The 56,383-nt window shown below is 36.3% G+C and overlaps 1 protein-coding gene across 1 annotated transcript; it reads right to left on the bottom strand.

Moving 5' to 3' along the window:
- Positions 1 to 26,755: 26,755 nt before the first annotated feature.
- On the bottom strand, positions 26,756 to 27,958 carry LOC111374878. The gene is made up of 4 exons (XM_022997637.1): positions 27,562 to 27,958; positions 27,380 to 27,477; positions 27,227 to 27,334; positions 26,756 to 27,127 (listed from the first exon to the last, which is right to left on the bottom strand). The coding sequence occupies exons 1-4, from the start codon at positions 27,956 to 27,958 to the stop codon at positions 26,756 to 26,758; spliced, it is 975 nt and encodes a 324-aa protein (XP_022853405.1).
- Positions 27,959 to 56,383: the final 28,425 nt, after the last annotated feature.

The following is a 56,383-nucleotide window of genomic DNA, read 5'->3' as shown; positions in this document are numbered from 1 at the left end:
TTTTTTTATTTATGTGTAATATTATTTTAATAAAAAATGTGTGATTAAAAAGAAGAGAGAAAAATATATTTAAAAAAAAATAGTTATCAAACGGGGTCTAAGTGTACTTTTTGAAGTTTCAAAGATTTTAAGAATCGTGCTATTTATAAAAAAAAGTTGACAAATTTAGCTTGTAAATTGTGTGTTGACAATATTTAAGTCAATTATTTCAAAAATAATTTTTGAAATCAATGAAAATCAATGATCTAAATTTTGTCAATACTTAGTTTGTAAACTAACTTTGTAAATAAAATCTGTACAAGTTGATTAATTCATATTTTAATTATTTATACAGATTTTGGAAAAATACCTAGGTGGCCAGCTGGCCTGCGCTGGATGGCTGACACAGTAGTTAGTATTTCGTGGTGATCAAGGTAAGGTGCCGCATAAATTGGCATTTGGATTAGATTATAGTTTCCTATTTCTTAAGAGAATAAAAAATAGAATCTTTCAAATTCAAACTATGTTATTTTGTCCCCTATTTGACCATCATTGTCTTAGGAAAACAAAGTTTTATTTAATAAATTTTAAGATAATGTGTGATTAAGAAGTTAAAAAAAAAAAAAAAAAGGATTTACGTACACAATGTTTTATTATGTGAATTTATGATTAAAAATAAGTATGTAAAAAAAATAATTTGAAAATAATGATTGTCAAATAGAAGCTTAATGAGTAATACAAAAAAATATTTGCTTATCATGTTTTTATGCCCTTATTTGGTGAGAATTAAAATCAAATTTTTGATAGATTTTTATAAAAGCTGATAAAATGTTGGTTAAAAAATTGTTAATCATATGAAATATTTTCTTAAAATTAATTTTTGATTTTGATTTAGATTAAAATCTGATCCCTATCAAACAAGGGCTATCCCATTTGAACCACATTTTCACTTTTCCAACTATATTGATTACTTAAAAGTTAAGCTCAGATTCTTCATCACACACAGAAAAACATAATTAAAAAAGTAAAATCAACACAAAACATCAATCAAATATTGATCGAATAAGCGTCGACGGTCATGTGATAAAGAGAACAAATTCACTTATTAGAACATCAAATATAAAACTTTTCTCACTCACTCAATTTCTTTCTTAAAAAATAAAAAAGTTCAACATATGGGCATGCCCCTACATCTCATCCCATCGGCTTCTTTGTGTTCTCTGTAATGTGTTACTATGACGGTCAAAATAATTGTTCGACGAAGTAAAAACATTTATTTGTCACTTCATATTTCTAACTAAATAAGATAAGCAATAAATACATAAGTTCGACAAATATTTTCCCCACAATAACATGAAAATCGTTTTCCAAGACAATGTGTGTTAATTAATTATCGGGTTAAAGATAAAAATGTAATCTAAAAAGTTGGAAATATTAGTGCAAAACTTTCACTATAATTAATAAGTAGTGTGGTTTGAATATAATTGAACACACTAAAGTGGATTCCCATCATTGTAACAAAAGAAATAATTACTTGGAAGCAATTTAAATTTTTTTCATTATTACTTTGGTTTCTAATCAATATTATAATCTTGAATAGAAATATACTTCCCAAGCTATTTGTGCACGTAGATTGTCCGTGCAATGCATGGGGCTTTGTTATTTCGAAAGTAATATTAGCGTTCTTGAAAAATAGATTTATCTCATTTTTATGTGACTTCTTAAATCTTTGATGCATAATATAGTATTTTTTTCACGTAGGTGCTTCTCCAAAGTTAAGAATTACCAATACTCTACTTTATTATCAAACATTATAAAAGTTGGAAGAATATGTGAAACAACCTAATTTTTAATAAATGGCAAATGAAACCTAACAACTTTGTCAAATTGAATTCTTCATTGTGCACAAGCTTTTTAATAAAACACTTGGAGACAAGAAATGAAGAGTCCGTATTCAAAGAATCAAGTTGACAAAATCTAAAAAGGAACATTCTAAGAAATAAGTATGACATTCTGTCAGCATTTACCCTCTCACCACCACGTAGGAAGGAAACTTTTCTTGTAAAGAATATCTGCTTTGCAATCACAAAGGTTCAGGTACAGATGGCAATAGGCATGGATCCGGATCGGGATCGGGATCGAGATCGGGCCAACCTCCCCATTCGGATAATTTTCCTTCCTCCTCGTTATCCATCCAGTTACTCATTTAAGATGACGCGGGGTGGGGCGAGATAGGGCACGGTCCTTGCCTCATTTAGCGCCCATTTATTTATTTATTTTTTGTTTTTGATAAATAATTTTACTGCCCTCATTAATTAAAGTTGGACAATAATATATTTATGACAATTTTAATTAATTAATTTATTTTTAAAAATTAAATATATTTAGTAAACTAAGGCTTTTGTTGTTTGTCATATTCCTTAGATAATGTTAGTCGTCATCTTCTATTAGAACTAATGAAATTTCATGAAATTTTTTATTTAAATTATTGAATCCTTAATAAAAAAAAAAAGTTAAACAGGGTGGGACGGGGCCTTTGTTACCCATCACCCGGCGCCCGCCCCGACAGGAATGCTCAATTAAACAGATAATCCTGCCCCGTTCGAGAAGGGGCTTGCATGTATCAAATTGGACAATTTTTTTTGCCATTCCTAGGTCTAGGAACCCCTTAACATTATCGAATCTCCAGTTCTCTACAACTTTTGCAACTGTTATCTTTAAATCAAGTGCCTCAGCCTGAAAAAATAGATAGAAAATTTTCAATAAAATAAAAGAATAAGAAACCTTTAGTTTGAGGTATGAATTGGTGATTGAGACAGAGAAGACCAATGAAAGATTTACATATTCAGATATTCCAACTAAGATTAGAACTAGACATCATAATATGAGAGGATCGCAAGGAAACCAATAACAAGTATGACAAAATAATTTGGCAATGCATTGTGTTTCACAAGCAAAACTTCACCCCTGCTTTACTTCTCCAAGCCCATAATCAGTTTAGGGAATGTACTTTTTTCGCATCCAATCGAACCAAGAATGACTATTTTCTTTCCCCCTCGTAATTGTCTAATTAGCATTTCTAAATAAAACCTGGATAGAAAAAAATACATAACCATAAGATTACTCTAAAAATGCCGATGCTAACTTTTCTTTTACATTGGTTTGTCAATTCTTCATTGGTTTGCAAGGGATCTCAAACTAAATACTTGGGTGAAATGTATGAAATAAACTGGGGAAAAAAAAAGTCATAACAAAAAGGAATGGTAATGAGAAGATTTGTCCTATATGTGCAAACAAAAATCTGGTGAATCAATTACTTGCAGGGGTGGACCCAGACACTTTGAGTTAGGGGATCACAATCAAACTTTCAAACAGTGGTTAAACCGTAATGGTAGTGACAGTCCGTAGTCGACAGATTGGGAGAGAGAGACAAAAGCACAAAGTTGAATTTGAAGCTATCAGTTGTGTTGACCTCAAAAAGTGTAATTCCAGGTGGCCAACAGATCCCGAGATCTCCTCACATCTTAACAAGTCATTTTCCTGCACACTAGGACAAACCGTTGACACACGTGGCCTTCTCCGATAGGGGTGGAGCTAGCCGCGCGTACTCCGACGATCAAATCGGTTGGGGAAGATGTATGTGAGTGTGGGAAAGCTTATAACGTAAGCCTCCAATATCAATTAAAGAAGGTCGGATTCGAGAGTAAATAAAATGTAGAGAGGAAAATTATAGTATCAAAGTCTAAACTTGCATTATCTCTTAGTGGCACTTAAGTTTGAGCTTTTATAGTAAGGGATAGTGTGTGAAGACCGTCAGATGAGGAGATACGTGACCTCATTCATGTGAGTACAACCTCCTATCATGGGAATCAATCAATCATAAGACTTATATAGTAACATCAGCTTGCCTTTTAGAATTTATAGCTTGCGGCCACAAACTCAACCAACCAGGCTAGCGGAGGTGACGGTGTCAGGGAGCAGTCAAATCAGTCGTGTCACTAGAGCTGATTTAAGAGATCTTCTATCAATCATCCTCTTTATTAATTTCATTGCTTTCGCCTGGATTCCTGTGGGTCGGTTCACCCCCACTGGTTCGGTTGTGTTGGTTCATATAAGGGTGGGTTCGATTAAAGAGTTCATCATTTGGTTCATTATTCCACGGGTTCGATCGTGAAGGGTGCGAAGTGCCTATGGTCTCTCGCCTACCACGTGGCGTTTTTGGACCTTTTTGACGAACGTGGTATAACAAGTTGCTTTATATATTTATAGTCTAGATTTTAAACTTTGACATTAAAAAAAAAAAAAAGAGATTTTTTTTTTTCAAAAACTAGGGGGTCAATGGACCCTATATGACCCATCGGGTCTGTTAAACAATCCAAAAGAAAATAAAGAAAAAGGAGGAGGCTAGGGTTTCATTGATACTACATTAATTAATTGAATGCTAAAAGATGGTTTAACCTAAATACAAAGATAATATATATAGGCTAAACAAAGGAAACTAAAAAGGACTATTCTACCCTTAATAAATAATTCTATATTTCTTAACATCTCCCCTCAAACTCACGATGCGGCAACTACAAGCATCGAGAGTTTGCCAACTAGAAAATGAAATCGAGAAATAGAATGCGACTTGATAAAAAAATCTGCAAGCTGCAAAGAAAAAGAAACAAAAGGCAAAGTAATTGTGTCATGCTTGAGATGATGACGAGTAAGATGACAATCGATCTCAATGTGCTTAGTTCGTTCATGAAAAATCGAGTTGTGAGAAATCTGAATAGAACTTTGGTTGTCGCAATACATAGGAGTGGGATGAGAAAGAAAAACTCCCATATCTGCAAGTAACCAACGTAACCAAACAATCTCTTTAGTAGTAGATGTCATAGCACGATATTCTACTTCGGTGGAAGATTGAGAAACAATAGATTGTTTCTTACTTTACCAAGAAATAAGAGAATTGCCCAAAAAGATACAGAAACCAGTAACAGACTTGCGATCTGTGGGATCACTGCCATGATCAGCATCAGAGTATGCACGCAGCTCCAAGGAGGAGGTGGATGGAAGTAACAGACTCTGAAAGACTGTACCCCGAAGATATCGCAAAATGCGAAGAACAGCTGCCCAATGAACTGTAGTGGGAAAAGCAACAAACTGACTAACAATATGAACAGTATATGCAATATCTGGACGAGTAATAGTGAAATATACTAAGCTCCCAACAATAGTACGGTATAAAGTAGGATCTGACAAAGGTAAACCATCAGAAGAAGAATACTTCGCGTTAACCTCAATTGGAGTATCAACAATCTTATTATCAGTAAGTCTTGCCCGCTCAAGAATATCTACAACATATTTCGACTGAGAAAGAAGATAACCTCTGGGTGAGAAGGCTACCTCAATTCCCAAGAAATATCGTAGAGAAACCAAATCTTTCATTTCAAACTGTCTAGCTAACTGAAATACCATAAATATCATCACTAGTAATAATCATGTCATCAACATATAAAGATAGAATGATACGACCTGCATCAGTGCTCTTAACAAAAAGAGCAGAATCATGACTACTAGAAGCAAATCCAAGGGAAGAGATCAAAACAGAAAATTTCTCAAACCAAGCACGAGGTGCTTGTTTGAGACCATACAACGCTTTCTTGAGCTTGCAAACATATCCAGAATCATGTGAAACACCAGGAGGGGGTGCCATATAAAACTCTTCTTGAAGATCTCCATTCAGGAAGGCATTTTTAACATCAAGTTGAGAGATACGCCACTGACGAACCGAAACTACTACAATAAGAGTACGAATAGTAGTCATTTTTACAACAGGAGCAAATGTCTCCTCATAATCCATACCATACTGTTGAGAGTATCCCTTTGCAACCAACCTAACTTTGTATCGCTCAGTTGACCCATCAGAATTAGTCTTGATCTTATACACCCAACGACAACCAACAACACTCTTACCAAAAGGTAAAGGAAGCAAATTCCAAGTACCAGTCTTATGCAAAGCAGAAAGTTCCTCATCCATAGCTTGCTGCCAAAGAGGATCAAGAATTGCCTCTTTATAGGAAGAGGGCTCAGAGAGACAATGAATAGAAGCTAAAAAGGTAGAAAATGATGAAGAATAACAAGATTAATCAAAATCTGGTAACTTTGTAGACTTACAAATGCATATGGATTGACGTAGACGCGGATCTACAATCTCAGACGAAGCTTGAGGGACCGTAGGAGAAGAGGATGCTTCAGGTGTGCTGGAAAGTAAAATGTCAGTACCTGCGGAATGATTAGTACGAGTTGGTTGAAAAGACAACGGGGTAGGAACATGAGAATGGACATTTGAAGTAGTAGGCTCCTGAGAAGACAAACTATCAGGATTGTCAGAAAAAGGATCTATACGAATAAGATCAGATCTAGTCAGATTATGAGTAGTGGATGGAATAGAAAAGAAAGGTATATGCTCGAGAAAAACAACATGACGAGACACATAAAGTTTCTGAGTTATTGGATCAAAACAACGATACCCCTTTTTACCTTCACCATAACCAAGAAAAACACAAATTGCAGATCGAGATGACAACTTGTTGCGTTATACATGAGGACGAAGAACGAAACAAGTACAACCAAAAACCCTAAAGAGAAAATAATCAGGGGTATACCCATACAACTTTTCAAAAGGAGAAAACCTTGAAATATGAGAAGATGGAATTGTATTAATCAAACCTACAGCAGTAAGAACAGCTTCACCCCAAAACACACTAGGGACAGATGCAGACAACAAGAGACAACGAGCAGTTTCAACAATGTGCCTATGTTTTCTTTCAGCAACACCATTTTGCTCAGGAGTATCTGTACACGAAGTTTGGTGAATAGTTCCATCTAAAGCAAGCAGCTCACAAAATTTATTAGAAGTGTATTCCCCACCCAAATCATACCTAAAACATTTTATAACAGCAGAATGTTGAGTTTTAACAAGAGCACGAAAGGCTAAGTATATCTCAAAAAATTCAGAACGATGTTTCATTAAATAAACCCAACAATAACGAGTGTGATCATCAATAAAAGAAACATAATATTGAGACTCTCCTTTTGTGGCAACAGGAGAAGGCTCCCATATATCAGAATGAATTAAATCAAATGGAGAAGAAGAAACAGAAATACTTCGATTAAAAGGTAAAGCTGAAAATTTTGCCAGTTTACATTCACTACAATCAGAAATATCACAAGAGTGTAAATTTCCTAAAACCCCTGTAGAAACTAAAAATCTCAAACGAGACGACGAAACATGACCTAGACGAGAATGCCATAAATAAAAACTAGAAGAAGAAGGACTCAAACGAAACGAGGACAAATCAACACTAGTAGCGGTAGCAGCAATTGGCACTTTTAGCTCATCCAAAATATATAGTCCACCCTTCCTACGGCCTGTCCCAATCAGCTTCTGAGACTGCAGATCCTACATATAATAAGAAGAAGAGGAAAATGTGACTAAATTACCAGAATCACATAACTGACCAACAGAAGCTAGATTTAATGTGAGATTCAGAATATGATAAACATTAGGGAGGGACAAGTGAGGTGTGACAACAGAACCAACACCTGCTAATGGTATAGGAGTGCCATCAGTAGTCATGACAGCAATAGAGGACGAAGGGGACACAGAAGCAAAAGACGAAGGGGAAAATGTTGCTGCTGTAATTGATTCGACTGTCTCAACTTAGGACACTGAGCCTTCCAATGACCTTTATGCTTATAGAAACTGCACTCGTCAAAGGCAACCATTGTGTAAGGCTTATTTTGATTATTAGAGGATGGCTTAGAAGCAGAAAGAATTCCATTTTCAGCATAAGACTTAAGACGTATTTCTTCAGCCAATAACTCACTGACAACTGAGTCAACAGAAGGAAGTGGAGAACGATGCAAAATTGAACCTCTGAGTCCTTCAAAATCACTGCGAAGTGCCGTTAAAAATTGTACCAATCGTTGCTGCTCTCTATGAGTAATATAGGCAGCACATGCCTTTAATTCTGTCGATTCTGTAAGGGCCAATTGATCCCAAAGATCTGTTATAGCAGAATAAAATTCCTGAATACTCATTATTCTGATGAAGAGCTCGTATATCATTCTCCAATTGATACTGCTTTGCAAAATTTGACTGAGTGAATAATCTTTGCAGATGATTCCAAACCTCCTTTGCTGTCTCATATTTCACCAACTCTCTACCTATGGAATGCTCCACAGAGTTGTTAATCCAAATAATAATTTTTGAATTGTTTGTTTCCCAGGCATCTATCAAAGCAGCATAACCCTCATTGGTATTCTCGGGTTTTACAGAAGTTCCACTAATGAATCCACACATCTTTTTACCCTTAAGAAAATTTCTTATCACGTAATTCCAATACGAATAATTCTTTCCATCCAACCTCACATTCACAGACTGAAGGGAATCGTCTCTTTCAGAAGCCATAGTAAAAAAATGACAGATTTCAGAAATACCAGATTGCAGAAATAACAGATTACAGAAATATCAGATTTAACAGATTGCAGAAATACTAGTTGGATCCGCAGAAAGCTGTGTTTGAGATTAAGTTTTGTCCCATGAAATCTGGCTCTGATACCATGTTAAACATTCCAAAAGAAAATAAAGAAAAAGGAGGATGCTAGGGTTTCATTGATATTATATTAATTAATTGAATGCTAAAAGATGGTTTAACCTAAATACAAAGACAATAGATATAGGCTAAACAAAGGAAACTAAAAAGGAATATTCTACCCTTAATAAATAATTCTATATTTCTTAACAGGTCCACCCCTGATTATTTGTAAAAGAAATTACAAGATTAGTTCTATAGCGTGTGGAGAATCACTTCTGCTTTTCCTTCGAAATTTTTTTGCTTAAATCATGTATTGAAGCTTCTCAACAGCTTCAGCATAATACAGATCTTTACATTTTAGCATCTTAAAACCAGAATTTGTTAGGCGTTGAAGGAAATTATCCTAGTACCAATATGAATTGGAAATGTTTTTGATAAATTTAAATGAAAATACTCGTGACAAACATAATCTTGTCCCTACGAGTTTTTCACCAATCTGTTGAACATGTGAATTACCTGGCCCAAGGTGAACTAGGCAAAGGCCAGGGGCCTCAAATTTTTGGGGGCCTCATTAGTTAGGCCCAATCCCCAATAAGTTAAAAACCCACCCAAAACTTGAGAAAGAAAAAATAACTATAGGTTTAGCTAGTAGAGAGAGAGAGAGAGAGAGAGAGAGAGAGAGAGAGAGAGAGAGGAAGAAACGAGATAATTTATTGAGCTAATTTCTCCAATTCCTTCCGTCAACGCCACTGGAGGATCCCAAGAAGGAAACGACGGTCAAAGTCTGAAGCATCGGAAATTTGAAATGGGTTGGTGGCCCTGTTGCTCTTTTAGCTAGATCTAAATTGGAATACTACTCTTTCGAAGAAGAAATTGCAAGGGTTATTTCTCCAAATTTATAATGAACTTACCCGGCCTACAGTATGAAAGACATTATTGAAGAATGCAATTTGTTTGCTGCAACTAATGGAATAAAGTTTTCTTTTTTCTGATTTTGTTAGGTAAGTTGTCAAAATCCTTGTTTGCTCATTGCTACTGAATTGAGGAAAAAAAAGAAAGAAAGATTGGTTTTGAAAATAGCCAGCAACTATTGAATCTTATAAAATGAGCGGAAGGCAATTTATGTAGGTGGGTGGGGGTCTAATTGATTGCATAATTTAAGAATGTTTTCTGTGTAGAGTTTGGATCAATTTTAATTAATGATTATTAGTTCGCTTGTACCAGTTGGATGCTAACTATCATTTGTACCCTTATTTTCAAATGTTGAAAATGATTTTTAAAGATTTTTCCTCTCTTTTTTGAAGAGATTCCTTTTTTTTCTCCTTTTTAATTATATGGATTTATGGTATTTCATATTGGTCTATATTCTAGACTATTAGAGAACACTCCTTTCTACTATTGTTTCTTTGTCACTTCTTGAAAATCACGAAGAGGATTTCCGGACTGGACTGAGCGAGATAAGATCTTCTTTCAATTTCTGCTTTAAAATATTCTCCATTCTCACTAGTCGAAGTTGTATATGATGAGCTCGTATAAAAGTTTGAAATAACATTGCTAAAATTTCTGGAGACTCACGAGTGATAAATTGAAGTTGCTAAAACTTATTAAAACAATAGAAAATAGATATTTCTTCCAACCTTGGTATAGTGATCAAAGTTCTCAAAACCGACCCTAGTATATAAAGCAATAACGTTGCAGTAGAAAATATAAGTATTGCTACACTTATAAAAAGATTATGTTTAAGGGCCTCAAAATAATTAGTCGTCTAGGGCCTCAAAATTATCAGGACCGGCTCTGGATCTACATGTACATTTTTAGCTGTAGATGCACAATTAGAATTTGCTCCAGCACTTAAGCCTCCTTATTAAATATTTTGTTTGTTCAATTTTCTTCTAATGCTTTTCCCATGCTGCAAATCGAGATTCCATCCTCTCCATCTTTTTTCCAGATTGTTGGGCATTCACTTGGTAAAACCTAAACACAATAAGTGAGCACAAAGGGCTCCCATAAATATAAATCAAGTCTATAGAAACATTAATTGCTCGAAGTAAACAATTGAGAAAACCCAAAGTAGTGCAAGATTGCAAGTACATTAAGTTTTTTTCTAGAGCCTAGCATCCAAATTCAATACTTGTCCATGAATATTATTTGAAAAAAGTTTAAGGTACAGGGGCCTGGTTTACAAGCCTCGGCCAGATGTGAGAGAAGGTGGGGGTGGACCCATCTTTTTTTTTTTTTTAATTGCTGTGGATCTGACCCCCTATAGTGAAGGGTCTGTACACCCTCTGTGAACCGAGCTCCTGTACGTGGAGCTTGGTTCATATTATTTTCATTAAAAGAAGTCTTGGAAGCAAGAAATACATTCAAGCCACTCAATAATAATGAACAAAAGATCTCAAAGTTCCTAATAAAAAAAATGATTCAGCAAATGAATTGAAGGAAGAAATTACATCTTGTATATATATATATTGTAGGGGAATTAAATAATCCAGATGCTTTGATTTGAAGTTGTTAAGAACGTATACATCATTATAGTATATGAAAAAAAAATGAATCCAAAATTATTCTGATGGCCAACTTGATCAAAGGATCGATGGATGCCCTTCAAAGAGTGCAGTTGCCATAAGAAGTGAAACACTTTTTTGTTCACGATTGAGACAATTACAATAAATTAGAATCGACATGGTATCATAAATTTGAAAGCTAAATAAAGGAACAACAAAAGGAATACCTCTTCTCAAGTAGGCATAGAGAGTAGTCAAGTGGTGCTACCTATGCATCCAACGGTTGTCAAGAATCCACCAAAGTTCCAAACGACGTGAAGGTAAGCTCCAACTGTGGATGGTAGTGATGCACAACATAGCAACATATAAACATACAATCAGGCAATCCAATACATCACTTCCCTTTGAATTGTAAACAAGAATTTCCAGTAATCACTAGTACTAATCAAAATTTTCAAATTACCAAACATCGGATATAACAAAAGAAACACGTTAAGTGTGAAGAAGAAGAAATAAGATCAAATATCAACAAATAAACCAAATAAAAGGAATCAATTCAATTAAAAAACAAGGATTCTAATCTCACGTATGTAAATTGTAATCAAGAGGTAGAGGATGAAGAGGTGGCACAGTAGAGGGCCACTTCATTGGGACTGAAATTGTCATTTGTAAATCCATAAAGTTTAAATTAGGAAATTTTAATAGAAAATAACAAACCATTACCTCTAAAAATAATGTCAAACCCTATAGCCCAGCAATAGGAACCCATAAATTTGCACATGAAAAATGCCAACAGAGGAAAAAACTTACCCATACATAGCCCAGCAATTGAAACCCATAAATTAGCAACTAATCAAATCTAGTAGAGAAAAAAAAATACCTCTACCACTAATATTGAGCTCCACAATCAGAGAAACCGAATTGCAAGGAACCCCAAACAACGTACAGTAACCCAACTGTTTGAATTTGCAATGACTGGTACTCCAAAATTGTTTGGAAACAACACACAAAGTAAGATTAATAAATAAAAGTTGCCCCCCAGGGCACATCCCAACTGGCAAAGATGAGGGCACTTCAAAACTGACAGATCAGAGGTCGTGAGTTTGATTCCTGGAAGGCTCTTGGAAGATAGATATTCTCCTTGAAAACAGGATTTATCCTGGAAGGTAAGGTGCAAAGATGGGAAACGACTTGCTTGACACTTTGACAGATCAGTTGGGAAGGGAGCACTGGTCACTTTGGGGCACAACTTGCGATTTAACCTGTTTGCAGCTTGAGGGGCCAAAATGTAGATTCCAGGATTTAGTCACTGTAAGGTGGATACCTAGATATAAAAAAAAATAAAAATAAAAGTCTTGTGCAGACGAAATCAAATGGCTTACCGAAGATCGTCCGTTTTCCTTCAAACATGAAGAATAGAAGGGTACTGACGTTTGTGTTGTTCTAAGATTCGTCACAATGAAAACATATATGTCTCAATTCCTTCTGATTTTTTCAAGATCTAGACAGAAGAAGAGAAGTTATCGGATTTGCCAGGAATTTGTTTGCCTCTTTTCTACTATATCAATGGCCTCGTGTGCCGCATCCATTTGCCAGGAGATAAAAGAGAGATGTTTGATACATAGAAGAAATATTTGTATACATATGGGAAGACTTGGGTTTGAGAATAAGTGAAATGGATATTTAATGATAAAATAGGAAACACACAAATGCTTCCTAAATGAACAGTGCAGGCAAGATTTACTCTTTTAAGATATAATATATATACTAGTTGTTTGAAACAACACAGAATTACGGCATCAAAAATTTGCACACTCCAGCTTCATTTTGCTATGTAACATACCATATTAAGTATATTTACATATTAAAAGAAGTATGTTATTAGACTTGATGCCCCAAAAGGTGACTTCATAGTAGTGACGTGAAGAACCTTAGTGGATGTTCTGATTGGTCTTTTGACCCTGAGGGCTATCTTTAGCACCATGAACCAAATGAACATAAATTGTAAACAAAAACAAGTGAATAGAGTATAAAATTAAACAATTACAAAGATTATTATAATAAGAAATTATATAATAACCAAAATTAAACAAGTCACTAAGGATGAAAGTTTTTTCGGTAAATATTGGATCCTATCCAATAACTATAAGAATTGTTGGTAATCAAATTGGAATACAAAATCCTGTGTTCCATGAAGAACCACTTACTATCACAAAACGGAGTTATATTCTATAAATTATTCGGTTTCACGAGTGAAATAAACTACATGCACAAGGAAAATAGAAAATGAATCCAACAAAGACGAAAAGAAAAACATTGAATACACACACACACACACACACAAAGAACCTGAGAAAAAAGACCCCGGTTTCAAGTTCAGCAATATAAGCGATCAAAGCAGCCTTGTCTCTATGCTTGATGGACTTTTCATCATAAACTGTAACATAAAGGAGTGAGTGTTAATATTATTTCAAATGGACAGTTCTTGCAAATGGCTTCAAATAATAGAATGAAGCAAAAACTGCATCCCACCCTCCACTACCAAATAAAATATAATTATATAAATGTGTGAGTGTGCTCGTATGCATACAGTTTAAGAAACACCTATGGTAATCCCCACATATACATTGGTTGAGCATGAGCAGCAGCAATAGTAGAGTTGAAATGAGACCTTACAAATATTTCCTACGTGATGAAAGATCTTTTTCAGAAGCAACTAATATGCAAAGACAATATGATGAAAGACCTTACAAAGGTGATCATTTCATGGCTATTGAGAACGAATTTTTTTAGAAGCAACTAATATGCAAAGACAACTTATGGCAAAAGAGCAATTTACATATATGTAACAAATCTTGCAGCATATAAGAAATTCTAGTAGTTAATATATGAAGAAAAATTTATAAAATACTAAAAAACAATAATAATGACCTTAGCTTAATAGAGAACTACCTTCCTAGATAATGAACAATAAAAAATAAAATCAAAGCAAAGTATATTGTTTTTACAATTTAGCCATGGAAAGCAAAAGAAAAAATCAAAATTCATGCAATTAGAAGAAAAAAATAAACTTCAAAACTAAAGAGAAATAATAAATAAAAAGAGCAACTGACAACAACGTCCCGCTAATTAGAAGAAATAAGATGTTTGCAGTAGGTGCAAAATGTATCTTAGAAATTATTATCATTTTATTCACAAGGGAATTAAAATTAAAAGAATAAAGAGAAAAGTCAAATAATATCATCTAACAAGTAGACAGAGACTTTAGATATCTATCGACGTACTCTTGAACCTTAATTTTTGTTATTGCACCTTCTTAATATCAGAAACATCGTTTCTTGGAATCACAAAACATATTGCCCTTACAGTTTCCAAGGTTTGAATTTTATGATATCTAAGAACAGAGCAATCAAATGCATTCAAAATACAATTGAAACCAAAATAGAGATGAATGCAACACCTATTGACAAAATGCTTTGATAAGTAAAGGGAACCTAGTTTAATTTTGTTGGCTTAATAATCTATTTGTATATAGCCTAATGGACGTATTAAGTATAATATGTTCACATTTCATAATCAATGAAGATTCAGGGAAATTAAAAGCCCATTGTAGATAATGGATCTTCATTCAGCTTTTCTTCTGATTTCATTGTTGTTCTAACTAAATATGGATGTATGAATGAATCTTCAGATAATTTAATCATTTTCTCAACTATAAATTTAGTAAGAAAATCTTTGTTAAGTATGTACTATAAGCACCTAGGATGACTTACTGGATCAGCATGAAAAGGCCCGTATCACAGGTTTTGAACAATGGTAATGCACACCCATTCAACAAAAGTTTCCCATAGAAATAAGCATAAAAATCAATAATCTCCACTTTAGTATTTGTCTGGAAAGCCCTTGCTGTATCTCCTGCGTGGTTTCAACACTGATAGAAAAGCAAGTTACAAATTTTAAATGCACAAGATTTAACGGTCTAACTTTTAACTTGATTAATTAGGACTATTCCTCTATTAGTTCTTAGCATATACATATTGCTCAAAATCTGCATTTGACTTGGGAGTAGGTGCAAGAAACACTTACTCAATTAATGGAGATTTAAGGAAATTATAATACTCAATTTAAAGATTTTAGGATTTAGGTGGCAGCTGAAATTAATAATTATGTACAAAAAAACAAGAATTGTAGTAGAACTTTTTATTGGTCAACTAATATACGCTTTAATCTAGTAGGATTATTGCATTCAAAATTTGTTGTCTCGACAAGAGAGAAAATAAAGACAATAAAGATCATAATTTAAGTAGGCAACGCTTTCATGGTAATATAATCAACTATGCATTTGAACCACACTCCAACTATGCAAAGCGACTATTCCATTGGTCTGTAAGGAAATTACATATAAAACTAAGAGACAAAAACTAAGTGTATAAAGAAACATTATAAAATATGTTAACATTTTCAAAGATTTAGTTTTACCAAATATGGTGGAGACAACAATGACTTCATGGAATTGTTCCAACTTCCTAAGATTAGCCACCTGAATATCAAACTCAGTACCATAACGTCGTTTGCATCCCTTAACAAACCTGGAAAAGGAAATTGCTAAAATGTAAAATTAATATATCTTAGATAAAATATATGAAATTATAAAATTACAAAAGGAGTAATATTTAACTTTAACAATGCTAAATATTATTGAGTAATAGGTATTTTATTCATTAACAAAAAATGCAGTATGAAAAATTCATGTTTTTACTCTAGATAAGAAATCCATTTTGGCTTAGAAGAAAGGAGTGATATGGTAAAGTAAGAACATGTACAAGGAAATGGGAAACTAAGCAAAGAAGGTACTTGATTTAAGTAAATACTATTTCATGAACCATCTGTGCTGGTTATTGCACAACTCTATAGATCTTAGGATGGCTTCTACGTGCACCGGCAAATAAATTGTCTGTTGAAAATTTGGATTGAAGCTAAAGAGCACAATTCGAGTGCTCGTATGGCTCTAAAGGCAATAATTGATGAGTGGAAGGAAAGAAATAATGTTGCAAGTATTAAAGTTACTGCACGAGCTCTATCGTTGTTTAGTACAGAAAAATATGGTGTTCCAAGCAATAGATGACCTACAAAGTGTTTGCAACAAAAATTCTTACAATAAGGTATATGTCCACAATGTTGGAATGATCTCCAATCAGATCCAATGTGAAAACAAGCTCATGGGGATATTTTGTTTAATGGATTTAAATGATTATCGTTGAAGTACTTTTTGTTTAATGTGAAAATTTATTGAATCGGTCATTTGGTTTTGAAAAGATTAGTTTATTGTTATAACGGCATTAATCATTTATATTTGATAATCCGATACAATTTTCCTTCACGTTTCATACTTGAAACTTTTAACTAAGTTTTAGTAACCCTTGAAAACTTGAACCTCAGGTCGTCAAAAAGATATGCATATTAAGGTAGGAAGTAAAATTAAATTCCTGTTTTTACTCATTCATAGAAGAAGATAGCACTCAATACTTTAATTCAAGCATCAAAGTTGAGGTAAAACATGTAATCATAAAATTGATTAAAAAAAATGAAGCACAAGTATAGGCCATACCTGCTTTCTTGAGTTTGTCTGAATGTAATCACAATAGCATTAAGATCTTTTGCAACACCAAAAAAAGCTTGTAGAATATCTTAACATTTAATTATATACTAATATGTTTTCTACAAAGTTGGCTATCGAGAAATGGATGGCTCAAGGCCGTAATGACACACAGATGTCTGACTATGTAATACTTGCTTTAGTGGAAGCTTTAAACAAATATGCAGACATGTAATAGCATTAACCATACAAAGTGGTAGATGCCTGACTAATGTCTGGAAATTCAGGCTCAATTATGAAATGAAGGAATGGAAGAAATATATATTATACTATGCATATTTACATAATCCTGAATTCAGAAAAAAATCAAAATATGATTTATAATTAGCAAAATAAACTTTTCAAAATGTAAAGGTCGTCAAGTTTTTAGACTGTAAAAAAATAAATGCATCTAAATGAAAGCACTATAATGCATGAAAGTGAATGCACCTTGAGCCTATTGGCAAATTTGGATAAAAAAAATTTTAAGACAAGCAAAGACCGGGGACGTCTTGTAGCTGAGCTTTATCGTAGAGTTAAAATAATGGCATTTGGAAGAAATTTTCGCAAAATGAATGCAATTAGGATATGAAACTGCTATCTATGTTGCACGAGTCCTGAAAAGAAAAGAAATTGAACATTTCATATGCTGAAATTGCATTCTCCATATGAAATGACATCTTTTAGTTTAATGTAGAATAGAAAAATTATAATGTTTTTCTATGCATTACCTTTCTTATGTAGACATGATCAAAGTTGTGTAATAAATGTGTACTTTTAGCTCTTAAGACTTACAACATAGGCAAATGACATAGTTGGTATATAATACGAGGATAAACAGTAGCCAATAGTTGATGAAATTTTATCACTGTACTTTATTTTAATATTTTCCCATGGTATGTAAATAAAGTTTCATAACATAGCATTCAAGTTAATGTTATAGATGGGCGGCTAAAATATGTGAAGAATATTTACAAAAAAGTTATATTTCTACAAATGTATGAATGAAAGAATTTCTTTGTAGATAACATTCTTAGTACATATACTGTGTAAATGTTCAGTGCTTGATGGTTTTAGTAAAAATTTTAAAGATTTGCTTATTTTAGCTCTTAACAATGCTACATAAAGTTGACTATGACAAAAAACTGGTTTAGGAAGATACAAACCAACTAAATCAAGTGTTGATGTCAAAATTAGCAAGGCTAATTTTAAGCCAACTTTAAGGGAAAAAAGGATGATTTATTGTTGAAAAAAGACCACAAAATATGTTTAGAGAGCGTAATTACATCTTAAGTTGTTGTATGAAATCTCATGCCTTTTACAAGAGTCCTATTCAACTATTTATATATAGTTTCAGACGACATTACATCAAATCAGTCAAATCAGCAACAGTACCGAGCTCGGAACTCGAGTCACCGGATTCTCTTGTGATTGGTCGATGAGGCCGATGGCCATGTGTCAATGTTTTCCCCAGGTAATGATGACCTGCAAGGGGCTGGAGGTTGAGGATTTAGGATTTGTTGTTTCGGGCGGTGATGATGTCACCTGTGACAAGTGTATTTGATTTATAGGGTGATGTGATAGGGGGTAATCATGATATTTTTCTGAGATAACGGTGGGATTGTCCGACCTGAGAGTAAGGATCGAACTCACATTGAACTGAGGTGGGGTTAGCGAACTGTTTTTATTAGATCGGAGTTCGGATGTCAACAGTTACCCCTCAGGTCAGCTCTTCCGCAAGGGGGGCTGACCTTCTGACTTCACGGGTTCTTTTTCCAAGAAAAGTAATTATTATTATGCCAAGTGTCATGCTTGAGTAGGGATGAGCTGTACGGCATTTTTAGATAGTTTCTTTGATAAGTTTCCTGATGTTGTGTCATTTTGCCCAGGAGACGTTTCAACCATAGATCTTCCCTCATTTATTTTGAACTAACGGCCCAGATTAAAACTCTTTATCTTCCTTCTTTTTAAATATTCAATGGCTTTTCAATTTGTCTTTTTACTTTACACTGTTTTCTCTCAAAGCACCAAGGAATTTCGAGCACGCCCTGTCTGTCGTTTGAGTAAGGTCGTCCTTCGAGTTCCAAGGTATTCTTCCACTTCTTCACTTAGTCTGTTTGTTTTATTCTTTTCCATGAGTTTGGACCAGTCGAGGGTTCAATCCTGGGGAAATCAACATGAAGAATCCGTCACTTCTACTTTTAGTTCGTTCTCGGGGTGTAGAGAAATTTTTACTCCTGTTCATATTTCTGTTGCTAACCCCGTTACTTTGGCCCGTCCTGGGGAGATGGGGCGAGATAGGGTAGATGAAAAGGTGGGTTCTCCTATGGGTAGTGAAGGGAACGATCAGTTGGAGTGGGAGGCTGCTTCTTACAGGTCAGTAGTTACAGGTGATATGTTAGCTAGTTGGAGGGCAAAATATGATATTCCGAGTTCGGTAATTATGATAATCCCTGAACCATCTGACTGTACCGATGCTCCCCCTATGGGATGTGTTGCATTGAATTCTGCCATCCTTCATGCCGGGCTGAGATTACATATTCCTAGGGTTATCCGTAAGTTCTTATCTTCTTAGGGCATAGCTCTGACCCAATTATGCCCAAATGGGTGGTGGACTCTGATCGCCATGCTTATTTTGTGGGATAGATTAGGTAACCCTGAGCTTATGGTTGAGCAGTTCAACTCTTTATTTACTTTTAAGGAGGATGGGAAGAACTCGGGTTGGTGGTACACAAGTGTTAGGCCAAGGATAGGAGGTTCTCTGGTTTTAGGCACCTCCTCCTTGATTAAGAAATGGAAGGAAGAGTGGTTCTATGTGTCGGGGGAGTGGCAATTTTATTCTGTCGAGGTGAATAGGGACGACGTGGTCCCAACGCTTTATCACTCGTTATGTAAGTAACTGCCTCTTGGTGGTTTGACCTAGATTGTATTCCGAGCGGCTCTAATTGATATCATGTTACTGTGCAGATTACAAGAGGCCTACACTGAAGAAAGACACTCAGAGGCTAGCGGAAGCAATTCGTGCATTGCCGAAGAAACAGAGATCTTACAAATTTTTGCTCTCGAATTCCAACCTTTTCCAGGCCGGCTTGATTCAAACCAGGATGCTAGGGCCTTTCAACGTCGCAGCGTCTACATCAGTTCTGACTAGTTCAGGTCGGTTTTGATTGGTTTATTGAGGTGATATTTGTTAGAGTTAAGTAATGACATACTTTTTTGTTTACAGCTCATAATTCAGAAATGTTGGGATGCAAGACGGCGAAAGCTACGGTCGCAACGAAGGCCAAGAAGAGGGACGTTCCAAAACTGGATGAAAGTCGTTCTGAGAAAGTGGAGGCGAGGTCCCCTTGAAGAGGAATCGTATTGGTGCGCTGGCTGCACCAAGGGTCTCTGAAGCTAATCCTGCGTTGAGCTCTTCTCCTTTGGTGGCCATCACTTTGTCGTCTCCAGCTCATACCTCGCCACCTCCTGTGGCACCTGCTTCCACTTCGACTGGCTCGGCAAGGTACATGAGAGGTGCTCAGACTTACAGAGGCCATCACTGGACAATCTGCTAGGCCACCGTCCAGAGATCTTCGTGGATGACTTGCGAGCTCCATCTCTATCGAGGGAGGTTACTGCTGCACTTTCCCCACCTCTACGTGATTCTGCAAACCTGCTTACCAGGAGTTGGGGTGAAAGGGAGCAGAGCTTCCTTAATGAGACGTCCATAGTCGAGGCCCTAATGACTGCTCAACTCCACGGCCATCGCTCTATCCTGTACATGACGGCCGTAGCTGATAAGGTATTTTCCTTCCTTTTATTTGATGATTTAATGAATTTTAATGTAGGTGAAATCTGAGCTCGACAAACTGAGAGAGGCCAAGGATCAAGCCTTGAATTTGTATAACAGCATGGAGACTGAGAGAGCTCAGTTTGCAATAAAAGAAAAAAATACGAGGAGAAGCTTAACACGATGGAGTTTGAGCTGAACTTGAGGCTGGAGATGGAGGAGAAGTGGATGGGGGAGATTAGAGCTCTGAGGGAGGAGGCCGGTCGTAGGACTGAAGTTGAAAAGAAGAGGATTGAGGAAGAGAGAGTTCGGACTGAGGAGGCTGTGGAGAAGGTATGGGATGCAAATGAGAGAGCAAGAAAGGCAATACGTAGAGCTGAGGAGGCTGAATCTAGGGCTGCGAGGGCAGTGGAGACTTGGAGGTCATCCTCTGAGTTTGACACTCTTGCTTAGGATGCTTACGTCGTGACTCTGGAGGAAGTAGTAAAACACATTTGCAGAGAGAGGCCAGGGTTCGACGTGGGTTTCCTTGAGGAGGCTGTGGAAGAGTAGAAGGAAGAGCTTCAGCGTTTGTCAGAAGCGATATGGGTTCGAATTTCTCCTACTGATGGAGATGATGTCGCTCCTCGCGAAGACCTCTCTTCCCCTAGCTCTTCTTAGGACATTTTTTGAATTTGTGATGAATTTGTTAAAACTTTATGGATATCTTATTTGTGTTCGAAGATGAGCCGTACTCTATTTTGAATGCCTATAAAAATGCATGTTTTTTTTGTGGGGTCTAAATTTTATTGCTTATTTCTTCCTTTCGTGAATTTTTAATGATGGAATGTCTTCCAGTCAGCGTATGTGATAGAACTTGTAAGTCATGCAAACTCAGATCGGCCTGCACATGCTGCTGGGCTTTGTAGAATTTCCAAATAGAAATTTTCGCTAAGGGTCATAGCATTTACGACCTTAAATCGACCTGTGTATGTAGTAGGGCTTTGTAATATTCCTTAGGAGGAATGTCCACTAAGGGTAACACGTACAGCCTTAGATCGGCCTGCATAAGTAGCAGGGCTTTGTAAGATTCTTTAGGAGGAATGTTCACTAAGGGTAACACGTACAGCCTTAGATCGACCTACATAAGTAGCAGGGCTTTGTAAGATTCCTAAGGAGGAATGTTCACTAAGGGTTGCAGCACTTACGACCTTAGATTGGCCTGCATATGGAGTAGGGCTTTGTAAGATTCCTTAGGAGGAATGTCCACTAAGGGTAACACGTACAGCCTTAAATCGGCCTGCATATATAGTAAGACTTTGTAAGATTCCTTAGGAGGAATGTCCACTAAGGGTAACATGTACAACCTTAGATCGGACTGTGTAGGTAGCAGGGCTTTATAAGATTCCTTAGGAGGAATGTCCACTAAGGGTAACAAGTACAGCCTTAGATCGGCATGCGTATGTAGCAGGGCTTTGTGAGATTCCTTAGGAGGAATGTCCACTAAAGGTAACACGTACAGCTTTAGATCAGCCTGCGTATGTAGCAGAGCTTTGTAAGATTCCTTAGTACTTTGAACAAAATGTTCAAAAATATGAAGTATCTTTTCATTGGTGTGATTGACATTACAAGTGGGCTTTATATGTCACGAACTTTTCCCGTTTATTGATAATACTGCTTGAGGTGTTAGACATTCCAAGGATGGGGTAAGGGTCTACCCTTCAAGTCTTCCAGCTCATATCCCTCTTTTAGCAGGACCTTTGTTATCAGATAGGGGCCCTCCCAATTCAGACCCAGGCATCCACTGCCTACCTCTCTTGTAGGGAGGAATACTTTCATTAATACGAGGGATCCTACTTTAAATTCTCTTTTTCGGACTTTTTGATTGTAGTACTTGGCGTTCCCCTACTTGTAAACGATATTTTTAAGTTCAGCATTATTCATTTTCTCCTCGATTAGGTCGAGTTCCGTACAAAGAGACATGTGGTTCCTTTTTTCATCGTAATCAGTTATGCGTATTGAGAAAATGCTGACTTCTAGTGGGATCACAGCTTCTACAGCGAAAGCCAGTGAGAACGATGTTTCTCCCGTGCTAGTCCTTGCAGTGGTGCGATAAGATCATAGCACACTGGGGAGTTCGTCGGCCCATCCTCTTTTAAACAAGTCGAGTTTTGCTTTCAATATATGCTTGATAATTTCGTTAATGACTTCGACTTAGTCGTTTGCCTGCGGATGGTTTAGCGTTGAGAAATATTTCTTGATGCCAAACTCTTCACAAAACTCTGAAAGTCGTGCGTTGTCGAACTATTTTCCATTGTCCATAACAATAGAGTAAGCTATGCCGAACCTGCAGATGATTGATTTTCACAAAAGTCGATTGTTTTCTGTTCGATTATCTTGGCAAGTGGCTCTACCTCGGCCCATTTGGTGAAGTAATCAGCTGCGACGATGGCAAATTTTACACCTCCTTTTCCAACGGGCATATGTCTAATTAGGTCGACCCCCCATTTCCCAAAGGGCTAAGGTGCTGTTATTGGGTTCAACTCGTGCAGTGGAGCGTTTATGATGGGGGCGAGGCGCTGGCATTTGTCTCATCTTTTGACAAATTCAAGGGAATCGCGTCTTATTGCAGACCAGAAGTATCATTGTCGCATGATCTTGTGGGCTAATGAGAGCCCACCTGAATGGTTTCCACATATTCCTTCGTGAACGTCTTGCAGGGTATGCTGAGCTTCATCTTCATTTAAACACCTTAACAAAGGTGTATCCCCATTTGTATAGTACATCATCAATGAGTGTATACTTGGCCGACCTGATTCGAAGCTTTCTAGCCTCTGCAAAATTTTTGGGACATTTCCTAATTTTTAGGTAGGTGACGATCTCATCCCGCGAGGTTGGTTTGTGCTCTATCATCATATGGACCACTTCGTCCAGCTCGGTAGACGGTAGGGATATTCTTTCCACGGGGATGCTATCAAATTATTCAATTCCCTCACTGGTGGCTAGCCAGGCCAGTGCGTCGGCGTGACCGTTCTGGGATGGGAAAATTTGCTTGACTTCAGTGGTGTTGAACCTTCCAAGTTCTTTTCTTACAACTTGTAGATAGTTGTCCATTCTTTCTTCTTTCGCCATATATACATCGTTGACCTGATTTACAGCTAGTTGAGAGTCGTTGTGTATGATCAGGTAGGAGATCCCCAACCCTGAGGCCGTCCTTGTGCCGGCAATGAGAGCTTCGTACTCTACCTCATTATTTGAGGCTTTAAAGTTAAATGGCAAGGCTTCGTAGATTATGTGATGTTCAGGGCTGATTAATATGACGCCTACCTCAGATCGTTCTCCGTTGGATCAACCGTCGACATAAAGTCTCTATGGGGTTTCTTCTTGTAGTTCCTCGATTGGGACTTTGCAGAACTCAGAGACAAAGTCGTCGAGTGCTTGGCCCTTGATGGAGAAACATGGCGTGTATTTGATGTCGAATTGTCCGAGCTCGACTGCCCATTTTACCATCCGACCTGAAGTGTCGGGTCATTGTAGTGTTTGCCTTAATGGAGAGTTGGTGAGGACCTCAATGGGGTGTTCCAAGAAATATGGCCTTAATTTTCGCGCGGCCATCAGCAGTGTGAATGCCAGTTTCTCTACAAGTGAATATCTGAGCTCGGCTTCGTGAAGCGCCTTGCTTACGTAATAGACTGGGTGTTGAACACCATTTTCTTCTCGGGTTAGAACTGCACTAATGGCGTGTTTTGAAATAGATAAATAAAGCTTCAGGACCTCGCCGGCCTTCGGTTTTGAAAGCAATGGAGGCTGAGCTAGTTGTCTCTTTAGCTCGTTAAAGGCATCCTGGCATTCTTTGGTTCATTCGAACTTCTTTCCTCCTCGTAACGCGTCAAAGAAGGGTTTGCAACGGTCCGTAGACTTGGAGACGAACCGGCTGAGGGCGGCAATCCTTCCGGTTAAACTTTGTACCTCTCTAGGTTTAGTTAGAGGCCTCATTTGGACGACATCTTGTATTTTTTCAGGATTTTCCTCTATTCCTAGGTTGTTCACAATGTAACCTAGGAATCTTCCAGAGCTGAACCCGAAAGCACATTTCCTTGGGTTCAACTTCATTCCATACTTCCTCAGTATATCAAACATCTCGATCAGGTGCTGACAATGATCCTTGGCCTTGATGCTTTTGACCAGCATATCGTCAACATACACTTCCATTATTTTTCTAATCTGTTGGGAAAACATGAAATTCACTAGTCGTTGGTAGGTTGCACCAGCATTTTTGAGACCAAATGGCATTACTCTGTAGCAATAAAGACCTCGATCAGTTATAAATGAGGTATGTTCTTTATTTGGGCCGTACATTAGTATCAGGTTATATCCGAAATATGCATACATGAAGCTAAGTAGTTCATGTACGGCAGTGGCGTCCCCATTTGATCTGTTCTTGGCAAAGGAAAACTGTCTTTTGGGCATGCTTTGTTGAGGTCGGTAAAGTCTATGTATACCCTCCAATCTCTGTTGTGTTTTTTCATAAGGACCGAATTTGCGACCCACTTCGATTATTTGGCCTCACGGAGGAAACCGTTATGCAACAATTTTTGCACCTCTTTGTTGAGTACTTCATATATATATATATATATATATATATATAATATTTATTTATTTATTTTATTTTATTTTTTTGTAAAGACATCCACATATCCTTAGTGACTTTTTAGGGTCCACCAAGGAAGGTTGATGGGGGTTAAGGGTTCCCCAACCATATTTATTTCATAAAAATCAAGAATACACGGAAGGAGGGGGGCATGAACCTGACCTCCAAAAAGCAGTGATGCAACAAATGAATGTAATAAATGAAAGCAATAAATGAGGAAGTACTACTTCCCTATACAATAAAGAATAGCCTAAATTACGAACCTCTAAAACTGGGCAATCCATGTCTGTCGATCCGCACTATCACCCTGAACTGAAAGATCCACCTGTAATTTGTGGCATGCGATCTTGTGGTCCATTCCTCTCATATCCCCGTGATTCCAGGCGAAGACATCAAGGTTTTGTCTAAGGAAGGCCACAATTTCGTTTCGGGTGGATGGTTGTAGCTCGCTCCCGACTTTGAGCTCCTTTGTTGGGTCCTTGGCACAGACTTGAACTTCTTCTAGTTCTTTGACGGGGTCTTTTCCTTCGATCCTGATCCGCGGGTCTAGTGGAATGAGCTCGAATTTCCATACGTTTGCCTTATGCACTCTTGAGGAGTTGCGTTAATGGCTGGTACAGGTTTCCCTCATGGCGGTCGTTTGAGGGTCCTGCCGTCGTATAGAACTTGGTGGTGTATTCGTTTCATAAGGGTGGGTGTGAAATGGATTTCTGGAACTTGAGCTACGACTCATGGCTCTCGAATTTTGTGGAGAGAATAAGACTATTTTTCACAATTAGGGCCCTCTTTCAAGCGCCAAACTGTTGACGTCAAAATTAGTAAGGTTAATCTTAAGCCAACTTTAAAAAAAAAAGGCGATTTATTATTGAAAAAAGACCACAAAATATGTTTAGAGAGCGTAATTATACCTTAAGTTGTTATATGAAATCACTTGCCCTTTACAAGAGTCATATTTAACTATTTATACATAGTTTCAACCGACATTACATTAAATCAGTCGAATCAGCAACAGTACCGAGATCGGAACTCGGGTCACCGGATTTTCTTGTGATTGGTCGATGAGGCCGGTGGCCATGTGTCAATGTTTTCCCCAGGTAATGATGACCCGCAAGGGGCTGGAAGTTGATGACTTAGGATTGGTTGTTCCGGGCGATGATGATGTCACCTGTGGCAAGTGTATTTGATTGATAGGGTAATGTGACAAAGGGTAATCATGATATTTTTTTGAGATAACGGCGGGATTGTCCGACCTGGGAGTAAGGACCGAACTCACATTTAACCGAGGTGGGGTTGACGAACTGTTTTTATTAGATTGGAGTTCGGATGTCAACATCAAGCGTTTAACCTTGTGCTTTGCAAAGCATGGCCTAATCAAGAATTGAATTCTTTTAAATGAAATTGAAGTTTCATTACTTTTCAGAGGTACAAAAGGAATTCTCGGTAAGAAAACATATTTTCGACAACATTCGCCAAATGTAATTTTAGCAAGAATTACATTCTTATCAAATTTTCTACAAGTAAGGCGTGTTCCATTGCATAGCCTCTAGAAGGATTGATATTCCGCAATAATATCACAAGACAGTTTATCTTAAGCTTCAATTTATGTGGTGGAATACCATTTGAAGTCAAAGTATTCAAAAAATCTTCTTATAAGCTCTGTTCTGATTTGTCAATCGCTTCATCAAAACTATAGTATATGTGAATTTCACTAGGAATCTGATCAAGTAAAATTCTGTTAATAGGATCGACACATTCATTTCTAAGCGTAAGAATGACTCGATTTCCCGTCATATGTAAATTATCAACATATGCTTCTATATTCAGAAAAACATGATTTATCAAAATTTTGAGAGATGTAATTTCATCCTCAAATGGTATGATTATATTGTTTGGAAGCTGAATGCAGTTACAACTGTGTTCTTGCTCTGTTCCATTTCCAACTTTGAGTAAATAATCACAAAATATGGGATCCAATTTCGCTCTTATGTTCTCAACCAACGGTAGATGTGAATATAAAGGCTATAGCTCAGAGAAGACTAAGCTAGCTTTCATTATGTCTTCTTTTTTCCCTCTTGGTATCGCTGGTAAAACTTGTCAAAAATCTTCTCCTAGAATGACCACTTTTTCACCAAAAGGCAAGTTACAATCAGTAATATCTCTGAGCATTTTAGCAACAGCTTCAACGGCACAACGATTCACCATAGGTGCTTCATTCCAGATTATTAACTATGAAATTTTCAACAAAATCCCTAGAATTGATTGCTCACTTACAGAACAGCTAACTTTACCAACTGTTTTCAAAGGAATTTTAAATCTTGAATGAGTTGTTCGACCTCTAGGTAAAAGAGATACAGATACTCCAGAAGACACTGTCGCTAAAGCAATTAAATTTTGAGACCTCGCACCAGTTAGGAGAGCTTTATATAAAAAAGTTTTGCCCGTTCATCCTGGACCATCAATGGAAAAGACCCCATTCGATTTGGAATTTACTTTTTCCATAATTGTATCGTACGCAAATTGTTGCTCATTATTTAAGCTTGCTGCACGAGCATAACCTCCTTTTATATCCAAATTTATTGTCTCTTCTGCAACCATTCTTCTCAATCTTTCATTTTCATCTATATTTACACCGAACAGTACTATTTCATAGTGATTTATGTTTTGACCCGATAATTCTAAAATAGAATTGATGTCTTGTAACGCTCGTACTTCAGCAACCCCTAAAGGTATATTTTTACATACATAATCATCGATCATATAAACTTTAAATTTATCCCACAGTAGTTTTGGATGATTAGGGTTACAAAGTGTAAGAAGCGAAGCAAAAAGACGTCTTAAAGAAGTAGGCATTTCATAAACAATAGTTTCAGATAAATATTTTTCACAATGATTGTCTTCGCCTAACAAACCATGTAAAAGTGTTGCCTCTCGATATGTACTAACAGTTGTACCGTTTGAAGTTCGAAAATCACGAAATGATGTTGGACCTCGAATATGATTGAGAAGAATGCGCAAAAAATATCGTTCTCCTTCAAATGGTTTAGCCGTTACAATTCGTCCTAGAACAATATGTTTTTTTTTTTTTTTTTTTTTTTTTTTTGGAGTCCAAATCTTCTTAGTTGAGTTCCAAGCAAAATGTGTTGGAAAATCTCGATATAACAGTGTATGAGCAAATTCATTTACTTGAAAAAAACTGTTAACATTGTTCTTTTTGTATTTTCATTCTCATTAACAGTAGATAAATTGTCTTCGTCATCATATCTTACTTGATGGTTTTTTATATGAAGTTGTAAAGAATAAACAGTTGGATAATTTTTGCCACATCGAAAGAAAAAATTATCTACATAGTTTCAGGTGGAGTTATCCATCCAGTAGATTGATAAGCGGAGATTTCATCAATTTCTTTTCCTGTTTCATTTGTGGCAATTGAAAAATGAATACGATCATATCCTTTATACACATATTTGTACAAATACTTTACAGCTTTAATAGAACATACTTCAACATTAATGTGACAATCAAATTTTGCGCTTAAATAAGGATTATATGGTACAACCCATTGATTGTCTAACATTTGATCTCTAATTTTAATAGAAATACCGTTATCATGACGTTTATACAAAAGATATGAGTTGTCACCAAATATAGTAGTATTACAATAATCCCTTGGGTATTTATTTTTGCAACTTTTATTTGCTTCCATACATACATTTTTTGGATTGAGGTCTCTACAAGGGCCATGCATATTATTTTTAACAATAACAGAATGAAGATGAGGATATTTTTTTCATCAGGAATTCCACAAGAAACTATCTTATCAACATTTGTAGCAGAACAAATTTTGTGGCCATAGCTAAAAATCAAAAATAGATGTGCATGAGGAAGCCCTCTTTTTTGAAATTCAATAACATATGTATGCGCAACAACAGGGCCCAAAATATTTACTTTGTATAAATCATTTTTCAACTCTTCTAATTTTGCTCTAAATATGTGTGCAATTAGATCTGGTCAATTTTGAATCTCATCATTGTGCTTTTGTTCTTGCTTAATTTTCGGCCAATTTAGATTACATATTATAGTCAAGAAGATATATGATTTTCCATAATGCTGTACAATAGTCATTGCATCCATATATTTCCTTAGCATATCTCTAAGCCCACATGTAAAAGACTGAGGTAGAACAAATTTTCTTCCAATTTTGTACGCTCTTGTCTCTCCATTTTGAATGCTATCTACAATACCTTGATAAAGTTCAACTCGAATTTGTTTCTAGTTGTTACGAAAATAGTCTAACCGTGCAGTTTCGATCTTAACATACATATCTACAACATATTGCTGAAGCAATCTACCACTGTAAAGTAAAACAAACTTACCAGAAGGCATAATTTGCAATTTATATGAATAATATTCTAGACATGAAATATGAAATTGTTTCTTCATTCCATTAAGCACTGTAAAACAAAATTCATCATTCATTTCTAACATTGACATTGCAAAACTTAGTAGAATGTACAATAAAATATATTTGGAAACCTTGATTTTCTTTTTCAATAAATTCAGCTGCAGAGGTAATTGTATTAGGAAACGCAACAAATTTAGACAAACATTCAGGTTGAAAATAGGTCCTTCTGCACCTCTCAATGCCTTCATGCCAATCAGATTCTCCATATAGGAAAAGTAATGGATACTATAAAAGATCATAGCAACCATAATAATAATGAACTCTATGTGAATCACCAGAATGGCCGTATATAGTAATGCCCCGAACATGAACATTAGCATTTTCATCGTGTTCGACCCATTTAGCAGCTACTTAAGATGATGTAGAAGTATTGAAAACTCTTTGATCAAGTCCTGGATCACATCTTATGTGTATTCGATGGTCTCGCAAGTTAGTCATATTACTTAAAGATTGAAAGAATCTACTATATGGATTCACCTTTAGGATTTCAATTAGAACAATTAAAGTACATTAATCAAAGTTCTCTGAAACTTTCATACGATTTTGAAGTTCATTACTTGTATCATAAAAATATAACTGCATATAAGAAGGCGTACTATTCTGTGGGATAAGTTCATTTACATAATGATAAACTTGGCCTTGAACTCTAAATCTGTAAATACCTCTATATGCTTTAAAGAGCTGTTTATCATATTTGACACCAAATGAAGTGAAAGCAAAGTGGTTATTATATCCCCGTGCAATTTTTTTAAATTTCATACATTGAGGTTATTTAGAAGTAAACAAGTTGTATAATTCAATTGGTGAATCTGGCACAGAGAGATGAACTTTTCCATCAGAACAACAGAAACCTTTACTTTATAAATTTTTTTGCACTACAATGTTTACAGCTATTGCATGTCGGTAATACATATGCGGTTGTTGGTATGTGATATGATCTAAGAGTCGAGCTCGACGAAGGCGAGTGCGAGACGAGATTCGTTGATAGTCGATGGCGGACCAATGACGCGATCAAGGGTAAAGCAAGTGAAACAAGCGATGGGATTGCTTGCTCAAGAAACCATTGATGGAACCATGTTCGGGACTCAAAATGGAGTCACTTTCATGTTCGGGTCGAAGGCCGAATCAACTTGGATCAATTTAATATCGAAGGTCGAAGACGGAGGAAAATGATAAGCCTATGTGACCGCATAGGCTTATGAGGCTTGCGGTCGCACGGAGGCTTACCGAAACTCAAAGGGGGAAACTTACTTGAACTATGCGACTGCATAGAAATGAATGTCGCGTTCGCATAGACCAAAAATTTTGGCGAATGTTCTAATTTTGGCAAATTTTCATATTTTGTTAGTTTTTTATTCTTTTCCATATTTTCGGGATTATGATCGACTTTTGTACAATTTTTACCTAGTTTTTAGGTTTAGTATAAATAGGAGTTTTCATTCAATTGTTAAAAACCTTTGACATTTTTGATATTGAATTAAAAGTGAGGCGTATTGTCTTATCTTCATCATTCTTCATTGAACAACTTCGAACTTATCAAGTGTTAACTTGTGGCATTCAAACAATCGGATTCAATTCTTGGATTGCGTGATCAAGGGGTCTTTTAAGCGTCATTCTTGTTAGGTTTTTTTGTTCAACTTTCTTTTGAATTAATCCTAAACTTTTGACTTTCTTGGGTTCGTCAATCTCGTTGTGGGTTTCGTAGTCAACGTTGTTACGGGATTCGCATCAGTTGGTATCAGAGCAAGGCTCCAAATTAATTGAAGGTTATATCTTTTCGTTATTTGTTAAGTATTTTCTTGTTTTCTTCATTCTTCCCAATTTCTATTGTCATTCTTGTGTCATTAAATTCTCGTCAATTTCAATTCATTGAGTTGTTGATAGTTTAATCACTTTTTCTTTACAAGAGAAGTAAAAAAAAAAAAAGAGTATTGTTCATCTTACGGTTACTGTTCATCCGTACAGTAAAATTATAAAAAAAAATTGATATTATTATTTCTTGTTTTGTTTTTTTTACTACCAATATAAAAATAACTCTTGAATTGTGTGATTTGACTATTCCATTGCGTCGATTCTTCACTTTACTATTAAGTCTATTCTCATATTCTTGTAAAAAAAAAGACAATCATCTATTCCACCTAAATTCAATTCCTTGAGTCTTGTGGTTCTTGGTTATTATTCGATTTGTTGAATTCCCGGTAAAACACTTGATTTAGTTCACTTGGTTCTTTGAAGTGCTTGGAGGGAGACTTGAGTAGTAAAAGGCAGAGTGGTGAGTTTAATAGAGGGAAAAAGCCATATTGAGTGTTTTTGAGTGATATATTTGTGAAGCATATAAATTTGTGTGACATGATGTCAGAAAGAGAAGGTTCCAACTCAAGTCGAAACGATAATAATAACAATGCTTCGAAAGACATGATACGGAGGTTTGAACGGGTACTTGGTGATGTTAAGGAGAAAGTGGATAGGCAAAGGGAATGGATGGTGCAAATAGGTACCACAATCACTAATCTCAACCGGGGACAAGTGGAGATGTCTAATGCTAGGAGCCGGGTAGGCATGAATCTAGGATAGGAAGGCGGGATGAGTATCATAGTGATGATGATGATTTTGATGAAAATGACATTGATATGGGTCGAGCGAGGCATAGGGGCGATAGGATGGTAAGATGGGGTAGAAATAACTTGGGAGATGAAGTAGATGAAAATTTGGGGAGTATTAAAATGACTATTCCGCAATTTAAGGGGAGAAGCGATCCGGAAGCATATTTAGAGTGGGAAAGGAAGGTTGAGATGATTTTTGAGTGCTATAATTATTCGGAAGAGAAAAATGTAAAATTGGCGGTGCTTGAATTTGTGGATTACGCGATATCTTGGTGGGATCAAGTACTTACATCCCGACGTAAGGGTCGGGAAAGGCCAATTAGCACTTGGGATGAGTTGAAGACGTTGATGAGGAGGAGGTTCGTTCCGAATCACTATTATAGGGAAATCCATCAAAAATTGCAAGGTTTGTATCAAGGGTTGAAAAGCGTAGAGGATTAGCACAAGGAGATGGAAATTCTTATGATTCGAGCTAATGTGGAGGAAGATCGGGAAGCTACCATGGCACGGTTCTTGAACGGGTTAAATCGGGATATTGCAAACGTTGTATAGTTGCAACACTATGTGGAAATCGAGGACATGTTACATGTGGCAATGAAGGTCGAGAGGCAATTGAAGAGAAAGGGGACGTCTAGGCAACCGTTGGGTACTTCGAATTCTAATTCAACATGGAAATTGAAGTGGGATGACAACAACAAAAACGGGGCTGCACCTAGAGTAAAAGTGATTGGCAAAAGGGTAAGGATGAAAACACTAGCAAACCAATATCAAAATCGAAGGCTAAACCGTCGTGCAATCGGGACATCAAATGCTTTAGGTGTTTGGGAACGGGGCATATTACTTCTCAATGCCCAAACAAATGGGCGATGGTGTTGCAGGATAATGGGGAGATAGTGAGCGATAGTGATGGCGAGTTTGATGACATGCCAGCGTTGGAAGGTGTTAGTGAAGAAAAAAAAGTTGAAGGGCCAATTGGGGATCTATTAGTCACGAGACAAGCTCTTACTACTCACGTCAAAGCAGATGACTAGGAGTTGTAACGGGAGAACATTTTCCACACTCGCAGTCACGTCAACAATACGGTATGTAGTGTTATAATTGATGGTGGTAGTTGCACTAATGTAGTTAGTGTATCTCTTGTAGAAAAGTTAGGTTTAACATTGATGAAACACCCGAGACCTTATAAATTGCAATGGTTGAATGAGAGTGACGAGGTGAGGGTGAATCGAAGAGTGTTAATTAATTTGTCAATTGGAAGTTATAAGGACAAGTTAGTGTGTGATGTGGTGCCAATGCAAGCGGGACATATTTTATTGGGGCAACCATAGCAATACAATAGGAAGGCTATGCATGATAGGTACAAAAATCGATATAGTTTCATTAAGGATAGAAGGACCATTACTCTTGTGCCATTAACACTGGCGCAAGTTTATGAGGACCAATTAAAATTGAGAAGTGAGGAAGAGAGGAGAGTCAAGGAGTTAGAATAAAAGAGAGAAAGTGGTGAGTTAGAGAAGAAGAGAGAAAATGTTGAGTAGCTACTAGAGAGAAAAAGAGAGAGCAAACACAAGAGAGAAAAGAAATGGAGTGTTCCGAGAGGAGAGAGAAAACACCAGCGAACTTCTTTGCAAAAGAGAGTGATTTGAGGAGGGCGGTAGTTCAGAGAAAAGAGATGATCTTGTTCGTTTATAAGGAATCACTCCTCAATTCTGAGGAAACTAACCCAGCCCTTCCTAGTTTGGCTAAGTCATTGTTGCAGGAATTCGACGATGTATTTCCGGATGATGCAACAAGTGGATTGTCGCCTATTCGAGACATTGAACATCAAATTGACTTCATACCCGGAGATGTCATTTCAAATCGATCGGATTATCGAAGTAATTCTGAGGAAACTAAGGAGCTTCAAAAACCAGTGGAAGAGTTAATGAGCAAAAGATACGTGAGAGAAAGCATGAGTCCTTGTACGGTACCGATTTTGCTTGTGCCAAAAAAGGATGGAACATGACGAATGTGCATGGATTGTAGGGCTATCAACAACATAACGATAAAGTATCGTCACCCTATACCTAGGTTAGATGACATGCTTGATGAATTACATGGTGGTTGCATATTTTCTAAAATTGATTTAAAAAGCGGGTATCATCAAATTCGTATGCGGGAGGGTGACGAATGGAAAATAGATTTTAAAACTAAATATGGTTTATATTAATGGTTGGTTATGCCGTTTGGACTCACAAATGCACCTAATACTTTTATGCGCTTAATCAATCATATTTTACGTGCCTTTATAGGAAAATTTGTTGTAGTTTATTTTGACGACATCTTAATCTATAGCAAAAATCTAGAAGAGCATTTGGAACATTTTAAATGTGTGCTAATTGTTTTAAGAAAAGAACAACTCTATGCAAATATTAAGAAATGCATATTTTGTATGGATAGAGTTATTTTTTTTTGGTTTTGTGGTTAGTGCTAATAGGGTAGAAGTAGACGATGAAAAGATAAAAGTTATTAGAGATTGGCCGACACCTAAAAGCATAACGGAAGTTAGGAGTTTTCATGGTTTGGCTAGTTTTTATAGGCGTTTTGTGAAGGATTTTAGCACTATCACCGCACCACTCACGGAAGTAGTTAAAAAGAGTGTAGGTTTTTATTGGGGGTGATGAACAGGAATTTGCATTTAATACTATTAAAGGTAGATTGTGTGAAGCACCTGTTTTGACATTACCTAACTTTGATAAAACATTCGAGATTGAGTGTGATGCATCAGGAATAGGGACTGGAGCAGTTTTAATGCAGGATCGGAGGCCTATTGCATACTTTAGCGAGAAATTGAGTGGAGCTACTTTAAATTATCCTACATATGACAAAGAACTTTATGCACTTGTTCGAGCTTTGGAGACTTGGCAACTTTATCTATGGCCGAAATAGTTCTTAATACATACCGATCATGAGTCACTAAAACACTTGCGGGGACAAGGTAAATTGAACAAGAGGCATGCACGGTGGATGAAATTCATTGAGACATTTCCATACGTCATTCGGTATAAACAAGGTAAGGAAAATGTGGTGGCGGATGCGTTGTCGCGAAGGTACGTATTGCTAACTACTCTTGATTCTAAGCTACTTGTGTTTGAACATATTAAAGAATTATATGAAAAAGATGTTGAATTTTCTGATATTTATTTGTCATGCATAGAGGGGCGGTTGATAGGTTCTTTAGGCATGAGGGGTATTTATTTCGGAAAAATAGGTTATGTGTTCCTAATTGTTCTATTCGGGAGTTATTAGTAAGGGAGGCACATAGTGATGGATTGATGGGACACTTTGGGGTTTAAAAGACTTTAGATGTATTGAAGGAGCATTTCTACTAGCCTAAGATGAAAAGTGATGTCGAGCGAATTTATAGTCGATGCATATGTTGTAAAAGGGCTAAGTCTAAGATTTTACCTCAAAGTTTGTACACACCTTTACCTAGACATAGTGAGCATTGGGTTGATATCTCAATGGACTTTGTTTTGGGTTTACCTAGGACTAAGAGAGGTCGGGATTCTATTTTTTGGTTGTAGATAGGTTCAGCAAAATGACACATTTTATACCATGTCACAAAACTGACGATACCACGTGCTGACTTATTCTTTAAAGAGATTGTGCGTTTACATGGGGTTCCTAGAAATATAGTGTCGGATCGGGATCTCAAAATTTTGAGTCACTTTTGGAGAGTTTTATGTGGTAAGTTAGGCACTAAGTTACTATTTTCCACAACTTGTCACCCACAAACGGATGGACAAACCGAGGTAGTGAATAGGACTATGACACAATTGTTACGCACAGTAATCAATAAAAATTTGAAGAGTTGAGAGGAGTGTCTACTATTTGTTGAATTTGCATACAATCGAGCTGTTCACTCTACTACGTCATATTCTTCATTTGAAATTGTATATGGTTTTAATCCACTAACTTCTTTGGATTTAATTCATTTACCTATGAATGAACGTGGTAGTTGAGATGGCAAAAAAAAGGCGGAATTAGTTAAGTCACTCCATGAAAAGGTAAAAACGCAAATTGAAAACAAAAGTAAGTTGGTTGTGTCGTAGGCAAACAAAGGTAGGAAACGTGTGATATTCGAGCTAGAAAATTGAATTTGGGTGCACCTTAGGAAGGAGAGGTTTCCGAAGCAAAGAAAGTCCAAGTTGCAACCGAAGGGCGATGGACCATTTCAAGTGATTGAAAAGATAAACGACAATACTTACAAGTTGGACCTTCCAGGTGAGTACAATGTTTCAGCTACTTTTAATGTATCTAATCTCTCTCTGTTTGATGCAGGTTTAGATTTGAGGACGAATTCTTTTGAAGAATGAGAGGATGATATGATCCAGGAGTCGAGCCCGACGAAGGCGAGTGCGAGATGAAATCAGTTGATAGTCGATGGTGGACCAATGACGTGATCAAGGGCAAAGCAAGTGAAACAAGTGATGGGATTGCTCGTTCAAGAAACCATTGATGGAACTATGTTCGAGACTCAAAATGGAGCAACTTTCATGTTCGGATCGAAGGTCGAATCAACTTGGATCAATTTAGTATCGAAGGCCGAAGACGGAGGAAAATGATAAGGCCTATACGACCACATAAGCTTATGAGGTTTGCGGTCGCATGGAGGTTTACCGAAACTCAAAGGGGGAAACTTACTTGAACTATGTAACCACATAGAAATGAACGTCGCGGTCGCATAGGCCAAAAATTTTGGAGAATGTTCTAATTTTGGCAATTTTCCATATTTTGTTAGTTTTTTATTCTTTTCCATATTTTGGGGATTATGCTCAACTTTTATAGGATTTTTACCTAGTTTTTAGGTTTAGTATAAATAGGAGTTTTCATTCAATTGTTAAAAGACTTTGACATTTTTGATATTGAATTAAAAGTGAGGCGTATTGTCTTCTCTTCATCGTTCTTCATTGAACAACTTCAAACTTATCAAGTATTAACTTGTGGCGTTCAAACAACCGGATTCAATTCTTGGATTGCGTGATCAAGGCGTCTTTCAAGCGTCGTTCTTATTGGGTTTTTTGATTCGACTTTCTTTTGAATTAATCCTAAACTTTTGGATTAATTTGGCTTTCTTGGGTTCGTCAATCTCGTTGTGGGTTTCATAGTCAACGTTGCTATGGGATTGTCATCAGTATGTTTAATACATTAAAACTACTTTGTAATGTAGAATTGGAAATATGGCGCATCTCTTAGTTTGAAGTAGAAACCTCAAAATCATGATGTATAATAAATTGTTGAATTTGTACAACATTGGAATTATTATTTCCGGATGAAATAGGATTAGTTATCATCTTACGACGATCATTGTAGCCAGTTTGAAGTCGATTTTGTTGATCCTTTAGCTTTTGGTTTTCTTGTTGGTGATGGGACATTGTTTCGAAGTTAAGAGTGAAATTTTTTTTTGACCTAGAACGCTTAGATAGCTAGAAAGTTCGACTAACGTGATACAATATTAAGTTCAAATTTTATGCGTTACCAAATTTACGTTCTAGATTTCATTTTAACCAATTTGACCTTACGTGCAGAATTAATCTATCTAAAGCAATAAGTCACTTTAATTAGTTGTCTAGATGATTAATCATACAAGTCAATTAACCTATGTTGGAATGTCGCAGTTTGTATATTATGCAAAACAGTAAATAACAAACAATATGATGACGAAGAAATTCCAACGTGGGTAAAACTCTGGGATCAAGCCAATTACCTCAACTATACCAATTCAGTAAGTACAAGTTATACCAAACTTCGTACCCAATCAGACCCACTGTTCCAATCTCACGATCTACTGTTGTAGATACTTCTAGCCTCTTGCTAGACTTCCTGATCTACCTCCTGCAGCCCAATTTTCTATCCACTACAACCTCCTAGTCCTTAACTGATTGTATCACCAAGTGGAACACCAAGAATCGTCTGTTTTTGTGCTTGTAACTGCGCCTCAATCCACCTCTCTAGATTAAGGAAGTAAGGTGTTTTATGTTATGTAGATTCAATGTTTTTTTTTTTTTCCAAAACAATGGTTGCTGGATCACAAGATTGATGTAGATGAAATCTCCAATTAATTGCACCTTAGATCTCTTAAAAAATGTTATGAATATCTTTTGCAGTGAAAGAATAATGTAGCAACCTCTTCAATTTCGTCCTAGGGCTTAAGTATTTCTCTTTGAAGGTGTCTATGTGGTATGAGCCGAGTAAAATACTTTAAAAATGCGAAATAGGATTTTTTTCCGCATAGGAGTGTCACTCGAGCGAGAGGTATTTTATTTTTTTTCGCTCGAGCGAAATGCCAGCGGGAAGCAAGCAACAGTGAGTAGCCATCAGTATTTTCATCATAACTTTCTTTTCCAATGTCCAATTGAGGTGATTCAAATTGTGTTAAAAATATAACTCAAAGAGATACAATTCCTCTAGAAGTAGCCTTGTCCAAATTCCAAATTTTCCTATGTGAAAAATGCGTTGCAAGTTATGACTGAAAATTCGGAACATAATTTGTGCGGCTCTTTAATATCCTTTAGACTTCCAATTGCATTCCGATGATCTTGTGTGATCTTCTTGGACATCTTGGATACTTTCAGCGACTCGAATATTAATTTACCTCATCTATACAAATTGCACCCTAAGTCCCTGACTTTTACAATTATACAATTTAGTCCGTTTTGTCCACAGAATCACCAATTATACTTTTAGACCTAACAAACTCCCCCTTTGGCATTCTGTGACAAAACTCTACAAATGAAGTCAAGACAATAAAAAAATAAGTCAGGACTTGACAACCAAAAACTAAACTACCCAGTAAACCTAATCACCGAGTCTTGCATTCTTTCGTATATCTGTTTCCTGAAATCCACAAACTCATATACCCAGTGTAATAGTACGTGATATAGGAAATATAAAAATTAATTAAAGCTCTTAATCACAAATCAACATAATAGTTTGAGACGTGACATTGATGCCAATCAAAACACCACCAAGACACCAACACAACTAAACATCAAAACTCAAACAGATGGATGTGATATAGAATGCAATGCAACGCTCCCCCTTACTGCAAGCTTTCATGTTTTTATGCAGTAGGTAAATGTATTTATGTCTCTCCCCAACGACCCCTAAACATAGCAATGTAATGCAAGTAATGTCAATAAATAAAATCACGAGCACATTGCAAATGTAGTAGCTCTCCTATGTGTATGCTCAATCATTATTTTTTTCTCCCCCTCAGTTACACATTTCTCTCCCCCTTTTTGTCACAAATGCTGAAGGGACATACATTAAGGCCAAGTCGAGTAATAATACATAATAATAAAAAATACAATTGATAGCATGTAAAAACAAAATCAACAAGTAGTATAACTCCCCACATACTTAGTTCAGTTCAGAATGGAGTAATAATATAAATGACTCAAGTATGTAAAGTGTCACTGATCCAATGCAAGCAGGATTCCAAACCTTAATTTTGTGAGAGGGGACATGTCAATCACTGCTAATAAGTATGTTCTCCTACTAATGAGAGTCAAACCATGTAACGCGTAGTAGGACATATACTTATTATTTTTACTTATATCTCCCTTACTATGAGCTTATTTGTTTTTCAATTTTTCAAAGTATTTCAGCTCATCATATTTTTTCATGTGTTTCTCATTTCTTAAGCTCATTAATTTTTCATCTTAAGTGCAAGTTCTTCTCTATTAGGTGACTAAGATGACCCCTATAGCGAGCTTTAGGCCAATTAACCCATGTCAGTTCAGCATAGGCACCAGGTTTTCAGAGACCCTGCAGGCTTAATTGCTCGTGTCAAATAGGCCCCGAAGAAGAACATTAAGATATGAGCATTTAAAATTGGGGGAAATTTTTGGGTTAAGGTCTACGAAAATTGGTCAATTCATGTTCAAAGTCACCTCATCAACATGTGACAGCCATCCCAAATCTCACACACACAATAGTGTCCCACTAACAAATTCATGGTGTGTGCAGTGCAGATGGCACATGAAGACACTTATACATATTAATCCAACTAAACGTAACCAAGCAATGAAAATTATTTAACAGCTTATCAATTTTAGCTCCTACATGATACGTGCAAGCTCTAAGTCATGTGTCATGCTGTAGAAATTTCCATAACCAATTATTTTTGTCTTTTTCAAATTTTCAATGTTTTTGTGTTTTTCATTTTTCCTAAAATGAATGCTCCACATACAAAATAAAATAAAGTCAAGCACACAAACACAAAAATAAACATGCATGCACTAAAACTCGTAGGTGAAAATGCACATGAATGAAAAATAACAAAATAAAAACAAACAATATACATGTGATGTATGCAACAACTATATGTCAATTGCCAAGCATGCATCAAAAATACCTAAGAGCACCACGATCTCTAACCAAATTTGGGAGATCACTTTTCTTAACCCAAACCTCTCTAGAGCGAGATTGTTTCCAGATAGTTGTGTCACCAATTGAGTCAAACGATTCACTTGATCAGTCAGAAATTCAATCTGACCATAGGCTATTTCTAGATCTTCCACACTTCCACTCTCATCACTAAAATCTTCACTACTATCTGAGTCCTCTGTCCTTTCCCTCCTCTGATCGGATCCACTTTTACTCCTAGCAATGAAGGCCACATATTTTCCACTCTCTTCACGGGTGGATTTTTCACTCTGATTTTATAAGCTAGACTCGTCATCAGCGAGAGTAGTATTCATAGCTTTCTCTTCAAATCTCTTAGTACTAGGGCACTCATTCCTCATGTGACCGAAACCCTGACAGTTATGACATCTCATGTATTTAGATTTTCTCCTAGATTCATTCGGGCCACCTTTTTGTCTCTCTTGAGGCTTCTTGTTATTCCTAAACATTTTTCGAAATTTCTTAGTTAGGTAGGCCATCTCCTCATCATTGGGTGAATCTGAATTAGAAGATTCCATCCGGTTATTCCTAGCGAATTTCAAGGCTATGGATTTTTCCTTAGCAGGATTGTTAAAGGTTAACTCATAGGTCTAGAGGGATCCAACTAACTCCTCTACCTTGATAGTGTCTATGTCCTTACTTTCCTCAATAGCTATGACTTTCGGCTTGAAACGCTCGGGTAAGGATCTAAGAATTTTTCTAACTATTTTGGGCTCGGGAATTTTCTCACCTAGATTAAAGGAGGAATTCACTATATCATTTAAGCTTGCATAAAAGACATCAAATGTCTCATAATCTCTCATCCTGATTTCCTCGAACCTACTGGTCAGCATCTGTAACTTAGAATTTTTAACGGCTCGGGTTCCCTCATGTGTGATTTGTAAAATGTCCCAAACATCCTTAGGTACCTCACACAGATACTCTCCTAAATTCCTCAGAGGACACAACCATAAACAATGCATGTATGGCCTTGCTATTAAAGTTACAGCTATCCAATTGTGCTCTAGACCAATTTTCTACGGGGGTGGAAGTGACTACACCATCTACTGTAGTACTAGGGGCAGACCAACCATTCACTATGCTCTGCCAGACACGCTCATCCATGGATTTCAAAAATGCCCTCATTCTAACCTTTCAGTATGCATAGTTACTACCATCAAAGTGGGGTAGCACATTCAACGAGGTACTCATCTAGACCATTTAAGGTCAGGACACGATTTTAGGCTCTGATACCACTTGAAAAAAAATTTGACCTAGAACGCTTAGATATGCTAGAAAGTTCGACTAACGTGATACATTATCAAGTTCAAATTTTATGCGTTACCAAGTTTACGTTCTAGATTTCACTTTAACCAATTTGACCTTACGTGCGGAATTAATCTAACTAAAGCAACAAGTCACTTTAGTTAGTCGTCTAGATGATTAATCATACAAGTCAATTAACCTATGTTAGAATGCCGCGGTTTGTATATTATGCAAAGCACTAAATAACAAACAATATGATGATGGAGAAACCCCAACGTGGGTAAAACTCCGGGACCAAGCCAGTTGCCTCCACTATACCAATTCAGCAAGTACAAGTTATATCAAACTCCATACCCAATCAGACTCGCTGTTCCAGTCTTACGATCTACTGCTATAGATACTTCTAGCCTCTTGCTAGACTTCCTGATCTACCTCCTGCAGCCCAATCAGCTGTCCACTACAACCTCCTAGTCCTTAACTGATTGTATCACCAAGTAGAACACCAAGAACCGTTTGTTCTTGTGCTTGTAACTGCGCATCAATCCACCTCTCTCAATCCTCCAATGAGAGAGTCACTTCCTCAATAGGTTAAGGAAGTAAGGTGTTTTAGGTTATGTAGCTTCAATATTTTTTTTCCAAAACAATAGTTGCCGGATCACAAGATTGATGTAGATGAAATCTCCAATTAATTACACCTTGGATCTCTTCAAAGATGTTATGAATGTCTTTTGCAAAGAAAGAATAATGTAGCAACTTCTTCAATTTCGTCCTAGGGTTTGAGTATTTATATTTGAAGGTGTCTAGGTGGTATGGACCGAGTAAAAGCTTCAAAAATGCGAAATAGGGTTTTTCCTGCATAGGAGTGTCGCTCGAGTGAGAGGTATTCTATTTTTTTCACTCGAGCGAAATGCCAGCGGGAAGCGAGCGACAGTAAGCAATCGTCAGTATTTTCATCATAACTTTCTCATCCAATGTTCGATTGAGGTGATTCAAGTTGTGTTGGAAAGATAACTCAAAGGGCTACAATTCCTCTAGAAGTACCTTGTCCAAATTCCAACGTTTTCTATGTGAAAAATGTGTTACAAGTTATGACTAAAAATCCAGAACATAATTTGTGCGGCTCTTTGATATCCTTTAGACTTTCAATTGCATTCCGATGATCTTGTGTGATCTTCTTGGACATCTTGGACACTTTCAATGACTGAATACTAATTTCCCTCATCTATACAAATTTCACCCTAAGCTCCTGACTTTTACACTAATGTTCAATGAAGTCCCTGACTTTTACAATTATACAATTTAGTTCGTTTTGTCCACAGAATCGCCAATTACACTTTTAGACCTAACAAAGAGAACCAGTCGCTCCATCAGAACATGTTTTCGAAGCATCCATGATAACAATAAGATAACTTGTCAAATAGTTGGAGCCCAAGGTAACCAATAGGAACTAAAAGAATTAAAGGCAGCTATTAGCACATATATTATATCGTACGTCTATACTTCCAAGTAAAATAAAATTTTATACATAGAAATGTTTAAGACATATTAACCTATTCACAATATATAAAAATATGACAATTAACATAGTATAAATTGCTCTTTCTAAAACATACAAAATATAAACATCCAAGCTTAAGCAATAAGAAATTCCGGGACTACCATTATGTTTTTGGCTCTTTCTAGTAATTAATGATCCAATTATTGATAGCCTAGAAGATTAAACAAATGAGTTTACATAATTTAATACAAAAATATAAAACTAAATTTATAGCTCATGGTTTCTAATATGAAACATTTTGAATACATTGTAATACTACGTATGTGATAAAGAACTAATTTCGTTAAATAAGAACTATTTTCTCACAATTGAAATAAAAATTGTATGAAGTAGAACACAGAAGTAATTAATCACGATAAGCAATGAATACATAGAGCTCGAAGTTTTAAAGGAAAAGTTTAATTTCTAGGATTCCAATGAATTCCAAGGCATTGGAAAATGATGATCTTCACTTTTGAATAAATGAAATACTGGCGAATTGTGTTAGATTTTTAGACAGGCATTAAAGACCTCATAATCCAATTCAAAAGCGAAAGCGGTCGTATAATCATTACACCAAATCAACAAAAACATGGCAGATTATAAAGAATTTCAGTTTAGCCTGTGACCAGAAACTTTATCCACCCTAAGAGTGCAGCTTAAATGTCATATCCATTCTAGGCTTTGATGAATAATAGCAAGATTCGAGATCTTGTCAGCCAAAAATGGGGAAGATATAGGTGATATGCTCTAATGGAACACTGTCTACGGTACTTTTCTTGAGCTCTAGATGGTTGAATTCATTTTTTGGGAGAATAATGAGTATAGATAAGTGATTTTTCTGGGCATTAACAAGCCCAAACGAAAAACCCTCAGCAAAACAAGACGGAATTAAAAAATTATAAACAGTAAACAATAAAATCTTGATTTAAGGTTTGTAATTCTTGATGCACAGGAGAACTCATACCAGGAAAAAAAATAAAATTAAAACACGATGCATACAAATATATAAAATAAGCCCAACACTATAAACTCTCTCAACCAAACAACATCGAACCAACAAATTCTGGATGTACGACTACAATTATTAACTGTAATCCCCAAAAAAAACATTGGACTCTAACCTAACTTAAACATAGAGACATCAATTCCATCGATTATAATACTAAACTAAACTAAATATGAAGTTTTCTGAATTTTTGGGAAACTTTCACAAAAATTGAAACAAATATAGAAGAATGGATTTCGAAAAAATTAAACAAAATACAAAAAAAAAAAAAAAAAAAAAAAAAAAAAAGAAAGAAAGAAAAAGGAAAAAGAAAAAAGAAAAAAAAAGAGTATGAGAAGAACATACTTGGAGTCGAGACTCTTCAATTTCCTGTAGAGATGTCCTCGATTTGTTGTAGATTTTCACCAAAGTGATGAAAGCATTCACTCTTTTAATAGTAGAGGGATGTCTTTACAATTCTTACAAACGCCAAAGAGTAGCTACTTTTGGTAATATTCAACCTATATTCACCTCTAAAAGCCCTAAAAAGAGGGGAGGGAACAATGTCCCCCAGGGTACATCCCAACTGACAAAGATGATGGCACTTCAAGGCTGACAGATCAGAGGTCGTGAGTTCGATTCCTGAAAGGCTCTTGGAAGACAGATATTCTCCTAAATGGCAGGAGCTCTACTGGAAGGCAAGGTGTAAAGATGGGAAACAACTTGCTTGGCACTCTGACAGATTAGTTGGGGGGATCTTAAGCACTGGTCAATTTAGGGCACAACCTACGATTTAACCTGTCTGCAGTTTGAGGGGTCAAGGTGTAGACTCCAGGATTTAGTCACTATAAGGTGAATACCTGAAAAAAAAAAAAAAAAAAAAAGAGAGAGAGAGAGGAGAGAACAAGAAAGGAAAAACTCATATAAATGAATGGAGAAAATTGTGTTTGTTTACATATCTTTTTCGTGACAGGTCAGCGATACAGTCAAAATGTTCTATTAGCAAATTTGAATTTTAGTTTTAAGTTCAATAATCTAACTTGAAAGCTGAAGCCATAAAATCAAATAAACATATTTGAAGGGTTGGATATAATTTGTAGAAACAATTAACTTCTTGGGTCAACCGAGATTAAAACAATTGACGATCAAGATATGTTCATTTTCATATATCACAAACATCTTGTTGGAACAGATTCAAGAACATTGACCCAGCTATAAATTTTGGATAAAAAATTTCTCTTCTCATTAAAGATATAGAAAATAATAGAATCATAAGAGCTAGCACTCGATTCATAATCAATATACTCAAAACCCTAAAACCCCCTTCAATATATATATGATATCATTGATATGGTCATTGAAGGTAATAAAATACTTAAGAAATATTCAGGATAATAAATGATAATTAAACCATGAATATAAATAATAACAACTCCAGGAACCAATAACGAGTTAAGTTTTAAAAAAGGGAAAAACGGCGAACAATAATTTTTTTACGCGCTTTATATATACATGTAATGGAGAAAGAAAAACATACCGATTATTGCTTCCATGAAGGGAAACGCCATGGCAAATTCAAGTTTTTTGTAGGACAAGAAGAGACAGTAAGGATGGGATTCGATTCAACGCTCCTTCCTCCTTCTCACCTGGATTTGATTTTCAGAAATCGATGGGAATCAAATATTAATTGATACCACCCCCTTTGTGGAATCAGATGTGAAGAAAAGATGAGAGTAACGAAAGGGAGCTATGGTTTTTTCCTAAGCAGGAGCACGAAGGATGAAATTATAAGTCAAAGGCAAATTGAAGGGGAAGACTGAAGAGATGCTTTTCTCTGTCAGAGATATTTAGCTGATCTTTTATGAACAGTCTAAAAACAGTTCCTGAACAGTGGTGAATCGGACTGTGTGCGCGAAATAGGCAACATAAAGATGAACCATGAATCACCAAAATTCGCCTTTATCCGATGCAAAATTTTTGCTTTCTCTAGTAAAAAAAGGAGGCTACAGGTGTCAGGTGAACTGTAAATATTAAGTGAATAATTAAGTGATAGAACATAATATAAAGACATTAAACCTTCAAGTTGGAGAGAGTAAAATATTATTGAAGAGTTAGCATCCAAGGATCAAATGGGAAACACAAAAATACTTTGTGAATGAACAGTGCACAAGGGATTCTCTCTTTTAAGAGAGTAGGGATAGTAGGGATTGTTTAATTTACTATTGACATGCCTTTAAGTCTCATAAAATTTTGTTCAACATGTAATACCCTTGTGGAAATATGCGCAAGGCTGCAAACAATGATTCTGAAACAAATCCTTCACAGCATATTCAATTTGTTGAATTCTAGTTTGATTTTGATTTTGCAATTCTAAAAAGATTTATAGCCTTAAAATCACAAAATAAATTGAATCAAGGCTAACAAGTAGAGATGAGAACTCAAATCCTTTTTTTTTTCTTTTTTCTTTTTTTGTGTTATCAATGCCCAGGGAGTGATAATTTAGTTGTTTTATTAACTATACGAAATTCATATGCATGCTAATTTTAGGGAAATCAAATTGAAATTATAATTCATTCTCTCCCTCTTCTTATCAACCACACGTTTTTCAATAAAATATTGTTACACTAATCTCAAAACTTTTTCATTTTTTAACCGCATGTTCTTCAAGAAATTACTATTCAAAATATTTTTTTCTCAAATTCTCATTATAATGGAGGCCAAACAAGGTCTAAGTGTCACTTTTTAATAAGAAAGTAACATACTTTCTCTAGTTAAAAGATTAAATGATCTTTACTTTTGTTGCATTAAATATGGAAGCAACTAAATAAATGAGAGAAATAAAATTAAAAGTGATATAAATTTAAAGAAGGGGACAAACACTTAAAAAGATAATAGCAATCAAAACTTTAAAATAGATCCAATGGTGGTTGATTTATTCTACATGTTGTCTTTTGGTGATTATATTTCACTTCATTTTAGAAACAGAACAATTTATAAGTTAGAAGTGACATAAATTCAAAAAAGTGAAAAAAAAAAAGGAACAAAAATAAAAAATGATAGAATTTTAAACAAGTTACAAAAAAATTCTAAAAAACGACAAATGCTCGAAAAAGTGAGGAACTACAATCAAAACCTTAGATAGATATAGGGATGGTCAATTTTCTTCTACCTATTTTCTCCAATGTTAAAGAATGGTAACTTTTTTTTTTTTTTAGTGTCTTGCATGTAGTGTACTTTCCCGTTGTGACACAAATAGCTTCAATAATGTTGGGCACAAATAGTTGAATTGTTAGACCCACACTTGATATCACTAGATCAATCAGAAGAGATAATATTCAAAGAATTTAGAAAGAAAAGAGGAAGATTTATCCAAGTTCAGCTATGAAATAAGATACTTCCAAGTTGTGCTCCACTTAGGGAAACTCTTGCACTTCAAGATTACAAGAGACGTTCAACTGCGAGAGTGAGAGACTCATCTATCAATACAAGACTCATAGTGCAATCAATCTTCTATCGATGGAAATACATCAAAGAACTTCTTACAAAATTCTGTTTACAGGCCAATAAAAGAAGGGCCAACAACTAGAAAAAATTGATGCAGGACCAACTGAAACAACTAATTGAAATGAAAATAGATCTATAGTGAAGAGGGATTACGGGGAAAAATGGGAAAGAAGAAGAATTCAACAGAAGAAGTAGAAGAAGGAGATGAATTTGCCATAAGCCACCAAAATAATTATTCATTCATCAACTAATAAAATTACATGGAAAAGTAAGTTTAAATAGTAACCCAAACCCTAACTAGAATGGGCTTGGGCCAATACGAGTCCAATAAAAATCTACAACAAAATAAATTCTACCAAAATGAAATAAGGTCCAAAATGAAATAAGGCTCGACTAGAAATAAATAAAAAAGGCTGGATGTCCTCATCAATTCTCCCGGGGTGTGAAAAGAACTCGACCCTGTCGAGTGGATATATCAATATAGGTTGCAGTCAATCTCGCAACCATAAATTGAGTGGTCGGGCAAGCTTCTTCCAGCGTCTGTAGAAGTGTGTCAGTGGAGGTCTGAATCTGGCATCCTCACCAACTCTCCTTGAGTGGATGGGAGGCGATCTGGGCCAAGGAAGATCCTACTGACTCCGATAAAGGTCCAATAAATCTGGATCCAATTGCTGTAGTGTCTCTCTGGAGATCCATGTACAGTTAGAATTTGAGCGATTAACCCAACGAACAAGGAAATACTGAACCTCTCCATTATTAGTTAACACAGTTTTTTCATCTGAAATAACATCAATTTTATCTTTGTGTGCTGTGAGAGGTGGTAGTGGGTTAGAAGGGGCCAAAGAGTCAGGTTCAAAGTCCACAAAAGGAGGTAACAGAGGATCATCTGAAAGAATGAAATGGCATTTATAAGCAACTAAGTCCTCAATATTGAAAGTAGAGTGATAACCAAGGTAGGGTGGAATGTCAACAACATATGCATTTGGACCAACTTGTTTTAAAATTTTAAAAGGATCAGCACTACGGGCTTGAAATTTGGAGGCGGGTCCACGTAGACGCCGCTCTAGCCTAATGCGGACCATAACATAATCCCCAATATTAAACTCAACATGTCGTTTATGCAAATCAACTTGGAGTTTATATTTTGCATTACTGGCTTCGAGTTGTTTATTGATCTCAATATGCAAATCACGAAGATGTTGTTCAAATGTTTCGGCTGACACTAACACTCTAGCTTGTGGGGATATAGGAATGAGATCTAACGGCTTCCTAGGCTTATACCCATGAGCGGCTTCAAATGGACTCATACCTAGTGAGTGATTCATGGAACTATTATACACAATTTGAGCTATAGAAATGATTAAATCCCAATTTCAAAGATTTTTCCAGACTAGACATCGTAACAAACGACCAAGACTACGATTAACTACTTCAGTTTAACCATCAGTCTGAGGGTGGTTGGTAGTAGAAAATTTCAATTTGGTACCCATCTTTTGCTACAAAATTCTCCAAAAATGGCTAGTGAAACGAACATCTCTATCAGACACAATGGTCCTAGGAAGCCCATACAATTTGACAATCTCTCTAAAGAATAACATGGCGACCTTAGACACATCTGAGGTCTTACTATAGGGGATAAAATGAGCCATTTTTGAGAAACAATCGACAACCACAAAAATAAAATCATGTTTCTTCGGAGTGCGTGGAAGTCCTAACACAAAATCCATACTACCATCTTGCCAAGGACAATTGGGGACGGGAAGAGGAGTGTAGAGGCCTGTATTTTGTCTCTTCTGTTTGGCCAATTGACAAGTGTTACATGTACTAACAATCTTAGCAACATCTTTTTTCAAACTAGACCAATAGAATTGGCGTTCAACCTTCTTTATAGTCTTATCACGCCCAAAGTGATCGGCTAAACCTCATACATGAATTTTCCACACTATGATATCCTTAAAATCGGGACACGCCTCGTAATCCTCCTTAAGCCTTTCAAAATCGATGACTTTGATGCTCATGATCGATAAAAGGAAGATATGACGACTTAAAGCATCGGTTGCTTGGTTCTCCACGCTTTTCTTGTGTTTTAAAACAAATGAATAAGCCTGCAAATATTCAATCCAACGACCATGCCTAGAGCTCAATCTTTTCTGGGAGTTGAGGTAACGGAGGATCTCGTGGTCCGAATAAAGAACAAACTCTTGGGGCAACAAATAGTGGTGCCAATAACGCAAAGCTTGGACAACAGCATACAATTCCTTATCATAAGTTCAATACTGTTGTTTGGCCTCATTTAACTTCTCACTGAAGTAGGTAACAGGTTGACGATCCTGACTCAAGACTCTACCTATGCCTACAGAAAGCATTACACTCGACCTCAAAGACTTTGAAAAAATCAGGAAGACGCATGACAGGAGTATCTGTTGTTCACTTCTTGATCAACTTAAAGGCCTTAGCCGCCTTATATATCCAATGAAACTCCCATTTCTTTATGTACTCCGTAATAGGCGCCATAATGGTGTTGAACCCCTTGATAAAGCAACGGTAAAATGTAGCTAAGCCATGAAAGCTCCTGATGTCATGAATAATCTTAGGTTCAAGCCAGTCAAGAATTTCCTAAATCTTAGTAGGATCACCAGATACCCTTGTCGAAGAGACAATGAAACCTAGGAAAACGACTGTATCGGTGAAGAAAGAGCACTTTTTAACCTTAGCATACAGATTATTTACACGTATGGTAGAACAAACTTGTGTGAGATGATCATGGTGTTGCTCCTTAGTCTTACTATAGATGAGAATGTCATCAAAGTAGACAGCAAGAAACTTACCCATGAAAGGTCGAAGAGTTTGTGTCATTACTCGCATAAAGGTACTCAGCGTGTTGCTTAGCCCAAAAGGCAAGACTAGCTATTCATAAAGATCATCTTTCGTTTTAAAGACGGTCTTCCACTTATCATCTAGGCGAATTCTAATCTGATGGTATCCATTCTTCAGATCAATCTTCAGAACGATTGTAGCACCAACCATCATATCTAGCATATCTTCAAGTCTAGGAATGTAAAAACGATATTTCACCTTGATCCTATTGATAGCGCGACTATCCACACACATTCTCCAAGAACCATCCTTTTTAGGTGTCAATAGGGCGGGGACAGCACACGGGCTTAAACTCTCACAAATGAATACTTTGTGAAGAAGGTCATCCACTTACCTCTGGAGTTCAGCATGCTCTGTAGGATTCATCCTATAATGAGACAAATTTGGAAGGGATGCCCTTGGGACGAAACCTATGGCATGTTGAATGTCCCGTAGAGAAGTAGATGATCAGGTTGGTCCTCCGGAAAAAACATCCCAAAACTCTTGAAGGAACAACTGAACTTCAGCAGGGTTCTCTGTTGTGGAGTTAGATGAATCCTCCATGACTACCAAAGCCAACACAATTGAGTCACCAACGAGTGTATGCTCAATCTTCGTAGGACTAATGATATACAATCCCTTTTGTTCCACACTCTTCTTTGCTTCCTGTGAGCCAACAGGCTTTGGGGCCAGTAGGTTAAGGTGAATCTTCTTTCCATTAAACACGAAAGAGCAGGAATTGGATCGACCATAGATGGTTATATCTAGGTCAAATAACCAAGGTCGTCCCAAGATGATGTGCCTGACATCCATTGAAATGACGTCATATCATATATGGTCCCTATACTCAAGGAACTGGATAGGGACTAAACAACGCTCCTTAACAGCTATAGAAGAAGTATCAACCCAAGAGACGCTATATGACTGAGGGTGAGGAACTGGCTTCAACCCTAGACGGGATATAGTAGCCATCGAAACTGCATTAATGCAGCTGCCACTATCCATAATAACTTTACAGCCCTTGTTATTGATCTTGATGTAAGTGCGAAAGATGGCATGACGACGCCAATCATCGACATCTCTAGGCTGGTAAAAGTGCAACGAACGACACTGACTCTGACGTATGTGGGATAAGGGGACTAGCCTAAATACAACCTAAGAAGATATCTTCACTATCCTCCAAGTCATCAAACTCTTCCAACTTAGGTTCATAAATATGGTCCTCTAATGGTTCGTCAACATACCTTCACGCTCTTCCATAACTAGGGTTCGGCTAGGACACTTAGAAGAATTGTGATCAAAACCCTTACAATTAAAGTATTGAAAATGAGATGACGCCCTTGAAACCTCAGAACCTTTACCTTTACTATCCTATGCAGGGGTAGTATTAGAAAGAGGAGGCCCTAGAATAGAATTAGAGGATGGAGTGGATGCAGAAGAGGTTGCAGTACGGGTGTCACTACGAGATCTATATAATGTCCTAGTAACTAACCCGTAATCCCGAACGAAAGAGTAGGCGTGGTCAAGAATGGTGACGCCTCTAAGGACAATCTTACGTCTAAGATCATCCCTTAGACATTGCCTAAACCTACTCAAGGTCATGATCTCATCCGCAACGACCTGACATTTCATCTGAAACTCATCAAACTGAGCAACGTATTCGGTCACAAGTCGATTGCCCTGCGTAAGAGCATTCCATTGATCCAGCAAGTTAACCCTGTAAGATTGAGGTAAATACTTTTCTTGAAGGCAACGGTTTATTTCATCCCAACTTTCAACAAGGGGAGCATGATGTCTCTCCAGGAGGTTCTCAACACTTTTTCAAAAGAGTTGAATAGTGCCAGTTAATTTCAAACTGGCAAATTGTACCCTCCGATTTTTCAGGACCCCATACTAGGCGAAAAAGCAATCCATATCTCTAACCCATTGATTGAATACACTAGGATCTAGACAACCATCAACTGTAGGGGCATCTAACTTAATGTTTCGAAATAGACGTTCCTCGTGGCGAGGGGGAGACGGTGTACCATGACGGCGATGTTCCCGCTCTCGTCCACAAGCCTGATTTCCATCCCTACGATCATGTCTGGCGTGGTGTCGACCACCTTATGGACGATGATGAGGTCTATTAATGGAAGTTCCAGAGTTTTCAGCTTCAGTCGAATATGGGGTTGGATCAAGAGCTTCAACCTTGCTGCTAGGGCTCTATTCTCCTCACGAGTAGCAGCTACTTCAGTTTAGACAGCAGTTAATTGATTTTGTAATTGTGCCAACTTTCGGGTGAGATAGCAAGGATACTAGAATTAGATGTAGTAACGCGACCACTACGCAAATGCATACAAAATAACGCTAGTTGAGTGAAGTGCACTACTAAGATTAATAAACAATGGGTACCAACAACAAAGTAGCAATTTTTATTTATTTTTTTAGTTTTTTATTATTATTATTATTATTATTATTATTAAAGTTACTTAAAAAAATGATTACGTAGGGCCAAACGTGGTAAGCTAATAATACTGATGCTAATAAAATAGAAAGCAGAGGTACAAAGACTAATCAAAAGGTCGAATCACGTGGGGGTAATCGGGGAACAATGGGGGTTAATTCACGAATTCCGATCAAGAGGATTTTAAGGTCGCAATTATCAAATAACAGCAACGCAAAAATTAAATGATGCAATTTTAAATAAAGCAGAAGTGTACACTAATAATAAATAGAGATCAAGAACTCCCCGTTGTCCGATTGCAAAGGCGGTGCCCATGGAAGCTTGATTTGTCAGCAATGTACTCACGAGATCTCAGTCCAATCATTGGTAGTGCGATCAATATTCCTATTCCAATTCATGCATCTATGAGGCTTCAGTAATCCGTTCAGTAACTTGCTTTGCAACTCGTCTCATTTCCAAAATATTAGCCTACGTGGTCGACTTCAATTTCAATACACAGCCAATACAGTATACTTGAGGACAGACTGCAAAGTTAGCCTATGTGCTTGCAGGTTGGTTGGTGTATTGAAATATGTGGGTTGCAGGTTTTGTGGATATGTAATGGAGTGGTGTCGATTCTGTGAGGTGATGGCAAGGTGAGGGTTGCCAGCGGTGAATCGCTACGAGTATGAGCGGTGGCAACAGTGTGACTTGCTGGTCGAGGGTGATGGTGACGGCGGCTGTAATGGTGGGTATTGTAGTGGTGGTGAAGGTGACTGGCGAAAGCGAGCGAACGAAACTCGAGTTCCTATTGGAGATATGGCTGGCATCTGGTCGAAGATACGTGTCTGGCTTGAAGCTGGGTTGATTGGAGAAGATGAAAGAGTTAGGCTGGGTTGTTGGCTGAGTTCTGAGAGAGTAATGGGTTTGGATGGTATTGGGTCGATTTAATGTCCTATTTGTAAGGTGGGTGGATTCCAGAGAGTAGTAAGCTTGGTGTAAGTGGCTAGAGTTAATTTGTGGATGGGTTAGTAATGGTGGACGTGGGCTAACAGGCTAACGGGATTGGGTTAATATAGCTGATTTTAGGATTCTTGAATAATAGTGGACTTTTAGGGTTGCAAATTTGTCGAGTATATGATAAATGTGGAACAAAACAGCAGCAAAAATTGAAATCGTAGCGGGTATAGCAATCTAATTTTTTTTTTCCTCCAAAAACTGAAAAATACTGAAACTAATTTTTTTTCTTGGGTGTGAATAGTACCCGTGAACATTTTTTTTTCAAAGACAGAATACTAAAAATGAAAAACGCTGCGCTAAATCTTTTGTGTTGTTCCAACAAATTTTGGGAAGAAAATAAGAAGAAATTTTGATTGTATTAGAGAAAATACCCTAGATTCGGCTCTGATACCAAATTTGATGCATGACCAAATGAATCAACTAATTGAAATGAAAATAGATCTATAATGAAGGGGGATTACGGGAAAGAATGGGAAAGAAGAAAAATTCAACAGGAGAAATAGAAGGAAGTAGAAGAAGGAGAAGAATTCGCCATAAGCCACAAAAATAATTATCCATTCATAACTAATGAAATTACATGAAATAGTAAGTTTAAATAGTAATACAAACCCTAATTAGAATGGGCTTGGGCCAATACAAGCCCAATAAAAATTCTCAACAAAATAAAGTCTATCAAAATGAAATAAGGTCCGACTAGAAATAAATAAAAAAGACTGGATGTCCTCATAAAAAAAACAACTGTACAAACAAAAGGGAAAAAAAAAAATCTATTAGAACCATAAGGAATTTCAAGATAAAGATAAGGCAAGAACTAAGAACCTCCTTCCTTCTTAGTTTCTCTGGATATTTTGATTCCACCAAGAAGCAAAAGTAGCCATGAATTGACTATATATACCTCTGTGCGTGCGTGTATGTAAGGGTTTGGGAGATTTTATAACGTATTAATTATATTTTTAAATGATTTAATTAGTTAAATGAGTATTAATCAAATTAGTTATTTTTTTAAGGCATTGGACCTAATTTGCCAAGTCATATTTGGGAAAATTAGGCTCGATGCTATTAAAAAATGGTATATTAGATTAATACCCTTAAAACTGGTTAGAGCAAAAAATTTCTATATCATGCCCTAATTGATTTTGTCACTTTTTTTACTTTTTTTTTTTATGAGAATTTGTCACATTTTTTAGTTTTTTTCATTTTTCATTCAATAGTCTTTCTTTTCTCTTTTTATAGGATTGATAATTAATAATACCACAAGAATATTGATTTAAAGGGACATGATATGTCACTTTTCTACTAAAAATGACGTGATACTTTTTAGCAGTGATATATTAACTCAAAATTATTAATTTAAAGATAAATTACACCTTTGAAAAGTTGAAATTGAAACTTTAGAAGCTACGAGTTGAGAAATTATTTATCCATGATATAAAAATGTCGAAGTTCTTTCTATTTTTCTTTTTGTAGATTTTAAGAATAGATAAAGAGAAATTCTATTTAGATCAATTTAGGAGAAGAGTTTTCGTATCTAAAATCGAATTTTATCGAAAGAAAATTAGTTGATTTTTTTTATCTTCAATTTCAGCATATTAGGGTTCCATCTTTTCTATCGGGTTTGGGAATTTTTTACATATTTAAACTTTAGACAGTATTTAATACATTTTTATGTTTTTTTTAAGTGTAATTTATTTTAAGGTCATCCTTTGTATTTATTTTTCAAATTGATACTAATTTTGAGTAAATTGCCCATCAAATTCAGTTTTAACCTAGATTATTTTACATAATGGGCTTGAAATTCCTTGGCCCGCTTAATTTAAACTGGGCCTAGTATTTTTCACTTTGACCATTGGCCTAAAACTTGTGCACTGACTATTTGGGCTCAACTCAAGTTATTCTCAATTTAGCTCAATTTCTATGGGGAGAGAGCTTAAAAATTCACTTACAAACACGAATAAAAGTAATGAAATAAACAACTTTTTATTGATGAAAAGTAAAAATAAATAAGTTGCTCATTTTTCAATAAAATGAGAATTTCTTTTGAGAAAAGTAGTTTTCCTACTTAAAATAAGCGGGAAAAAAAAAGGAAAAGGCAAGTGAATTAAAAAAAAAAAAAAACTATTTTAATTCAATTTCGTTGAGTTCGAAGTTCAATTCATTACTAGATAATTGCAAATCAATGTTTAA

This window comes from Olea europaea, unplaced genomic scaffold (genome assembly GCF_002742605.1).
Source record: "Olea europaea var. sylvestris unplaced genomic scaffold, O_europaea_v1 scaffold1302, whole genome shotgun sequence".
NCBI classification, from domain to species: domain Eukaryota; kingdom Viridiplantae; phylum Streptophyta; class Magnoliopsida; order Lamiales; family Oleaceae; genus Olea; species Olea europaea.
Note: the sequence above shows the minus strand (reverse complement) of the source record. Positions and strands in the feature narration are given on the sequence as shown.

Bases quoted from the DNA above. Each gene is read 5' to 3' on its own strand.
- LOC111374878 (XM_022997637.1), bottom strand. From the start codon at position 27,958: ATGCCTACTTCTTTAAGACGTCTTTTTGCTTCGCTTCTTACACTTTGT. The intron at 27,478-27,561 runs GTCCAGGATGAA...CTTTAGCGACAG, and splicing joins TGGGGTCTTTTCCATTGATG to TGTCTTCTGGAGTATCTGTA. The intron at 27,335-27,379 runs GTAAGTGAGCAA...AAAATTTCATAG, and splicing joins TTGGTAAAGTTAGCTGTTCT to TTAATAATCTGGAATGAAGC.